The following is a 72089-nucleotide window of genomic DNA, read 5'->3' as shown; positions in this document are numbered from 1 at the left end:
ACTTTATGTCAAGTTTAGAATATCTAGAAAGACTTTAGCTGCCTTCTCTAGTCCACCTTATCTACCCATTCCCACATTCACACTATAGAGTCTGTTATTACCTGATGTGCTGTCACTGAAAGCAATGATTCAAATATATCATTCTTTAACACTACCTCTAACTCTTCAAGCTAGCTTAAAGCAGCCCCATTATGAGTAAATCAGCCCCCATTTCTTACGACATTCAGGCCATCAACTTCTTTTATATCCCTCTTCTCAATTAACTCTTCCACTCTCTCCAAGATATATTTCAAGAGTGATCACTCATTCCAAAGCTCTGACCTCACCTTCTCCTTTCTCTCTAGGATCTTGTCTCTTCCTTCACAAAGGAGATAAATACAAAAATTCCCTCCATCTCTGCCTATCAAATGTTATCAATACAATCCTCCCTATGTCTGCACTACTCCTTTCCTTCCTTCCTTGTTACAGCTGAGAGCCTCCTTCTTATTTAACTTAAAAAACACATTAAAAAATGTCTTCTAAATTGATTTCCTCTGCCCCTGCTTTATACATTTTCAAGTCTAATTACTTTTTAACCCATGCTAATATGTCTCCCATTCCTCCTGTTCCAATTAAATCATTTCTGTCCAGATCACCAACATTCAGCCAGGAAGGTCTGGCCACACCACTTATTTTGAATTGATAAGCATCTAAGCTTTAGCTTTTCCATCAATAAAATTAAAATAATAGCCATCTATTAGAATCATTAGCGATATTGAATGGTATAATATACATGACATTCTTTTAAAAATGCCCAGTTCAGTTCAGTTGCTCAGTCATGTCCGACACTTTGAGACCCCATGAACTTGCACCACACTAGACCTCCCTGTCCATAACCAATTCCCGGAGCTTACTCAAGCTCATTTCCACTGAGTCAGCGATGCTATCCAACCAACTCATCCTCTGTCGTCCCCTTCTCCTTCTGTCTTCAATCTTTCCCACCATCAGGGTCTTTTCAAATGAGTCAGTTCTTCGCATCAGGTGGCCAAATTATTGCAGCTTCAGCTTCAGCATCAATCCTTCCAATGAATGTTCAGGACTGATTTCCTTTAGGATAGACTGGTTGGATCTCCTTGCTGTCCACAGGACTCTCAAGAGTCTTGTCAAACACCATAGTTCAAAAGCATCAATTCTGCAGTGCTAAGCTTTTTTTTATAGTCCATCTCTCACATCCATACATGACTACTGAAAAAACCACAGCTTTGACAAGATGGAACTTTGTTGGTCAAGTTTGCTTTTTAATATGCTGTCTAGGTTGGTCAAGCTTTTCTTCCAAGGAGCAAGTGTCTTTTAATTTCACGGCTGCAATCAACATCTGCAGTGATATTGAAGCCCAAGAAAAGAAAGCCTCTCACTGTTTCCATTTTTTCCCCATCTATCTGCCATGAAGTGATGGGACCGGATGCTATGAACTTTGTTTTTTGAATGCTGAGTTTTAAGCCAGCTATTTCACTCTCCTCTTTAACTTTCATCAAGAGGCCCTTTAGTTCTTCTTCAATTTCTGCCATAAGGGGTGGTGTCATCTGTGTATCTGAAGTTATTGATATTTCTCCTGGCAATCTTGATTCCAGCTTATGCTTCTTCCAGCCCAGCATGTCTCATGATGTAATCTGCATATAAGTTAAATAAGCAGACTGACAACATACAACCTTGATGTAATCCTTTCCTGATTTGGAACCAGTCTGTTATTCCATGTTTGGTTCTAACTGTTGCTTCTTGACCTGCATACAGATTTCTCAGAAGGCAGGTCAGATGGTCTGGTATTCCCATCTCTTTAAGAATTTTCCAGTTTGTTGTGATTCATGCAGTCAAAGGCTTTGGTGTAGTCAATAAAGCAGAAGCATGTGTTTTTCTGGAACTCTCTTGCTTTTTTGATGGTCCAAAGGATGTTGGCAACTTGATCTCTGGTTCCTTTGCCTTTTCTAAAACCAGCTTGAACATTCAGAAGTTCACAGTTCACATACAGTTGAAGCTTGGCTTGGAGAATTTTGAGCGTAACTTTACTAGTGTGTGAGATGAGTGCATTTGTACTGTACTTTGAACATTTTTTGGCATTGCTTTTCTTTGGGATTGGAATGAAATCTGACCTTTTCCAGTCCTGTGGCCACTGCTGGGTTTTCCAAATTTGCTGGCATATCGAGTGCAGCACTTTCACAGCAACACCTTTTAGCATTTGAAATAGCTCAACTGGCCTTCTATCACTTCCACTAATTTTGTTTATAGTGATGACATGGAACAACAGACTGGTTTCAAATAGGAAAAGGAGTACGTCAAGGCTCTATATTGTCACCCTGCTTATTTAACTTATATGTAGAGTACATCATGAGAAACGCTGGACTGGAAGAAACACAAGCTGGAATCAAGATTGCTGGGAGAAATATCAATAACCTCAGATATGCAGATGACACCACCCTTATGGCAGAAAGTGAAGAGGAACTAAAAGCCTCTTGATGAAAGTGAAAGAAGACAGTGAAAAAGTTGGCTTAAAGCTCAACATTCAGAAAATGAAGATCATGGCATCCAGTCCCATTTCTTCATGGGAAATAGATGGGGAAACAGTGAAAACAGTGTCAGGCTTTATTTTTGGGGGCTCCAAAATCACTGCAGATGGTGACTTCAGCCATGAAATTAAAAGACGCTTACTCCTTGGAAGAAAAGTTATTACCAACCTAGATAACATATCAAGGCTATGGTTTTTCCTGTGGTCATGTATGGATGTGAGAGTTGGACGGTGAAGAAGGCTGAGTGCCGAAGAATTGATGATTTTGAACTGTGGTGTTGGAGAAGACTCTGGAGAGTTCTTTGGACTACAAGGACATCCAGCCAGTCCATTCTGAAGGAGATTAGTACTGGGATTTCTTTGGAAGGAATGATGCTAAAGCTGAAACTCAGGTACTTTGGCCACCTCATGCGAAGAGTTGACTCACTGGAAAAGACTCTGATGCTGGGAGGGATTGGGGGCAGGAGGAGAAGGGGATGACAGAGGATGAGATAGCTGGATGGCATCAATGACTCAATGGATGTGAGTCTGAGTGAACTCCTTGAGTTGGTGATGGACAGGGAGGCCTGGCGTGCTGCGATTCATGGGGTTGCAAAGAGTCGCAAAGAGTCGGACACGATTGAGCGACTGAACTGAACTGATGCTTCCGAAGGCCCACTTGACTTCATATTCCAGGATGTCTGGCTCTAGGTGAGTGATGATACCATCGTGGTTGTCTGGTTCATGAAGATTATTTTTGTATAGTTCTTCTGTGTTTTCTTGCCACCTCTTCTTAATATCTTTTGCTTCTGTTAGGTCCATACCATTCCTGTCCTTTTTTGTGCCCATCTTTACATGAAATATTCCCTTGGTATCTCTAGTTTTCTTGAAGAGATCTCTAGTCTTTCCTATTCTATTTTTTTCCTCTATTTTGTTTTTTTCACTGATCGCTGAGGAAGGCTTTCTTATCTCTCCTTGCTATTTTTTGGAACTTCATATGCAAATGGGTATAAATGCCCAGAATGGAATATAAAAACTCCATAAATGTTATCTATTTCTAGTAGTAATAGTAGTAGCAGCAATAACATTAAAAAGCTCAATAAGCAATCTTTGTCCTCCTCCTTGGAAAGCTATGACAAACCTAGGCAGCATATTAAAAAACAGAAACATCACTTTGCAAACAAATGTCTATAGTCAAAGGTATGTTTTTTTTTTCCAGTAGTCATGTATGGATGTCAGAGTTGGAGCATAAAGAAGGCTGAGCACTGAAGAATTTATGGTTTCTAGTTGTGGTGCTGGAGAAGACTCTTGAGAGTGCCTCGGACAGCAAGGAGATCAAACCAGTCAATCTTAAAGGAAATCAACGCAGAATACTCATTGGAAAGAATAATGCTGAAGCTCCAATACTTTGGCCACCTGATGTGAAGAGCCAACTCCTTGTATAAGATCCCGATGCTGGGAAAGATTGAGGGCAAGAGAAGAAGGGGGTGGCAGAAGATTAGATGGTTGGATAACATCATCAACTAAATGAACATGAGTTTGAGCAAACTCCAGGAGACAGTGAAGGACAGGGAAGCCTGGTATGTTGCAGTCCATGGGGTCGCAAAGAGTAGGACTCAACTGAATGACTGAACAACAACGGGTCCTCCTCCTATGTGACTTCTCAGCACCCTGACTCAGTTAGCCATGCAAAATACTGGCTTCCTCCTTTATTGATGTATTTTTATATCTTTATAATGCTGTTATATTTTCTTTTTAGCCCAAGTGATACATCCTTACTCTGCCAGATATGTTTATTTATTATAATATCTGTGATCTCTGAGCACTGTCGCAGCACAGATAGTTTCTTAAACCTTCCTTGGCAAAAACTGAACTTCCTATTTGAGGCTTTGTAGAAGCTGATACTGAACAGTGCCATTTTATTTTCTATTTGACTTCATTATACTCTGCATCCTCAACTCACCTTGAGCAGCTCAGACTGTAAAGTTTAATCATTTGGTGCAAAAGACATGTCAGCTGTACATGATATATTGCCAGCTCCTTAAGGGTAGGAACTGTGACTCATTCATCTGTATACCCCATGGCATGGGACAGAGTGCTTGACATATACCAAAGCCCAAATAAATGTGCTTTGAATCAAACTTAAGAAAGAGCAGACTGAATATTCAACTTGACATTCAGTAACATACTTTTCATGCTTAAGATTTAAACTTATCTTTTGAAAGCCTACTCTTGCTGATTAAGCAGTCTATTTGCTAAAATGTTGTCTTTCCTTTTCTTGGTAGCTAACTTTGCAAGTGTTTCCCATCAGTCTTATTTATAGAGCATCTATCCACTGAAATAATTAGTGTACTCATCAGTCTTGATTAGATGTTGCCATCCCTGGTTGGCAATTTCCATTTTAGGGCATCAGCAAAAGACTTTAGATGCCATGACAGATTAAATGGATGTGGAGTTATAAATTCTAAAATACACCAAGTTCAGGCAATGGAGCAAAGGAACATATTTTTCCTTTGAGTCAGAAAGAGGCACCACTGAAACCATCACACCTCATACTCTCTGAGATCTTCACATACAACCCTTAATTGTCTCTGCAGAGGACTTATGCACTGGAAATAGTCAGATATCTGAAACTTAAAGTAATGCCAACAGGTTCTGTTTTTTCATCTCAGGCTCAATACAATGATTGGTCTAGCCTAGTGTGTGTGTGTGTGTGTGTGTGTGTGTGTGTGTGTGTGTGTGTTTGTGTGTGTGTGTGTGTGTGTGTGTACATATAAATATTAGACGTGTGTAGAAAAAAGCATTGTTTCAAGTGAAATATTACATGAAACTCCAATAATACAAACTGGATAAAAAAATTATATTGGCCTTACTGAAACCCAACAAGGGGCCTGGAGTCCCATAAGCTCAACCTTGTCTTGATCCACCCCACAGTGAGTTCTTCTTCACAGAAGTCAAGGATTCTGCAGACTCAGTTTGAAAGCTGTTGACCCTAGAGGGTCAATTGGTGAAAGTCTGAGGTAGAAAGTTTTAACTGGACTCTGGTATGAAAGCACCATGGAAATCAGAACACAACAATGCAAGGTGCTCCATCTACTTATGGCATCCTCTCTTACCATGACATAAAGTATTTGAGATACTGACAAAGATATCATTGAAATTGATTAGTTATTAAACCAGTCTGGTTAACAAGGGAAGTGAAGATAAGGGAAAGGTCAATTGAGTGGGAGAAAAGAGAGGGATGAGTGGGCTGGATGTTTTAAATTGGTAAAATAACAGTCATGATAATAGTTAAACTAGAAAGCTGGAAGGAGAGTTGGTTGCGGTCATAGAACTGGGGAAAGAGGAATTATAAGAGATTACAGTTATGGTGATGATAAGATTCAGAATGTAGCCATATGGAGGACTAATTGAGGAGGACTGGAGAAAAAGATCATTGGAATTAGGAAGCGAGTATATTTGAATGGATCATTCATATAAGCACTGATGGCATCCTATGATAATTGGATGGAAGGAGAGGAAGACTGTGAATCAGGTGCCAAATTCTTAGGTGAATGAGTACAGTAATTGACTGCAACATGGAGAGGGAAAAGTTTTTAGAGCTAGATGATAGGACTTTCACAATAGCAAAATAATTTAACTACAGCACAGAAGACTAATACACTAGAAGAGGCCACAGAGAGCAATGGTGACACTACCATTATTTCCAGGTCCAGCACTTGAGTAGGAGAAGGCAATGGCAATCCACTCCAATACTCTTGCCTGGAAAATCCCATGGATGAAGGAGCCTGGTAGGCTGCATTCCATAGGGTCGGTAAGACTGGGACATAACTGAACGACTTTACTTTCACTTTTCACTTTCATGCATTGGAGAAGGAAATAGCAACCCACTCCAGTGTTCTTGTCTGGAGAATCCCAGGGACGGGGGAGCCTGGTGGGCTGCCGTCTATGGGGCTGCACAGAGTCAGACATGACTGAAGCTACTTAGCAGCAGCAGCAGCACTTGAGCATTGATATAACGAGAGTAATTGAGCTCAGGTGGCCTTATAATCTACTTGTGCCTTCTCTCCCTATTCCATGCTAAGATTTGCCTGAAAAGTGAAAGTGTTAGTCGCTCAGTCATATCCTACTCTTTATGACCCCATCGACTATAGCCTGCCATGTTCCTCTGCTCTTGGAATTCTCCAGGCAAGAATACTCGAATGTGTAGCTAAGATTTGCCTAGAAATTAATAAAGTCATTGTGAAACTAGAGTGTGTTCCTGCATCCACTGTTCAAAATTTTAATGGATTTTAGCTGAGTGCAAAAATGTAAGAAAAAATATTAGACCGATGTCTTGTTGGCATCCCCATAAACTATATCCGGGAACATACAGCTTTCCCTTCATTCTGCCTCTTCATTTGAGAGGGACTCCAATGAAAGTAGTATCCTTAGGAGAGCCAGTTTTCAGTAAGACAAAGAGGTGGAAGAAACACTTGGAAAGAAGCTGAAGCTATAGCTAACTCATGTTATAAAAGCAACTATCTAGACGGCATCTTTTGCTGTCAGGAAACACCCACACCCCCTAAAGCAGGAAGTGCTTTCAAATTTACCTCTTAAATATTGCTTTAAATAGTATACTCCAACACCCCTACTACCACTGTCCTTCAAGCCCCCATCCTCTATCACCTGGTCTACTGCCACAGCCTTCTCACTAGGTTCACTGTTTACATTCCAGTTCACCTGAAATCCACATTCCATCCTGCAACCTTACTAATCCTTCAGAGACAAAATTCAGTCCATACTGCTTCTCTCTTCCCAAAGATTTCAGGATAAATGTCCTGGCTGAAGTACCCTTCCCACCTACATGTACATCTCATAACCCAAATGTAATAGATTACTTGCAAAAATATGTCATACTTCGCTTATACTTGGGTTCATTTTCTTCTCCATTTTGAATGCCTCTCTACAGTCTTTGCTTTCTGTGCTTGGCCAGTTCATGCTTTCCTTAAGGTTTCAGTCCCGGTAACACCCCCTTCAGAGTCGCTCAGATCTTTTCTGACATCCCCAACGTAAAGTGCAAGTTAAAAGTCCTCATCCTCTGTGCATTCATGGAACCATATGATTCCCTCTATCATAAGCCTTGTTAAACTATATAAATATTATCTATTTACTTGTTCCTCTTTCAGACAAAAATTTGTTTTGCTGGTCAATCTCTAAGTTGTGTCCAACTCCTTGCAACCACATGGACTGCAGCACACCAGGCTGCAGGCTGTCCACAACCAACTCCCGGAGCTTGCTCAAAGTCATATCCATTTAGTCAATGATGCCATCCAACCATCTCATCCTCTATTGTCCCCTTCTCCTCCTGCATTCAATCTTTCCCAGCATTAATATCTTTTCAAATGAGCCAGCTCTTCGCATCAGGTGGTCAAAGTACTGTAGCTTCAGCTTTAGCATCAGTCCTTCTAATGAATATTCAGGACTGATTTCCTTTAGGATGGACTGGTTGGATCTCCTTGCAGTCCAAGGGACTCTCAAGAGTCTCTACAACACCATAGTTAAAAAGCATCAGTTCTTCGACATTCAGCTTTCTTTATAGTCCAACTCTCACATCCATACACGACTACTGGAAAAACCATAGCTTTGAATAGACAGACCTTTGTCAGCAAAGTAATGTCCCTGCTTTTTAATACACTGTCTAGGTTGGTCATAGCTTTTCTTGCAAAGAGCAAGCGTCATTTAATTTCATGGCTGCATTCACCATCTGCAGTGATTTTGAAGCCCCACAAAATAAACTCTGTCACTGTTTCCATTGTTTCCCCATCTATTTGCCATGAAGTGATGGGACTGGATGCCAGGATCTTCATGTTTTGAATGTAGAATTTTAAACCAGTTTTTTCACTCTCCTCTTTCACTTTCATCAAGAGGCTCTTTAGTTCTTCTTCACTTTCTGCCATAAGGGTGGTCTCATCTGCATATATATGATTATTGATATTTCTCCTGGCATTCTTGACTCCAGCTTGTGCTTCAGCCAGTCCAGCATTTATAATGATGTACTCTGCATGTAAGTTAAATAGGCAGAGTGACAATATACAGTCTTGATGTACTCCTTTCCCAATTTGGAACCAGTCTGTTATTCCATGTCTGGTTCTAACTGTTGATCCTTGAACTGCATACAGATTTCTCAGGAGGCAGGTAAGGTGGTCATCAAGTGACCACATTAATGGTGTTTTTCAAATAACAGGAACTCAATAATTGATTGATTAATATAAATGTGTTGCAAGGTATTTGGGCAATTGTGGAAGACAGTAATAAATACATCTCAGCTCCTACTGAGAAAATTACATAGATTTTGAATGCAAAAAAATGTACTATAGAATAGGAGAAAGTATTTGCAAATCTGATAAGGGACTATATCTGAAATATATAAAGAACTCATAGAACTTAATGCAACTTAATAAAACCCAAATAAGCCCATTAAAGGATGGCCAGAGGACCTGAATAGATATTTTCCCAAAGAAGATATACAGATGGCCAACATGTACCTGAAAATGTGTTCAGCATCACTCTTCATCAGATAAATGAAAATCAAAACCATGAGATACCACCTCAAATCTGTCATAAGGGCTATCATTGAACAGACAAGAAAAAAATCAATGTCAGCAAGGATGTGAATAAAAGGGAACCCCCCTGCACTATTGATGGGAATATAAATTGGTATAGCCGTGATGAAAAACAGCATGGAAGGTTCTCAAAATATTAAAAGTAGAAATAGCATGCAATTCAGCAGTTTCACTTTTGGATATTTAACAAAACAAAACATGAATTTAAAAAGATATCTGCACCCCTAAGTTCATTGCAGTATTATTTATAATAGCCAAGACATGAAAGTAACCTAAATGGCCATCAATAAATGAATAAATAAAGAATGTATGGTATATATACACAAAAAGAATGAAATCTTGCCATTTGTGACAACATAGACGCATCTAGAGTTTATTACACTAACTGATAAAAGTCAGACAGAGAAAAACACATGCTATATGATTTCATTTATGTGTGGTATCTAAAAAAAAGAACCAAAGAAAAAACAAAACAGAAACAGACTCACAGACAGAAAACAAGCTAGAAACAGACAGAGGTGGTGGAGGTGGGTGAAATAGATGAAGGGGATTAAGAGGTACAAACTCCCAACTATAAACTAAATAAGACATGGGAATGCAATGTACATCATAGGGAATATGGTCAATAATATTGCAATAACATTGTATGGTAACAGACGGTTAGTAAACTTATCATGATAATCTATTCATAATGTATGTCAATGTCAAATCACTATCAGTACACCTGAAACTGATATATCGTTCAGTTCAGTTCAGTTCAGTCATTCAGTCGTGTCCGACTCTTTGCGACCCCATGAATGGCAGCACGCCAGGCCTCCCTGTCCATCACCATCTCCCGGAGTTCACTCAGACTCACGTCCATCGAGTCTGTGATGCCATCCAGCCATCTCATCCTCGGCCGTCCCCTTCTGCTCCTGCCCCCAATCCCTCCCAGCATCAGAGTCTTTTCCAATGAGTCAACACTTCACATGAGGTGGCCAAAGTACTGGAGTTTCAGCTTTAACGTCATTCCTTCCAAAGAAATCCCTGGGCTGATCTCCTTCAGAATGGACTGGTTGGATCTCCTTGCAGTCCAAGGGACTCACAAGAGTCTTCTCCAACATCACAGTTCAAAAGCATCAATTCTTCAGCGCTCAGCTTTCTTCATAGTCCAACTCTCATATCCATACATGACCACAGGAAAAACCATAGCCTTGACTAGACGGACCTTAGCCAGCAATGTAATGTCTCTTCTTTTGAATACGCTATCTAGGTTGCTCATAACTTTTCTTCCAAGGAGTAAGCGTCTTTTAATTTCATGGCTGAAGTCACCATCTGCAGTGATTTTGGAGCCTCAGAAAATAAAGTCTGACATTGTTTCCACTGTTTCCCCATCTATTTCCCATGAAGTGATGGGACCGGATGCCATGATCTTCATTTTCTGAATGTTGAGCTTTAAGCCAACTTTTTCGCTCTCCTCTTTCACTTTCATCAAGAGGCTTTTTAGCTCCCCTTCACTTTCTGCCATAAGGATGGTGTCATCTGCATATCTGAGTTTATTGATATTTCTCTCGGCAATCTTGATTCCAGCTTGTGTTTCTTCCAGTCCAGCGTTTCTCATGATGTACTCTGCATATAAGTTAAATAAGCGGGGTGACAATATACAGTCTTGACGTACTCCTTTTCCTATTTGGAACCAGTCTGTTGTTACATGTCCAGTTCGAACTGTTGCTTCCTGACCTGCATACAGATTTCTCAAGAGGCAGGTCAGGTGGTCTGGTATTCCCATCTCTCAGAATTTTCCACAGTTTATTGTAATCCACATGGTCAAAGGCTTTGGCATGGTCAATAAAGCAGAAATAGATGTTTTTCTGAAACTCTCTTGCTTTTTCCATGATCCAGCAGATGTTGGCAATTTGATCTCTGGTTCCTCTGCCATTTCTAAAACCAGCTTGAACATCAGGGAGTTCACGGTTCACGTATTGCTGAAGCCTTGCTTGGAGAATTTTGAGCATGACTTTACTAGCATGTGAGATGAGTGCAATTGTGAGGTAGTTTGAGCATTCTTTGGCATTGCCTTTCTTTGGGATTGGAATGAAAACTGAACTTTTCCAGTCCTGTGGCCATTGCTGAGTTTTCCAAATTTGCTGGCATATTGAGTGCAGCACTTTCACAGCATCATCTTTCAGGGTTTGAAATAGCACAACTGGTATTCCATCACCTCCACTAGCTTTGTTCATAGTGATGCTTTCTAAGGCCCACTTGACTTCACATTCCAAGATGTCTGACTCTAAATTAGTGATCACATCATCATGATTATCTGGTTCGTGAAGATCTTTTTTGTGCAATTTTTCTGTGTTCTTGCCACCTCTTCTTAATATTTTCTGCTTCTGTTAGGTCCATACCATTTCTGTCCTTTATCGAGCCCATCTTTGCATGATATGTTCCCTTGGTATCTCTAAATTTTTTGAAGAAATCTCTAGTCTTTCCCATTCAGTTGTTTTCCTCTATTTCTTTGCATTGATCTCTGAAGAAGGCTTTCTTATCTCTTCTTGCTATTCTTTGGAACTCTACATTCAGATGCTTATATCTTTCCTTTTCTCCTTTGCTTTTTGCTTCTCTTCTTTTCACAGCTATTTGTAAGGCCTCCCCAGACAGCCATTTTGCTTTTTTGCATTTCTTTTCCATAGAGATGGTCTTGATCCCTGTTTCCTGTACAATGTCAAGAACCTCATTCCATAGTTCATCAGGCACTCTATCTATCAGATCTAGGCCCTTAAATCTATTTCTCACTTCCACTGTATAATCATAAGGGATTTGATTTAGGTCATACCTGAATGGTCTAGCGGTTTCCCCTACTTTCTTCAATTTAAGTCTGAATTTGGTAATAAGGAGTTCATGATCTGAGCCACAGTCAGCTCCTGGTCTTGTTTTTGTTGACTGTATAGAGCTTCTCCATCTTTGGCTACAAAGAATATAATCAATCTGATTTTGGTGTTGACCATCTGGTGATGTCTATGTGTAGAGTCTTCTCTTGTGTTGTTGGAAGAGGGTGTTTGCCATGACCAGTGCATTTTCTTGGCAAAACTCTATGAGTCTTTGCCCTGCTTCATTCCACATTCCAAGGCCAAATTTGCCTGTTACTCCAGGTGTTTCTTGACTTCCTACTTTTCTATTCCAGTCCCCTATAATGAAAAGGGCATTTTTGTTGGGTGTTAGTTCTAAAAGGTCTTGTAGGTCTTCATAAAACCGTTCAACTTCAGTTTCTTCAGCGTTACTGGTTGGGGCATAGACTTGGATCACTGTGATATTGAATGGTTTTCCTTGGAGATGAACAGAGATCATTCCATTGTTTTTGAGATTGCATCCAAGTACTGCGTTTCGGACTCTTTTGTTGACGATGATGGCTACTCCATTAACCCTATTTCAGTTTTAGAAAAGAAAATGAAAGAAAAACAACAACAACAAAAAAGAGATTTGGACCAAGGAATACCAATTCTGAGGTACAGGAGACCTGGGTTCCAAGCTCAACTCTGCCATCAACTAGCCTTGTGAACCTATGTGAATCTCAGAGGTACATGAGGTCCCACTGAGCTCATTGACTACTAAAATCCCTTCTAACTCCAAAGTTTAATAACATATGATGATGTAGTTGAAAGAGCAAGATTTAAAACAAGTGTCACATTAATATTTAAGAAGTCCAATGCTAGAGTACAATGAACAATGAAGTGAGGAGGTCACTTGTATATCTAATTGTAACAGAATTGCCAAGGGGAATAATTATATTTATTTTATACCCCTGCACCTGCTATATCATACTAATGGTTCTCTGTTATCTTTCCTAGACTATTGACTTATGCTTTGATCTTTGGCTGGTGCAGCAAAAGTGCCCAGGTTTCTAGTTAGGATTCAGATAAAAAGATTTACAGGTTTCAGTTTGGAGGGGAAGGACTAGTGAGGATATAATCCTTAATGTTTTCAATAAAAGAAAATTAATTTGAAAAACTTAAGTATGGGAGAGCTCATAAAAGTAGTCATTACTTTACCCCCATCTACTTTTATTTAATCTCCAAGTGCTGTGTGGAAGACCTCCATCCCCACAGGTAGAAAAGGAGAGGACAGGAGGATTGATGACCTTAGTTAAAATCCATTCAGTACATAAAGCAGGTGAAGGAGAAGCACTAAGCTGAAAGCAGTAGCATCTAGATGAAATGAACTAAGTCAGGCAAATAAATAGCACATAATGACCACAGTCCTTCTGAACAGTTGTCTCCCATAGCCTGCTGCCAGCCTTTGACACTGATTGTTTGCAGAGGAGAAGTGTGTGAGTATGCTATGCCTGCCTGAACAAATGACCACAAACTTGAGGCTTAAAAAACAGAAACTCATTGTATCCCAATTTTAGAGGCTAGAGGTCTGGAATCAAGGTTTCAGGAGGATCCTGCTCCCTCTGAAGGCTCCTGGTGCATGCCTTTCTGTCAGTTTCTTATGCTGATAGCAATTGTTGGTGCTCTTTGACTGATAGATGGATGTCTCCAATCTCCACCCCTGTCACTGCATAGAATTCTCCCCGTGTATTTCCTCTCCTCTTCTTATACAGACATCAGTCTTATGGGATTGAGGTGAAGTGAAGTGAAGTGAAAGTCGCTCAGTTGTGTCTGACTCTTTGGGACCCCATGGCCTGTAGTCCATGGAATTGTGCAGGCCAGAATACTGGAGTGGGTAGCCTTTCCCTTCTCCAGGGGATCTTCCCAAACCAGGGATTGAACCCAGGTCTCCCTCATTGCAGGCAGATTCTTTACCAATCGAGCTATCAGGGAAGCATAGGACCCACCCTAGTCTAGCATGGGCTTCCCAGGTAGCTCAGAGAGTAAAGAACATACCTGCAATGCAGGAGGCCTGGGTTCATTCTCTGGGTTGGGAAAATCCCCTGGAGAAGGGAATGGCAACCCACTCCAGTATTCTGACCTGCATAATTCCATGGATAGAGGAGCTTGGCAGGCTACAGTCCATGGAGTCTCAAAGAGTCAGACATAGACTGAACGACTAACACATAGTTGATTTACAGTGTTGTGTTAGTTTTAGGGGTGCAGAAAATTGATTTAGTTATACATAGCCATATTCATGTATCTATTATTTTTCAGATTATTTTCTCATATAGGTTATTACAATGTACTGAGTAGAGTTCCGCCTGCTATACAAAATAATCCTTGTTGATTATCTATCTATTTTATATGTATGTGTTCAGCTGCTCAGTCATGTCCAACTCTTTTTGACCCCATCAACTATAATGCAAGGCAAATTTCTTGACAGTCTTTTCTGAACCACCCATCCCTCCACATTGAGATTATCTCTACCATGGCATTTAGTGCCTATATAAGTAGGACTCTGTCACTGTCACTCTCTTCAACCTCTTTCTGCTCCTACTGAAAAGGAAAGAAAATACTAACCAGAAGAGATGAGTTTCAACAATACCTGTCTGGCCATGTTACCATCGGGTGGGGTCAGTGTGCACTAAGCAGTCATACCTAAGTGCATAGCTTCCTGCTTGCTTAAAAGAGATACAGTCAGTGAACAGGCCTCTACCTGGATTTTTTTGGATGCTTTCTTGGGCTTCCCTTGTGGCTCAGCTGGTAAAGAATCCACCTGCAATGTGAGAAACCTGGGTTCAATTCCTGGTTTGGGAAGCTCCCCTGGAGAATGGAGTGGCTACTCACTTCAATATTCTGGACTGTATTTGGTCCAGTATTCTGGACTGTATAGTCCATGGGGTCGCAAAGAGTCAGACACAACAGAGTGATTTTCACTTTTCACTTTTCTTCACCTCATATAAGAATAAGAGTGTAGGATAGGACCTCATGAGAGAACCTCATGTTCCCTCTCTCTCTTCTGCTAGTTTACTTGATCTCTACTGGGACTGTGTTGTTCACAATCATCTTACTGCCTTTATTTTTCTACCCTTATTTTAGCCTGGAAGTCTAGAGATAGCTGGAGTCAAGCAAATGTTCTTCCACAGATAGAAGTTTCTGGCAAAGTCTTTCCCCTGCATAGTTGATCTTTTTATAAAGAATGCTCTGGGAGTATTTCACAATGATTACTCTTCCCCTCTTCTTGCCATGCCCTCGATGGGAACTCTCTTGGCTCTGCTATATGATAACTTGGGGTGGGGTTCCCCAAAAAGGAGTGAAATCCTACCTAATACTGCTGTTCCATGAATTTCTCACTCCCAAGCTAGTTTGCTCTCAGCCTCCAACAATTTGTCAAAATTCTCATTTAAGTCTGAGAAAATGGCACAGCTAAGAGGTGCCTAAGTAGGCATGACCAGTAAATATAATTTGCTATTCTAGATGGAACCCTGGACCATAAAAAAAAATCTTTGGGGAAAACTGCAAAAATCTGAATAAAGAGAAGACTTAATAATAATAATGTATTTATACTGGTTCATTAACTGTAACAAATGTACCATAAAAATAGAAGATATTGATAATAGGAAGAATTGGATGTAGACTTCATGGGAACTTTCTGTACTATACTTGCAATTTTTCTGTAAATCTAAAACTTTTCCAAAAAGTAATTTTTTTTTAAAGCAGAGCAGAGTAAGTTAGCAGGCCATGGGGGAAGGGTGGATCTCAATATTAAAGGATGTGACCAGAATAGAAGTCATTTGTTCAAAGGTTCAAAGGCAGTGTTGTAATCAGAATTCTAAGATCAGCCCCGTGCTACTCCCACATCCTCTAGAGTGTGGTCAGAACCTGTGAACACTATGGAGATGGCTCCTGTGACTAGGTTACACAGAAAAGGTGGAGGGACTTCCACTGATAATATTAAGATCCCTAATCAGCTTGACTTTGAGGTAATTAAAAGGAAAATAGCAGAAGAGCAAAAGAGTGACAGGACTTGACAAGGGCTTTACCAGGATCACTGGCTGTTGTGTTGAGAACAGACTGAAGGGAGCAAGGGAAGTTGAGCAGGAAGTTGAGTTGGCAGACTGCTACAGTAATACAACCAAGAGACAATTATGGCCTGGGCCAAGGGAGTAGTGGAGGTGGGTGAGAAAAAAAAAAAAAAGGTCAAGAGAATTTCCTCAGTTCATGTCTGACGCAGGATGCAGCATGCTTGGGGCTGGTGCATGGGGATGACCCAGAAAGTTGTTATGGGGAGGGAGGTGGGAGGGGGGTTCATGTTTGGGAATGCATGTAAGAATTAAAGATTTTAAAATTTAAAAAATAAAAAACTAAAATTAAAAAAAAATAAAGTAGTTGGGAACAGTTCCCTCATTAGGTAAATAAAGCTGTCCCACTTGTTAATTTTTGAAATAAATTCCAATTTAAAAAAAAAAAAAGAGAATTTCCTCAGTTCAGTTGAGTTGCTCAGTTACGTCCAACTCTTTGCGACCCCATGGACTACAGTATTTGAAACAAATTGGAAAGGTGAAAAAGCTTGAAAAGTGGGTGCCTCATGAGCTGACTGAAAATCTAAAAAAATGTTGTTTTGAAGTTTTGTCTCTTGTTTTATACAACAACAGCAAATCCAATTTCTCAATCGGATTGTGACATGCAACAAATGTGGATTTTATATGACAGCTGGCAATGACCCGTTCGGTGGCTGGAGAACCTCCAAAGCACTTCCCAAAGCCAAACTTGTACCCCCAAAAAGGTCATAGTCACTGTTTGGTAGTCTGCTGCCGGTCTGATCAACCATAGTTTTCTGAATCCCAGTGAAACCATTATATCTGAGTAGTATGCTCAGCAAATGAGATGCACTGAAAACTGCAACACCTGCAGCTGGTACTGTCCAACAGAATGGGCCGAATTTTCCACGAAAATGCCTGACTGCATGTTGCACAACCAATACTTTGAAAGTTGAATTAATTGGGCTACAAAGTTTTGCCTCATCTGCTATATTCACCTGACCTCTCGCCAACCGACTGACATTTCTTCAAGTATCTTGACAACTTTTTACAGGGAAAACACTTTCACAATCAAAAGGAGGCAGAAAAAATTTTCTAAGAGTTCAACAAATTTCAAAGCACTGGTTTTAATACTACAGGAATTTCCCATTGGCAAAAAAAAAAAAAAAATGTGTTGATCATAATGGTTCCTATTTTGATCAATAAAGATGTGTTTGAGCCTAGCTATGATGATTTACAATTCATGGTCTGAAATTGTGGTTGCCTTTTCACCAACCTAATACATGCTGGGCACTATTTTAACACTTTATGTATCTCATTTAGTTCTCTGAACAATCTTATTAGCTCTCATATTTGAAAAATGAAAGTACTGAGGATAAGACAGGTTACACTTGCCTCAGGTTGTGGAGCACCTTAGTGAGAAGCACAATCTCTAGAATCAGATCAACTGGGTTCAAATCTTAGCTTTAGTAGTTATAATCCTTGTAATGTTGGACAAGCTACTTAATATCTCTGAGCCTCAATTTCCTAATAATAATAACTGAACCGAGTTATTTCACATGTGTTAGTTCATCCAGTCCTCAAAATGACCCAATGAAGCTTGTTCCATCACCAGGTATAGAACCTGATGGGGAGAGTCATGCAACAGTCTGCTCAAGGGTCACTCACCTTTGGGTCTTAGTGCCATGGCTCCCAGGGAGACCCTGGGAATGGCTTGGTGTCAATCTACTTTCTATACTGTGCTGATGGAAAGATGTTTGCAGTTCTGTGGAACACTGTTCAATATTTTGAGAGCAATTCTGATGTGAATGTTGTACTGAATAGAAATAGACATTTTCATTAACTAAAACTATTCTTCTCAAGGCTTCTATGAAGGGCTGTTATTTAAGATTCTAAAATAATAAGAGCTACAAACTGTTGATTGCTTCCTATCTGCAGGGCACTGTGATAAGTGTTTTTATTTTAAATGTTCTAAGAGGTGTAATTCTCAGTCTTGTTGGGAAATTTTTCATATTTTCCTGTTTTATAGATAAGGAAACTGAAACATGTAAAGTTGCCCAGGACCATTACATACTGGGTATAAGACTCATCAAGGTGGGCTACAGAGCTGTTGCTTTAACCATTATAACTTTTAAGGTTGACTCCCTACTCTGAGTTAAGTGTGTTAGTTGCTCAGCTGTGTCCGACTCTTTTGCAACCACATGGACTGTAGCCCACCGGACTCCTCTGTCCATGAGATTCTCCAGGCAAGAATACTGGAGTGGATAGCCATTCCCTTATCCAGGGGATCTTCCTGACCTAGGGACTGAACCCTGGTCTTCTGCATTGGCAGGCAGATTCTTTATTGTCTGAGATACCAGGGAAGCCCAATGAGCTAAGTGATGTGGCCAATTCAACATACCTTCGTGTTATGTAAATGGATCAGAGATGGCACCTGTGGATTGGTCTAAATGGTCCCTATGTTGTTCACTTATTAAAAGCAGTCTAGGACCCTTAGCCCAAAGCCCTGTGGCACCAAACTCATGTTCTTACACATTCAATTGCTTTATTTTTTAAAGTAAGTTTTTAATTTTATTAATTTATTTATTGGCCACACATTACTGTATGTGGGATCTTAGTTCCCCAACCATGAATTGAACCCACACTGCTTGCATTGGAAGCACAGAGTTTTAACCACTGGACCACCAGGGTAATCCCCCAGTTGCTTTAAACACAGTCCAACTAAACATGCTTTTGAACATTTAGAGCCTACCTACTTTATTTACCCTGTGAAACTGTACCCACCATCTGTTAACCATAGAACAGACACACTGTGTATATCAAAGACCCCAAACCTCTGCTATCCTTCAGAGCTCTCTGACCCAGAGAGTCTCCACCTTAGTGCTAAGCAACATCATCCAGATGGGAAGCCCCCTCCCCAACTCCCCAACCCCCAGGATGTCCCTTGCCCTCATCTTCCTCAGGGTGACAGCCTCATGGGGCTGACTTTGAGTAGTCTCCTGGTAGGGCCCTCTCCTTTCCCCAATTGTGTCCCTGAACTGTTGATGTATAACTCTGTCTCATGATTGTGATCCCATCTCTTCCTTAATCAGCCCAGAAATACCTGAACTCACCACACTTCCCTCAGGACTAATCTATAGACCTTTATTAATTTACATCGTGTGTTTGTTTTGACAGTTTTATTTGAGCAATTTTTTATGGTATAACTTTAGTTCAGTTCAGTTCAGTTGCTCAGTCATGTCCAACTCTTTGCGACCCCATGAATCACAGAACGCCAGGCCTCCCTGTCCATCACCAACTCCCAAAGTTCACTCAAACTCACGTGGATTGAGTCGGTGATGCCATCCAACCATCTCATCTTCTGTCGTCCCCTTCTCCTCCTGCCCACAATCCTTCCAAGCATCAGGGTCTTTTCCAGTGACTCAACTCTTTGCATGAGCTGGCCAAAGTACTGGAGTTTCAGCCTCAGCATCAGTCCTTCCAAAGAACACCCAGGACTGATCTCCTTTAGAATGGACTGGTTGGATCTCCTTGCAGTCCAAGGGACTCACAAGAGTCTTCTCCAACACCACAGTTCAAAAGCATCAATTCTTCGGCTCTCAGCTTTCTTCACAGTCCAACTCTCACATCCATACATGACCACTGGAAAAACCATAGCCTTGACTAGATAGACCTTTTTTGGCAAAGTAATGTCTCTGCTTTTTAATATGCTGTCTAGGTTGGTCATAACTTTCTGTCCAAGCAGTAAGCCTCTTTTAATTTCATGGCTTATATACCATCAAATTCACTCATTTTAAGGGTACAAATCTACCAAAATCTACTTTCTGTATCTGGATATTTGCATATACATTTTTTATTTCATTTTATTTAGAAAATTATCTGAATTAACTGATTCTGACCCAAATGACGCAATTTTTACTCATATAGTTATTTTGTGCATGCGTGCTAAGTATCTTCAGTCACGTCCAACTCTTAGTGACCCTACGGAGTGTAGCCAGCCAGGTTTGTCTGCCCGTGGGATTCTAGTTACTTCAGTCATGTCTAAATGAATTTTGAGCAAGTTTGTAAAGATTGTTGTATGATGTGTGCGTGTGTGTGTGTGTGTGTGTGTGTCACATACTTGACAAAATTCCCTTAAAGATTACATCACATTTGTATTCATTCACTCATCTCAGCCTAACAACATCCTGGGGAAGACAAAATTCTGTGGTATAGTGATTAGGATTTGGGCTTTGCACTGAAAGCAAGCTGAATTCTATTTACATTCCATGGGAGTCCGTCCACTAACTTTTAAGAAGAGATTTATTTGGCTGTGCTTGTCTTAGCTGCAGTATGCAGGATCTTTATTTGAGGCATGATAACTCTTACTTGTGGCATGTAAGATCTAAATCCATGTTCAGGGATCGACCCTGGGCCCCCTGCATTGGGAGCTTGGAGTCTTAGCCACTGGACCACCAGGGAAGTCCCTATATGTCCATTATCTTTATGATTATGTCCCCAGTATTCAGCAGAGTGGTTGGCACCAAGTAGCTTCTTGAGTGAATGTTAAGAGGTGGGAAATAAAGAATAAATGAACTCTAACTCATCAGCAAGCTAAACTATGGACTTGGGAATGTCACTTCCATTCACCAAGGCTGAATTCCATCATATAAAAAGTGGGGACAATAACCACCTCCTAGAGTTGTGACTATTGACTGAGATGATGTACGATAAGTGTCTGACACAGGGATGAGATAGTGAGGTTCAGAACTGTTTAGTGACCTGTTCAATACTGTAGTACAAGTAAGCTTTGCATGAAGAACTTAAACCCAGGTTTGCCTGCCTGAAACAGCAGTTAAATAATCTCATGAATGCTTCCACAGACAGCTTAAATGAGCGCAGATATTTGTGATCATGTGCTATATTATTAAAGAAAGGTGCAGTGATGATAGTGTAAAAAGCTCCTAAAATGTCATTTTTTTTTCTCGATAATGCTGGTAGAAAAGCCCCTGAATATAAGCCTACATCATTTCACAGCCCAGTCTTTATTACAGAAAAATGTCCTGGCTCATCTTTTACTTACCCACAGCCCATAAGATGGTGTTGGATCACTTTAAATCCTCTCCTCTGCCTGGTTCAAATTGCAAAAAGTGCCCAGGTTAATTGGAACAATTAAGGTGCTCCTGGGGGATAATTACCCCTTTTCCTTTCTGTATGTGAAGAGGAAGGAGGATGGCTGCTCCTGAAAAGGGGTCTCTAAGGCACACTGGGAAGAATTCAAACCACAGTCAGATGGAGCTCAGAATGCATTTGCTCTTGTATTTAATATGATTAGCAAATAAAAGCATATGTGGTTTCCTGTATCTTTTCTCCCAATTTCCACACTGTAGAGGATGCAGAATGAGGTAATCTGAGCCAAGGGAAAGCCATGTCTGGGTCAAAGAGGTCACAGTGGGCTTTCACACGTGCCCACCAACCTCTTCCTACTTCCCCAACTGCCACATCACCTCTCCAAGATTATGGCCAGGCCTGTCCAATGAGCTTCAAGAAACAAAAGCCACAATGAGACAGCTTTTCATTTTTGATATAGCAAGATTCTCCTTTTAGAATTCTGTCTGATGAGGTATCCTCATCAGCAGGATTCAAGTCCACTGGGGAAAGTCCTCTTGTGCTTTACAAGTTGTTGTGAACTGCGATGTCTAGCAAATTGGATTTGCTGCTGTTGTTGTTTAGTCACAAACTTATGTCCGACTCTTTTTAACCCCATGGACTATAGCCTGCCAGGCTCATCTGTCCATGGGATTTTCCAGGCAAGAATACTGGAGTGGGTACCCAAGGATCAAACCTGTGTCTCCTGCAATGGCAGGTGGATTCTTTACCACTATACTAATTGGATTGGGGATGTCTGAAACTAGAAAACACTCTTCTCACCCTCTAACTTGTATAACAAGCACATTATGAAAGTGCTTTGCACTCAAGTTGAGTGACTTCAGCACAGTGTGATGGAAGACAATTAAGGTGTCAAAGTAAATGGGCTGCTTGTACAGTGGGTGCATTTCTCACAACCAGTCAATAATTAACATTACAAGTTAGGAGCAAGAACCATGTTGGAACTGGCATCCTTTAAAATGACATCCTGCTGTGTTATCAAGAGGAAAGAGGGCAGAGAAAGTTCGCCAACAGAATTCTAAGGAGATGGTCTACTGGCTCCTACTACAGCAAACTATTGGAATGGCCTGCCAGTTATGGTAAAATGCTTAAATGTGGACTACCAAATCATAGAGGGAGTCTTAAATCCATTTCACCTTTAACGGTGCTTAAATTTATAGTTAAAAAATAAGAGTTGGGAAAGACGGCACAGCAGAAATGCCTTTGGAAACACAGGAAGCCTCACCACTACTCTGGGACCTTGAGAAGGGTACTTCATTCTGAGAAATTCAGTCTTCTTCTCTATGACTGGAAGTGGTATGTTATCCTTTTGAAGGTTACTGTGAGGATTAAACCAGCCTCTGAATATAAAGCACCTAGCAGCAAGCCTATCATAGAGGAAATGTGTACTGGAGATTCGTTTTCCTTGTTGACCTTCTGTTGACTTTCTCTGACCACCCTTATGGCAGAAAGTGAAGAGGAACTAAAGAGCTTCTTGATGAAAGTGAAAGAGGAGTGTGAAAAAGTTGGCTTAAAACTCAACATCCAAAAAACTAAGATCAGGGCATCTGGTCCCATCACTTCATGGCAAATAGATAGGAAACAATGGAAACGGTGTCAGACTTTATTTTGGGGGGCTCCAAAATGACTGCAGATGGTGACTGCAGCCATGAAATTAAAAGATGCTTGTTCCTTGGAAGGAAAGTTATGACCAACCTAGATGGCATATTAAAAAGCAGAGACATTATTTTGCCAACAAACTTCCATTTAGTCAAAGCTATGGTTTTTCCAGTAGTCATGTATGAATGTGAGAGTTGGACTATAAAGAAAGCTGAGTGCTGAGGAATTGATGCTTTTGAACTGTGGTGTTGAGAAGACTCTTGAGAGTCCCTTGGACTGCAAGGAGCTCCAACCAGTCCATCCTAAAGGAAATCAGTCCTGAATATTTATTGGAAGGACTGATGCTGAAGCTGAAACTCCAATACTTTGGCCACCTGATGTGAAGAGCTGACTAATTTGAAAAGACCCTGATGCTGGGAAAGACTGAAGGCAAGAGGAGAAGGGGATGACAGAGAATGAGATGGTTGGATGGCATCACCAACTCAATGGACCTGAGTTTGAGTAAGATCTGGGAGTTAGTGATGGATAAGGAGGCCTGGTATACTGCAGTCCATGGGGTTACAAAGAATCGGACACAACTTTGCGACTGAACTGAATACTGATATGATTCATCTTCACACACCCTTCTAGGAGAGTGGCCATAACTGAAGAGGTACAAGCACTTTATGTTTGTGAACTTTCCTAGAGAGAAGGTCTGTAACTTTCAGCCAATGTTCAAAAGTCCAAAAAGTTAAGAACCACCACATTAGACTGAGTCTCAAAAGCTGGAAAGCTCCTTATTAATTTCTATACACACAGGGCCATTTTATTTTGAAATATGAATCATGTCCCTCCTGGAACTAGATGTCAATTCATATATTGCAGAGCCTGTCGGTGTGATTATTATGGAGGGTTGATTTCACATCTGTCATGAGGTGTTCTGGGTGCAATTTATAGCAACAACAGCAAGGCCTTAACATTCTCTAACTCACTGTATTCATATATTTAAATACTCTGATGGGAATGTAAAATTTTGCAGCCACTTTGGAAAGAGTGGCAGTTCTTCAGAAGTTAAACCCAAAGTTGCCATATAACCCAGCAATTCCACTTCTGGTTAGATACCCAACAGAAATATATCCATTCAAAAAAACTGTACACTACTGTTCATAGGAACACTATTTATGAGAGCCAAAAATGGAACAACCCAAATGCTCATCAACATCCATACGATGGAATATTGTTCAGCAATAAAAAGAGATAAAGTACTGATAGATATTACACCACAGAGGAAGCTTGAAAACATCATGCTAATTGAAATAAGTCAAACAAAAAAAACCCACCTATTATATGATTTCATTTGTAGGAAACTCTAAAAAATGTAAACTGATTTATAACAACAAAAGGCAGATAAATTGTTGCTTGGGATAGAGCAAGGGAAAGGGGTAAAAGGGATGCAGACCACAAGGGAGTATGAGGAATTTCCATGGGTTTTGGATGTTTGCTCTCTGGATTGTAGTCATGGTTTCATGGGTGTATACATATATTACACCTCTTCACAATGTAGATTTTAAAATTTACATGTTTATGTGTCTATTATGTCTCAATAAAGCTATTTTTTTTAATGGAGATAATACCACCTACCTCCTAGAATTGCCATAAGACTTAGAGAAGATCATTTACGTGAAAATGTCAAGAAAAGTGCATGACATAGTCATTACTAAAAAAATAACTAAAAGAACCTAACATAAAACCTTGAACATTCAAACAACAGTGGAGAAAATAGGAGTTCTGACTTAAAGAACAGAGAGTCATTATTTAGAACATAGAATGTTGAGACTCTAACTAAAGCCATTGTTGTTGTTAAGTCACTAAGTTGTGTTCTGACTCTGTGACCCCATGGATTATAGCCTGCCAGGCTCCTCTGTCAATGGGATTTCCCAGGCAAGAATACTGGAGTAGATTGCCATGTTTTCCTCCAGGGGATCTTCCCAATCCAGGGGTCGAATCCAGGTCCCCTGCATTGCAGGTGGAGTTTTTACTGTCTGAGCCAGCAAGAAATCCCAATATGTATATATATAGAGTTTCTAAATAAGTTTGTGTGTGTATATATACATATAGTGTAGAGAAAACATATACATTTAGATATACATATAGTATTGATGGGCTTTCCTGGTGGCTCAGATGGTAAAGAATCTGCCTGCAAAGTGGGAGACGTGAGTTCAACTTCTGGGTTGGGAAGATCCCCTGAAGAAGGGCATGGCAACCCACTCCAGTATTCTTGCATGGAGAATACCCATGGACAGAGGAGCTTGGTGGGCTATAGTCCACGGGGTCACAAAGAGTAGGACACGACTGAAACAACTTAGCAGCACATTTATAAATTTCTGTAAAGTTCTTTCTACATTACTTATGAGAAGTGATATACTTTTTCTCACTTCTGTAGACATAAAGGATTGTTCAAAATCAACAAATTTTCCTAAAGTCAAATAACTGGGAGCTCATTTTGTGGCACACATTGGGCTGTGCCCTTGAGCTACATCATAATAGCTCTCCTGGGAAGAAGTATTATCAACTTCATTTTACAGATGGGAAAGGAAGGATCACTAAGAGTAAATGATACATTTGGATTCACAGCTAGAATGTGGCAGTCAATAATCATGTTCGGCGCCATCTAACCTAAAATCCCAAGCTCTCTGAGCACTGCCAGGCTTTCTTCCAAAATTGCTAAATCTAGTACATGGGTAAATTGCTAATACTACCTTAGCCTTCATATGTACACACAAATAACTCAAATGAATTCAAACCTTGTCTCAAAGATTAGTGTCATTTCACTGTCACTGATACCAAGGCTCTGATGAAGAGAGGAAGCCAAAATAGATTCAGCAAGGCATAGAAAATAATCACTAAATATGTGGTTCAAAGTGGAATTATAAATACTCTAAGTCCAGGCCTCTATCCATGTGATAGGAATTAAAACGTTAAGGCATTCAAAATCTTAGCACTATATACAGATTTCTGTATGCATTCATTTTATTTTGAATTCTCAATTTTGTCAGCATTGTCTGATCTTAAACTAAAAATTTAATTTAAAGAGATGCTAAAGAAGAAGTAGCTAAGTGTATCAAAGCAATTCATCAAGTACTATAAATTGAACAGTTTAATCTTGAACAAGGAATTTTAATAATAGAGCCTTAATAAATCTTTAAGTGTATGAGGAAATGTTACTTATAATCATTTAGTTTTAAAAGAAATTTTTATAGTCCTTTCTTTGAAGTCATAATAGATGTAAGACCCTAGGGAAATATTAAAAAAAAAAAAGAATAGAAGACGACATTTTTACAATTATTGCTAATTTTACAGTAGTCTCAGATCTAAGCACATGCTTTCACCCCAGAGAGGCTTAAGTTAGAGTCTCAGCCCTGCCACTTACTAGATTACTAGGTAACTAGGTTATTAGGCAAGTGCTTACTTTCTGTGCTTCATTTTTCTAATCTATGAAATGGTGCTAAGGAAATTGCCTATATTTAAAGTCATCTTGTGGATGAAATGACAGCATGTATGTTAAGAACCAGAAATGATGCAGGGTGCATAGAACTGCACTCAGCGAATAGGAGCGGTTGGAGAATTATAATTTGGGCCGTGTGGGGGCTGAACTTTACTCCCTTTCCTGGCCTCAGGCAGTACTGGCAACCTCAGTGTTTAGCATATTCAGTGACCAAAGGAAAGCTTCTAGACTTGGGGCGAGGGACCATAGTCCTAGTTTTGAATAAGCAATGCCAATTTCACACTACTGAGGCTACTCCAGACCATCGCCTTCGTACACAAGGCATAGGATGACTCCACTTTCAAAAACTGATTAGGTTACATCTTTACAATAAACTCAAATGAGCATTTAGATGCTTTCCTATGTGCACTGCTTCATGTGAGTGGCTGCGCATGCATTCTCACATAGCCCCCCAAAAGGAACCCTATGAGACAGGTGGTATGCTTTTTTTAAGGCAACAGATGAGGAACTTACTGTCTTGTCTGAAGGGAAGGTGCTATTTGGTCTCTGCTACCATCTTCATCACTAGGAATTGCACACAAAATGAGCTGCCCTCCAATTAGCAGTCATGTATGTGTGTGTGTTGGGGTGGGGGGGTACCCATTTGATGGCATTATGTATACACTAGAAATCTGTTAGCTGTTCTAGGAAGTCTTTCTCTGATTGGGCTCTTGTCTATTCTGTGGATCTTGGTTTTGTATGTGAAGTGATTGTCATCAGAAACACAATGATGCTTTTTCTCTCAAGACTCAAGACAACAGCCTTTCTTGGTGAACTAAAATAAGTTTGATATGAATCGTCAAACTGGAGTTTTGACAGGTATGTAACAAAAACAGATCAGTGAGTCCATTACATCCACTGTGCTGTAAGATAAGCATTTTCTTACATAAAACATCATTGCATTTTTCTTTCTTGGTTTGACTTTAAAAATTAGCATGCAGCAAAGCGCCTGGCTGGCAGTGGTCAGTCCTCTTTCCCCAAAGGACAAACACTTCACAGGTGGGCCTGAGTGCATTACCCGCATGGCTCTACTCACTGGCCTGGAGGCATTTTTGTTTCTGGTTTGTTTTTTTTTTTTTCTTTTTCTTTCTTTCTTTCTTTTTTCTGCTTGCAAAGCTTCTCCCTGGGACTGAGAATGCAGGGCAATATCTAACTCTCTAGAGATAATAGGCCTGTCAAGATGAGAAGGAAGTTCCAAGTCATCACCACCTCAGCCCTACTTGAACTTTGGCCCCATGTTTCATGAGACTGATCCAACAGTAAAGAGTCCGCTTGCAATGCAGGAGACCCAGGCTCAATCCCTGGGTTGGGAAGATCCCCTGGAAAAGGGAATGGCTACCCACTCCAGTATTCTTGCCTGGAGAATCCCATGGACAGAGGAGTCTGGTGGGCTACAGTCTACAAGGTTGCAAAGAGTCAGACATGACTAGGTGGCTAATACTTTCTTTTTTCATGAGACTGAAAATTGTGTGTCCAACTTTCATGAAGAGGAGAAGGTCCACAAGAAAAAGGGAGAGAGTTAAAACAAGCAAAAAGGAGATCCCAGGAAGCTGGTATGTGGGTTTCATAATAGACTGAATCCCACAGATATCTCCTAAAGAAGGACCTCTACAACCCAGTTCCAGAAGAAATGGTCAGGGATGTCTCAAGACCCAGGCTGAGATAAAGCAGTAGGATGAGCACAGTTGGGCATAGAAGGGACTGATCTAGAGGTGTGTATGTGAATAAGTCAGGGGAGACAGATATTGTAAAAGTAATTATAAGAGAATGTGGTTAAGGAGGAGAATGTAGAATGCTATGAAAACATGAAACAGAGAAACCAAACTGGACAATAGTACACAATGAAGGAAACAGCAAGTATATAAATCCTCAAAAGTGCTCATGACAATGGTTTTGAATGTGCGTCCTATTTGTAGATGCCCAAGCTTAACATGTGGAAGGCATCTTCTGAACAACTTCTCTTTCATCTTGCCATAGATTCCCAGGGAGCTTGTTTTTGTTTGTTTTTCAGGAAATCTCTCTGATACAAGAGGCAAAATGGCTTGTCTTAAAACTATTGTCTGGGTACCACAGAAGATCTGCCAGCAATGAAAAGACCATGGGAAGAGTTCTACATCCCTGCTCTGTCGGACTTAGACATGCAGCTTAGTTTAGCCAATAAAAAATGAACAGAAGTGATCCGTACCCTACCAGGACAGAAGCCCTGAGAGCCATCTTGCCATTTGCCAGTGCCTTTCTTTTCCTTCTGCCAAGAGATGAGCAATGTCCTGGCTAGGGGTGTTCCATCTGTATGGGTGAAATAGATGTGCTGCCAACTCACTGTGGACGTGACATGTGAGCAAGAAATCAATATCAGCTAAGATAAGCCACTTATATTTAGAATCTCTTTCTTAGCACTGTCTAAGCTGACTGATAAAAGTTCTTCTATCAGGACACTGTGGAAAGCTCAGTTTAGAGAAAAGTTTTCTAGTGCTGATCTAAGAAGGACAGCTGATAATTCAGTATATAATGAGTCATAAATTTCACCAAAGCAAAACCAACGATTTGATGCTGAGCCCAAAGATGCTTACTACAGTCTGCATATAACAAGGTTTCATTTAAAATAACAAAGGAAAATGAAACTAGGCTGATTGGCTTTATTGGGTTATGAGTGAGTGTCATAACAAAACATACAGTGTTATCTAACAACTAAGGAGAATGGTCTGGTCAAAGAAGAAAAGCTAATGAACACAGACAGCCTCTGAATTCTCACTTGACCTCTAAGATACCCTCTCCTCCCTCACCCTGCTTAATAACCTGGCCTAATGTGTTCATCAAGTTGGAAATTTCAGAATAGTTTTTCATTAAGGGTGACTATACAAAGGGATGGGATTTTAAAATATGAATGAAGCCAATGATTTCACCCCAGACAAACTTCTAAGGACAGGGTTTATAATGTGAAATCCAAAACTCTGTATGTTCAAGGACCTTTTTAAGGTGCTATTCCCACACATGGATTCTCAGATGCTTAAGCCTACCACTCATGTCTAGTTTCCTCTTTTGCCTCTTTTCGAGTTATTATGAGTGTGGCTACGATGGACAGCCATCACAGAGTCAATTCATTTCACCAATTGTTTATTTGTGGACCTAGGAATGTGTTTCCAAGGCTCAGAAAGTGCATTGAGACACATGGCCCTGACTCGGGAATTGAGGCCCTCGGAGCAGGCCTGAAGGTCTGACGTCTGAGAAGCCAAACACCTGCTGTAGGATAGAGGCCTGAAAACACACTCCTGGGGCTGCCTTTCCTGCCTCCAAGGAAGATAGTGTTCCCAGGCGCCTGCAGGCTGAGAGCCACACATGGCTGGGAAGCGCTGGCTGAGAGGTCATTTTTCAGTGACATTGACCCCTGAGGCCCTGCACCCAGGGAGGGCTCCCTCACTCCCAGAGAAAGTCAAGGCAACCTCCACACAGCTGTTCCATCACGTTTCCTCTGCAGGAGAGATCTGGTGAGCCTAGGTCTGTCTGCCATGTGCTAGGATCCCGCAGGGAGGACACCCCGGGAGCCCATCTGGATCCCGGGCCTAGGGACCCATGATATGCTAGACGTTAGAGGGAGGAATGGAACCTGAGGCTTCATCGATCCTCGTTGAGCTCATACTCTATGGAGAGTCAGAACTACTGAGCCAAGTCACTCTTTTTTTTAAATCTAAATTTATTTATTTTAATTGGAGGCTAATTACTTTACAATATTTTATTGATTTTGCCATACATCAACATGAATCTGCCACGGGTGTACATGTGTTCCCCATCTTGAACCCCCCTCCCACCTCCCTCCCCATACCATCCCTCTGGGTCATCCCAGTGCACCAGTTTGTACAGGCTTCTACACTCTCCTACTGGAACTAATCTTCCCTGGTGGCTCAGTAAGTAAAGAATCTGCCTGCAATGCAGGAGACCTGAGTTTGATTCCTGGGTTGGGAAGATCCCCTGGAGAAAGACATGACAATCCACTCCAGTACTCTTGCCTGGAGAATTCCATGAACAGAGGAGGCTGGCAGGCTACAGTCCATGGGGTCACAAGAGTTGGACACGACTTAGCAACTAAACCACCACCACCACAGGAACTAAAGCCTTGAGGACAAGCAAAGAGTCAGGTTCTAGGTCCTAGTAAGCCAAACATTGAGCTTAGTGGAAGGTGGGGTCCAATGGCCCCAAGTCATGCTGGGACATGGACAAAAACTGCCCAGCCTCTTTCCATAAACTGTGTTGCACTGTACAAGAATTCTGGAGTGGGTGATTTAGGGCTGCATGGACGAAAGCCCAGCCACTTCTCCAGCCACCCACAGCTGAGTTAGCCATGGAGGAGAGGCTGGAGTTGAGTCTTCGATTCTAAACACGGAAAGAAAGAAAGGATCACTTCTGATGGCATTAGCAGAACCTCTGAAACCCTGGGAAAGCAGCAGCTGAAGAAAGGAAGGCGAGGCTGGAAGTGTCTTCCTTAGTTGACCAGTAGCCAGCTGCTGAGGCTTTTTATAAGAATCTGTAGGTGCAGCCGAAGTTGTGTGGGCGGGCTTGCAGCACAGAGTGGAAGCAGAACTGAAGTGTCCCCATCTAGCACCAGCCTAAAGCCCAGATGACAAGTCTGCAAAACTGGACCAAGATGGGCTGGAAAAATGAGAGCATCCTGTTTGCTACTGGCCGCCTCTTAAAGGTGAGTCAATATGGATGGAGGAGTGTATTCTGCCTTACTGGTTTGAGAAAAGCTTTAAGGGGTGAATGGGAGTCAGGAGATGGAGGAAGCCCCCTAGCAAGCAACACTTGGTACAGGCCTGGAAACAGACCAGACAAGGCTTGCTTTCTAGGAGCATCAGGTAAGGGATATTGAGAATGTGCAAATGAGCCTGTGCAACAAATGGTTAAGCATCATAAGATGGAAATGCCCCCTTAGCTTCTCTGGGGAACCCTTTTCTCTTCACAGAGCAGCATGGCTTCAGAGACCCTGAGATCCCTGGGAGATTCACGTGATGCAGAAGCCAGTGCACCTGCCCTGTCTTTGGGTTTAGAAAAGGAGAACGTAGACTGAGCCCTAGTGTTGGTAGTAGGGTTGCCCGACCCCATCCTAGCCCTGACTTGGTTCCCCTGGCAATCCACACGTTGGAAATGGAAGCCAGGTTTAAGGAGATCAGTGGAGGCCCTGGGACTGAGCTGAATGCTCTTCTTAGGTACACAGACTGTGGTGCTGGTAACATAAGCACTAGATCCCAAAAGGAACACATTTAAATGCACAGACAAGGTTGGCAAAATGGCCATCAACATTTATTTTCATTTTACTTTCACAGCTTAGAGGGTTTTATTTATTCCAAAACTGGAGTGACTCATTGTAAATTAAAGTGTTGCATGCAATTAATTAATTGTCATCAGGAAGTTATTCCTTAATCTCTAGAATCAGCAGGACTCCTTCAAGGGAAGGCTTCTTAAGCATAGAATGAAATGAACTCTCTGACTTTCAAGCCACTGGGATCACTTTGGAATTTAGTCCAGCTAAAGAGACACCTCCTAATTATTATGGCTTCCAACAATACTGTGTTCTTTAGGATTCTCACTCTAATCCTGTGAAAATAGCTATATAAATCAGCAAGTGAACTATACTCAGGCTTCTCCCTCCCCCACACTCACACCCACATCATCACCAGATCAAAGGATCAAAGTCAGCTCGCAAGTATAACTGGTATTTGCTGCACTAGAAAATTAGTTGTCAAAAAAATTTCACTGAGGGGCCTAGATATTCACTAGATATTAACAGAGATGCCTCCTAAAAAATCTAATGCTTTTTGAAATCCTAGGTTTTGACAGAATTTAAAAGATTATGTAACTGTTGGGTGATACGCAGTGCTATAACCTGATACATCTAATGTAATTTACACTTAATTAACATAGAGGGTTATTTAAAAATTGGAAATTGGAGTATGTCACTACGACTTTGAATTGTTAATTTTTGGTGTATCAAAAAATAAGATTAGAAACTGACACTGCAGAAAGGGACTAGATAGCACAATGAATTAAGACAAGATTCCCTACATTCTTGAAGGGTTTGTTTTTTTTTTTTTAACCCAGTGATGCTGCAATTAACAAACCTGGGAGAACAGAGCTCCTTTTATGACAAGCTCAGCTGTGGGAAAGCAACCAACAAAACACCACTTCTGAGCAAGGGGAAGCAATGTCAGGGAGTGTCATGTGCTGACGCCTGTTCCCACTCTAGCTCCCCTCCTACTCACAGAGCTAAGAACCTTCCTGTCCTCTGGCCTCTGAACTCCAAAAACAGGGCAGGGGCCAATGGAGTCTGCAAAGAGTCTGATGCCTATGATGTACATTTGAGAGGCCTGAGTGGATGGGCTGTGGAGTAGGCTTCCATTTAGCAGAGATGTTTGTGGATAAAGGACCTGCTGAAATTATATGCAGAGTACATCAAGAGAAATGCTTGGCTGGAGGAAGCACAAGCTGGAATCAAGATTGCCAGGAGAAATATTAATAATCTCAAATATGCACATGACACCACTCTTATGGCAGAAAGTGAAGAAGAACTAAAGAGCTTCTTGATGAAAGTGAAAGAGGAGAGTGAAAAAGTTGACTTAAAGCTCAACATTCAGAAAACTAAGATCATGGCATCCGGTCCCATCACTTCATGGCAAATAGATGGGGAAACAGTGGAAACAGTGCCTGACTTTATTTTTCTGGGCTCCAAAATCACTGCAGATGGTGATTGCAGCCATGAAATTAAAAGACACTTACTCCTTGGAAGGAAAGTTATGACCAACCTAGACACATATTAAAACCCAAAGACATTACTTTGCCAACAAAGGTACATTTAGTCAAGGCCATGGTTTATCCAGTGGTCATGTATGGATGTGAGAGTTGGACTATAAAGAAACCTTAGCACTGAAGAATTAATTCTTTTGAACTGTGGTGTTGGGGAAGACTCTTGAGAGTCCCTTGGACTGCAAGGAGATCCCACCAGTCCATCCTAAAGGAGATCAGTCCTGGGTATTCATTGGAAGGACTGATGTTGAAGCTGAAACTCCAATACTTTGGCCACCTGATGCGAAGTATTGACCCATTGGAAAAGACCCAGATGCTGGGAAAGATTGAGGGCAGGAGGAGAAGGGGACGACAGAGCATGAGATGGTTGGATGGCATCACTGACACAATGGACATGGGTTTGTGTGGACTCTGGGAGTCGGTGATGGACAGGGAGGCCTGGCCTTCTGCGGTTCATGGGGTCACAAAGAGTCTGACACAACTGAGTGACTGAACTGAACTGAAATAAGAGAGACAGGCCAGGTGTCCAGAGGATTGGGAGACTGTAACTGATAGTGGAAGAAACAAGGGAAGTGTCGGTGTGAGAAGAGACAAATTGGAGGTTGCAAAATAGTTATCTTCAGATAAGGAAAGGGCTGTGGTGTGCAAAAAGACAATTTATCAAGGGAACAGCACCGAAACTTTGTGCTGTGTCCAGCCATCTGTCCACCCATCATCTGTGCTGTGCTCAGTCACTTCAGTTGTGTCCGACCCTTTCCAACTCTATGCACCAGAGCCTGCCAGTCTCCTCTGTTTGCACCTGGAGAATAGGCAAGAATGCTGGAGTGGGTAGCTGTGCCCTCCTCCAGTGGAATCTTTCCAACCCAGGGATTGAACCCCCATCTGTTACATCTCCTGCATTGGCAGGTAGGTTATTTGCCACTAGTACCACCTGGGAAGTCCCCATCTATCATGTGTGGGACAGTTCTTCTAGCCGACTATGGAAAGAGCTTTCTGATTTGTGATTGTTGGAAAGAGCTTTGTGATATGTGATTGCAAGGAACAGCCAGCAGGTGGGGAAATATTTTAGGCAAGAAAAGGACCGCAGAAATCACACTTCCGTCTCCATTATTTAGAATCCCCTCACACCTCTAGTCCAAGACCTGGTTTTCCTATTCAAGTAGAACAGAAACAATGATGAACAGGAGAAATGGGTTAACTTTTGATGTGACAGACTTGAAGACTTGGCAATCTTTTATCACAGGAAGCGCCCACTCTTCATTACTAGGGAGCATACAGCCAAGTTTCCATGTAGCCCCAAATTTTCATGAAGAAAATGCAGATCATTCCATATACAGTCTCTATCCTCAGTCCTGAAATCAACCTAACGTTCTGTTTCAAATAAATCCTATTTGTGTAATTTGCAGGTTTCCCTGCTAAAACCTCAATGAATGAATACAATTGTACTGGGAGAAAGAATCCTGGGAGGCCTGGATTCGTGATTGTCCAAACTGCAAAAATAATACCTATGGATTCCTTCATACACACCAGGAATGTTACCACTTTCATCTCAGGTAATCCTATAACAACCATCAGCTTACACATTATCTCAGTTTTACAGGTGAGTAAATGGGTTCAGTAGATGGGCAAACAGTGGAAACAGTGTCAGATTTTATTTTGGGGGGGCTCCAAAACCACTGCAGATGGTTACTGCAGCCATGAAACTAAAAGACCCTTACTCCTTGGAAGAAAAGTTATGACCAACATAGAGAGAATATTCAAAAGCAAAGACATTACTTTGCCAACAAAGGTCCATCAAATCAAAGCTATGGTTTTTTTTCAGTGGTCATGTATGGATGTGAGAGTTGGACTGTGAAGAAAGCTGAGCACCAAAGAATTGATGCTTTTGAACTGTGGTGTTGGAGAAGACTCTTGAGAGTCCCTTGGACTGCAAGGAGATCCAAACAGTACATTCTGAAGGAGATCAGCCCTGGGATTTCTTTGGAGGGAATGATGCTGAAGCTGAAACTCCAGTACTTTGGCCACCTCATTAGAAGAGTTGACTCATTGGAAAAGACTCTGATGCTGGGAGGGATTGGGGGCAGGAGGAGAAGGGGACAACAGAGGATGAGATGGCTGGAAGGAATCACTGACTCAATGGACGTGAGTTTGAGTGAACTCCGGGAGTTGGTGATGGACAGGGAGGCCTGGCGTGCTGCGATTCATGGGGTCGCAAAGAGTCAGACATGACTGAGCGACTGAACTGAACTGAATTGAAATGGGTTCAGCAGGGTTAACCAACCTGTCCAGTCATGTGGATAATAAAGTACCATATTGACCCCCAAATGGCCTCCCAACATCACCCCATCCTCACCCCATGGCTAGATTCATTACAGTGGTGTTTCCTCAGATTATTTCAATAGAGCTGACAACAGATGTATGGAAAAAGGGTTAAATGCCAAATATTCACATTAGGGAACCTGGTTTAAGGAAACTTAACCACATTTCTTAACAGCAGCATTTCTCATTATAAAACAAAAAGGCTTAGGCCTTATTTTTGTTGTTGCTGTTCTTAAGTCTCACCAAGGCCAGCGCAGGAAACATGCCCTGGGAAAAAACCTCCAACTGTTTCAAAATCTCCCTTGCAAGCAAGCACTGCCCCAGCAGTCTCAGTCAAATCCTTCCACGGCCAAAGACCACAGAGGTGCAGTGCTTTTGTGCATCTTGGCTGTAGTCCAGCAGAGATGCTGCCTGCTCACGTCTGTCAGGGGCAGAGACAGAGTTTGCATCCACAAGATAGTGCTAGCAAATACCCTGAAAGCTTCGCTGCCTCTGGGCCAATCCGTGACCCCCTGAACAGTAGGGCAGCTGAGCCTGATGAGGAAGGCCACTGTCTCTCTTATTCCCAGGGCCTGTCATTTCCCCAGGGCTGGCAGAGCCCAAGGATTGGAGGGCAAAAAGCCCAGCCATCGTCTAAAGGGGTGCTACTGAATGGGCCCTGTGTGCTGAGCAGAGAGGAGGGGTAGCTCTCCTCGCTGGTCCCTGGCCACCCGCCAGACCTGAAGTAAGTACTGTATATGGTGAATCATTGTCAGCACCGGCATTGCCAGATGCTGGGCAATGCATATAAAAGAGCCTGGGCTTTCAGACGTGGGTTTCCTCAACAGAGCTCTGCTCTCTCTTCTCCGCTCTTGCCTCCAGCCTGGCCTCCTCCATCCCCCGCTTCACGCAGATGCTCAAGAGATCTTCCTGAAGCAGAGATCTCACTCTATGTTTCCTCTGAGTTAAATACTTCTGTAGCTCAGGAAATGGATGCTCTGAGAGGTGAGTTAACTGGCCCAAGGCTCCACAGCCCCCAGGTCCTAAAATAAAGCCTGACCACAGATTTGGCTGATCCAAAGCTGATCCTATTACCAACCACAGCTTTGACCTATGACCTCCAGTCTAGCTCCCACCCTATTCTAGGGACCCCCATCTCACATGTACACTCCTGCCGAAATCAGCTCAGTCTCTCTCCACTCTCCCTCCCCATCCTTACTCCCCTGTCTGTGTTACTCCCCCATTAGACTGAGAGCTTGTTGAGCCATGGAATATATATTATTGAGCTTCTTATTCCAGCCCATAGCCCAGGGCCTGGACAAAGTAAATGTGTCTTGAATGGATAATAGAAAATTTTCCCAGGGCCCCTGCTCTTAGTACTCCGTCAAAATCCATACATTGACATTCAAGAGTGCTTCACTTTGACTAATCCAAAACACCGATTTCTAGCATTTGTGGTTCTTAAGACTCATGCCAATAAAGTCCAACTGATATTGAAACCAAAATTAAAAAGGCAAGATGGGGATTAGAAGGACTCAGCCGAAGTGCAATAAGGAATCCTCTGCCTGCCTCTGAGATAAGCCTGATACATTTTCCAGATAATAGCCCAGGTTCTACAGAAGAAGGATTTCTCACATGGTCCAGGTGAAATCTGTTTTTCAAAAGTTAGTGTTTTCTTCCCTCCTGTTTGTATCCTTAAAAATGAAATTTTCAGTTGTTCACCACTGAATTTGAAAGCAAGAACATTTTAAACATCCACCTTTTCCCTTGTTCTCTTTATTAAGTTTGATAACCAGCTCTCCTTTTATTTGAACTAATCAAATTATGTAAAAACACAAAGTAATCACCATAATAGTGTAACAATAGACAGATACAACTAGTCCTCTGCAGACTCTGCTCCATACCTCCTTTGGAAGGAGTACAGCAGTGCAACCACAGATTCTCAATTAATATGCTTACTGTCAAATTTAAGTCCTTCATTCCAGGAAGGAAATATTTCCAGTATGAACTCCCTTTCATACAATGGCTGAATTGTTTGCTATTTTACACTCTGGCCAATCCCAACCCAAAAGGGACTCAAACCGAAGTCCTAGTGGTTTTGAGTCATGTGAGTGGGTGCAATTTCCATGATTCATTATTGGTTTTGACTGGGAAGCATGTGCAGCTTTTTACAATACAGGAGGGACATGGCTGGGGTCCTGAAGGGAACAGGTGGGATGTCATTGCTTTGTCCCATCTCATGGGTCAGTGAACAGTCCTTTTATTCTAGAATTAGAAGTTTGCTTGTCTTCTTCACAGCTACATTCCCAGCTACATTCCCAGACTCCTACCCAGGGCTAAAGACACGGTAGGTTCTCAATAAAGATGTGCTGAATAAATAAATGTTATTGGATGAAAGGGAACCTAGGAAGTGAGTAGCACTCAGAAAGCTAGTGCATGTAGATGTTAGGAGTTCAAACTCTGGAGCTCGACTTCCTAGGATCTAGTCCCAGCTCTGACCTTGACTAGCTGTGTGACTTTGAGCCAGCCCCCTAACTCATCTGTACCACTGTTTCCTCATCTGTAACCTAATGATGCTAATAGTACTTACCTTAAAGAGTTGTTGTAAGGATAGAAAGTTTTAAAGCATAAAGAGCACTTAGAACAGTGCCTGACTTGTCATGAGGGCCCAGTAAGAACGTGCTGTTAGCATCACTTATTGCTAAGCAGCTACGGATGCAGGGTGATGTGAGCATCCACCATGCAACAATGTCTGCGTGAGTCCACAGACTCTCTGTTGCTCCAGGAAATGTGTCTTGCTTATCTCTTTATCTTCAGTGACTAACCAAGAGAAGGTTCTCAGTACATGATACCTCTCTGAATGGATGAAAGCTTATTCAGCAGCACAAGCTGACTGGCAGTCTTACAGACGCACGCAGTGTCACTGCTACTCTTTCCAGTTCAACAATCCCTCGAGACGCTGGCTTCAGACTTCCACTTGGAACACTCTTGCTCTTTTCCAGTTCCCTTGGCAGGCTGTTGTATTTGGAGTCTCCATCTGCCTAGCCCCTTTTGTCTGATGGTTCAGTGGGACTGTCTGCCTAGTTCTATCATGTCTCTTTCTTAGACAACACCTCCCTGGTTTCACAGACACAAGATAGCCCACCCTAGATTGCAGTGGTAACAGGCCCAAGCCTTGGTATGGTGCCCCTGGTCCCTGTTTTCTTTGGTAGCATGATTCAGACACCAGAAGCATTATTCCTAATAGTAAGATCAGGGGCTTTGAGGTCAAACCAACCTGGATCATATCCCCAATCAATCAACTACTTGCTTTGAGACCTTTTTAACTGATCTGAAAAATGAGGATAATTATAGTAACTATCTCATGACTGTATGTGATAGTGCATAGCCTTAAAAGATGAATAGAAGGAAGCCAGGAACAGTGAAGTCAGAGGAGGGTACCCCGTGCCACGTTAGCTTAAATGGATGGATACTCTGATCAGGGAGAGGGGGAAAGTTTCTAAACTCATTAATGGAAAAACCCTTAAAATTAGCACCAGGAATAACTGGAATAATAAGGTTGATATATTTTTGTCTATAACCTAACTTCCATTCATTTGAGCAAGATTAAGCACAAGATAAAATGATAATCTGAGGAGCTAGGCAAGTACAATTTCCACTAACTGCACAATTTGTTATGAACAAATTGAAGTAGTCTCAGAATTATAAGTTTTTAATTGGCTTAATTTAACCTGTCACATTCCACCTTTGTGTAATATTGCTGCTACATGGAGCTTTCTCCCATGAATCATGGCACCCCAGAGAGCCATAGCTTCGGTGGGGTTTGATGGAAGTCCAATCACAGGGCATGCGAATCAAGTCTCCAGTAGCCAATTATCACCATTCCATTGGATGTAATTTCATTTTTCTGTTGGTTGTCTGGTCAGGTAATTGATGCTAAGCCTTTTGAGTCCTCTTACTGATTAATAATAAAACAACCAAAAATGTGATTTCTAGTGGGTTTTCACCTCTACATATTTCCCCTTTACACTAAAATATTCAGTTAACACAAAGAAAGCAAAAGAAGCAAAATTTTGTTTTAGGAACCTTTCAGGCACTTTTATGGTGAAAACAAAGACAATGCTAATAACAATTATAATACATTTCCTACAATGATTATTCAACTTACTTTTACATCTTTCTTATTCTAATACCTGAGTAATGGCAGTATTTGGACCCATTAGAAATCTGCCTAATTTGGGACTTCCATGGTGTTCCAGTAGTTGGGACTGCACACTTCCAATGTAGAGGTCATGGGTTCCATCCCTGGTCAGAGAACCAAGATCCTGCATGCTGTGCAGTGCAGGCAAGAAAAAAAAAATTTTTAAGTGTGCCCACTTCATACCCATTAGTACCCACGTTACTGCAGCAGACTGAGTCATACTCCAACATCTCCAGCATTTTCTAACCTCTTGCTTTTAATAGAAAGTAAGTGAACATGAACTGTTTTTCTTAAAAAAGCAGCTTCACATGGGTTTATTAAGATAAATTGAGATGTATTTGCTAATCTCCACTTACAGAGGTAAGCAATGAAATCTATGTCATCCAAGATTATTTTGAGTGCCTGGAAGGGATGGAACACACAAGGTCACTACTGTAATCACAGAGAAAATAGAATATACGATCCATGGTCTGAGTGATGGAGTCAGAGATGGGTAGTGAAATGATCCTATCAGATGGGAGCTCAGCAAAGGGTGAGCTTGGCTACTCAAGCCATTCCTCATGCCTAGGAGATCCTTAGGTCAAGTTTGGTACAGATACAGAAATCCATGCTCTGAAAGTTTTTGACATTATCATATACAGGAATTAAAAATTGCATTGCTTCTCCCAAGGGCAAGGTGGAAAGCAAGAGGTAATAGCCATAGTCAAGATGAGAAGGTCCACAAAGAATGATAATTGAGAAAATGTAATGACAACAAGATGTGGACAAGTGGCCTGAATTCCTATGTTAGACTCTTATTTATTCAGAAATGGAGTTTGGAGGGTGGTAGGTTTTTATCTGTAATAGCATAGCTTTAGTGGACTAATCCAGTCAATTTCAAGGGTGCTGGGTGGGATGGTGAGATTCTAAGTTATTTTGAGGGCTGAGTCTTGAACAGAAGTAAAAAATATGGAATCAGGAAAAAAAAAAGGACTCAAAGCAATAAGAGATGGAAACATGGACATAGTGATAATAAGGGCCAACCAATAGCACCAAATCATACTTTTCTCACTTTAGTTTTCTTTAAAGAAGTAACATGCATGTGTGTCTTAAAGACACAAACCAGAACTTGCCTGGCACAATAATACAATCAACAAAATGTGGTTCAATAAGATAGAAAAGGAAACTGACGGGTTTTCCCATCAGGGTAAAGCAGAGAGGATTTTGAATTTTCCAATATTCCATTAACTCTAACATTCACTCCATGGATGCTAACATGTTCAAGGTACTTGATATTCAGGTTTAATTTCACCTTTTTATTCTGCTTACTTAATGGAAAACTTCTGTCTATGCACTTTAACAAGCGTAAATATTGGTCCTTCCTGCAATAACATTAGGTCACTGGATCTGCTTTGTGTGTGTATATTGTACACGCATGTCATGTGTGCAAGCCTGACTGTAGCTATTAAAACAGTTCAATGCAGAAAAATATTCACCACTGTGTAACATAATTAATCCATGGGCACACCTCAGTACCTGACTCTAAAATTTAGGAGAATTAGAATACCATATATATAGAAAATCTCTTTGAAACTCACCCAAGGTAATTCAACTAAATGCTTGCCTTTTTGCCTTTAGTAAAAACATTTATTTTTCAAGCACACATAATATGACAAGAAGAACAGAGTGGTGAGAAAAATACAGGCTCTGAAGGTCTCCACATTCATATTTAGAGTCCAGTTCTGCTCCTTACTAGGTAGCACTGGAAAGTTCTATGACCCCTCTGCATCAGCTTTCTTCCACATAGATAATGTGGATTGTAGTAATATCTGCCTCTTGGGTTGATGTGACCACGTGATGTACATAAAGAACATAAGAATTGGCACATATACACTATTGATACTGTGTATAAAGTAGGTAACTAATGAGAACCTACTGTATAGCACAGGGAACTCTACTCAGTGCTCTGTGGTGACCTGAATGGGAAGAAAGTTCAAAAAGATAGGGATGTATGTATGTGTAAGGCTGATTGATTTTTCTGTACAGCAGAAACTAATGCAACATTGTAAATCAACTATATTCCATAAAATTTAATCTAAAAAATATTAAAAATTTCTTTTTTTAAAAAAAAAGAGCCTAGTGAAGTACCAACTAGTCCATCCTAAAGGAGACAGTCCTGGGTGTTCATTGGAGGGACTGATGTTGAAGCTGAAACTCCAATACTTTGGCCACCTGATGCGGAGAGTTGACTCAATGGGAAAGACTCTGATGCTGGGAAAGATTGAGGGCAGGAGGAGAAGGGGATGACAGAGCATGAGATGGTTGGATGGCATCACTGACACAATGGACATGGGTTTGGGTGGACTCCGGGAGTTGATGATGGACATGGAGGCCTGGCGTGCTGCAGTTCATGGGGTCGCAAAGAATAGGACATGACTGAGCTACTGAACTGAACTGAAGTACCAGGTATACACAAATCCTCGGCAAATGTTAGTTCTTATTCTCTGTCTGAAGATTGTGGACAAAGGTTTCTGAAATGACTCATAAGGCTTGAAATCTGCCTAACTGCATGAGTGGATCACAGAATATGACAAATATCAGGAGGAAGTGGGGACCTGGTATCCCCTCCATCTCTTTAATTCAGTGATGGCTCATGTTTGGTTTGCCCTGGCTTCAATCATGTTAACAGGAACTCCCTAGCAGGAAGCAGGTATTCAGTCCCTTTCTCTGTGTCTTACTTTGACATAACCCAATACTCCAAGAATCCTATTGCAAGACTTACCACTAAGTCTTTGTTCTATAGCTGAAACATTATGAAGTCCAGCAACACAGCTTGCTAATTGGTACTCTGATAAATTTTTATACTTGATTTTTACTAAATAAAAGATCACTTATTATTGATGCCCTCACCAAACCTTTTCATACAGGAAATTGGCTTATAATAAAGAGTTGGCAGAACATATGGGGTCGGGGGGTTGGGACACAAACAGTGGGTGGTACACCCATTCCACCCTTCAGTCAGTCAGTTCAGTCAGTTCAGTCACTCAGTCGTGTCCGACTCTTTGCAACCCCATGAATCGCAGCACGCCAGGCCTCCCTGTCCATCACCAACACCCGGAGCTCACACAAACTCACGTCCATCGAGTCAGCAATGCCATCTAGCCATCTCACCCTCTGTTGTCCCCTTCTCCTCCTGCCCCCAATCCCTCCCAGCATCAGAGTCTTTTCCAATGAGTCAACTCTTCACATGAGGTGGCCAAAGTACTGGAGTTTCAGCTTTAGCATCAGTTCTTCCATAGAACACCCAGGACTGATCTCCTTTAGTCAAGTAATACATATGTCTGATCAACTTTTATTGTGTTGGTCACCTTCCTTTCCCCATGAAGAAACCTCCATGAATTTATAATCATTATTAAATTGTTTTCATTCTCTTGATTAAATTGCATCAAATTATTTATCTTTTTTTCCTTTAGATTTTATCTTTCAACTTCAAAAATCTTTAAGTATGATCAGAAGGTAAGTATATTGATTTTTAGTAAATTTTGTCTTTGCTTTGGTGGGGCTTCCCAGATGGCTCAGTGGTAAAGAATCTGCCTGACAATGCAGGAGACACAGGAGCTGTGAGTTTAATCCCTGGGTCAGGAAGATTCCCTGGAGAAGAACATGGCAACCTACTCCAGTATTTTTTCCTGGAAAAATCCAATGGATAGCTGTGTCTGATGGGATACAGTCCATGGGGTCACAAAGAGTCGGACATGACTGAGTGACTTAGCACACATGTACATCATTGTTTAGGCAAGGGCATTGGATAATCACATAAACTGGAATGATGGCTTCCAAGTTCATATTATTTAATGCCACTTATCACTTCATGCCATGACCGAGAGTGGTAAATTTTATTCAGAGTAACCACAGCAAATGCAGCTGTAAATGAGCACTGAACAAAGCCTTGTATAATTGAGGACAGAAAATGCATATGACTTCATATCACTATTGCATTTTCACCTGCAGGAATTTGAATCACATAGAATTACCATAACAGTTTAGATTTAAATCAAATCTTGGCTGAAGCCACAAAACTAGATCAGGTATGTTTTATGCAAGGAGAGGGGGGGACACTGGGCATATTTTCTCTCTTATCTCAGTGGTTTGCTGTTTTTACCTGATGTATATGTGTGTAACACGTGTAACATGTTACACCTGCTGTTGAAAGTTACGGTTGGGGCATCTGGCCTGTCAGACATGTCACCATGTGCTTGTTCCCTGTGGAATATATGAAGAGTCATCCTGTCCTCTTCTCAAAAGGGAATGTAGAAAGTAAAGATGACACCTATCTTACACTGAGTCCCAAGGAAGGTCAAAAACCCTGGGTTGAGAGTCCTTTTATGGGGATGTGGTATTGTCAATTTCCAATTAGGTGCCCCTGTATTCAGAATGAAACAGAATACTGGAGACAGTGTGGTGGCCTGAGTTCTAATACTGCTTCTGTCTCTAATAGTTATCCCTGGGCCAGGAATTTGATCTCTCAGAGTAGCTGTTACTCCAGTTTGCCTGAAAAAGGCACTAGATTGGGAATGACTTTAAATCTACCCACCTCACCTGTAATGTTTCAGGAACACAAGCATCTCTTTATTTTTATATTTAAACTTTTCTGAACTTTAAAAAGTTTATATTTAAACTTTTCAAGTATTTGAAAGTCTATTTTAAGCTAAAACATTTTAAACATTAGCTGTCCTATAAAGATTAAGAAAGCAACATATGCAAAAGCAGTGGACCTAAATATTTATTTGAGACTGTCCATCACTATTGAATTAGCAAAACTTATGTAGAAATAAAATGCTAGTTATTAAGAAGACACTTTAAGAGAAACATTTCCTGGCTTCATGATGGTTGTTTTATTAGTATTCTTTACTTTCTGTGAATTTATCATATAAATGTATCTCTGTATCTACATTTTATTCATATTTAATGAGTTGATTCAATGTGCAAAACCATAATTTGTGACACTGAGAAATTCACACATTCATAACTTTAACTTCAAATCTATTGTTAGAAATTAATAATGAATTTCACAGCAGAGAATATTTGAGTCCCAATTGTGAATATCAAGAGATAAAGGGTATGGTAATTTCCCTCTATTAGAATGTGTGTAACTTGGGAAGATATTCACATCCCTCTTGGAAGCCAAGTGTTTTACAACTCAGAGAACGATAATTATGAAAATGGAACTTTTAAACCCAGAACGCCTAGCACCAATGCACACTGGGTGGAAGGATGTTTGGGGAGTTGCTGAAAGCTCTCAAATGATCCATCTCTTTGCCTGCTTTTTAATTATGTTGGTCACTTTTTATTTACTTTTTACTATGCCATCATGAGTTAGACAAGGCTGTGGTCCTAGTGTGATTAGTATTCTGTGAGTATGGTTTCAGTGTGTCTGCCCTCTGATGCCCTCTTGCACCACCTACCATCTTACTTGGGTTTCTCTTACCTTGGGCGTGGGGTATCTCTTCATGGCTGCTCCAGCAAGGCGCAGCCGCTGCTCCTTACCTTTGATGAAGGGTATCTCTCTCCTCACCGCCGTCCTTCCTGACCTTCAAGGTGGGATAGCTCCTCTAGGCCCTTCTGCACCTGCGGAGCCACCGCTCCTTGGACGTGGGGTTTCTCCTCCTGGCTGCCGCCCCTGGCCTCAGAGGCAGGGTAGCTCCTCCCAGCCACCGCCCCTGACATCGGATGCAGGGTAGCTCCTTTCATCTATTCCTGCACCGTCGCAGCCTGGCACTCTTGGCCACTGCCCCTGACCTCGGACATAGGGTAACTCCTCTTGGCCGCTGCCCTTCAGGCATGGGGTCCTCCCGGCTTCTGCCTCTGACCTCGGACGTGGGGTAGCTCCTCTCAGCCGTGCTTAGTGTGCCGGTCGCAGCCACCCACGCTTAGTGCACTGGTCGCAGCCTCCCGTGCATGTGGGCCTTAGAAAGCACCACTACGTACAAGTCTAGTGGAGGTGATGGAATTGCAGTTGAGCTATTTCAAATCCTGAAAGATGATGCTCTGAAAGTACTGCACTCAATATGCCAGCAAATTTGGAAAACCCAGCAGTGGCCACAGGACTAGAGAACATCAGTTTTCATTCCAATCCCAAAGAAAGGCAATGCCAGAAAATGATCAAACTACCGCACAATTCACTCATCTCACATGCTAGTAAAGTAATGCTCCAAATTCTCCAAGCCAGGCTTCAGCAGTACATGAACCATGAACTTCCTGATGTTCAAGCTGGTTTTAGAAAAGGCAGAGGAACCAGAGATCAAATTGCCAACATCTTCTGGATCATGGGAAAAGCAAGAGAGTTCCAGAAAAACATCTATTTCTGCTTTACTGACTATGCCAAAGCCTTTGACTGTGCGGATCACAATAAACTGTGGAAGATTCTGAAAGAGATGGGAATACCAGACCAACTGACCTGCCTCTTGAGAAATCTGTATGCAGGTCAGGAAGCAACAGTTAGAACTGGACATGGAACAACAGACTGGTTCCAAATAGGAAAAGGAGTATGTTAAGTCTGTATATTGTCACCCTGCTTATTTAACTTATATGCAGAGTACATCATGAGAAACGCTGGACTGGAAGAAACACAAGCTGGAATCAAGATTGCCAGGAGAAATATCAGTAACCTCAGATATGTAGATGACACCACCCTTATGGCAGAAAGTGAAGAGGAACTAAAAAGCCTCTTGATGAAAGTGAAAGTGGAGAATGAAAAAGTTGATTTACAGCTCAACATTCAGAAAATGAAGATCATGGCATCTGGTCCCATCACTTCATGGGAAATAGATGGGAAACAGTGGAAACAGTGTCTGACTTTATTTTGGGGGGCTCCAAAATCACTGCAGATGGTGATTGCAGCCATGAAATTAAAAGATGCTTACTCCTTGGAAGAAAAGTTTTGACCAACATAGATTGCATATTCAAAAGCAGAAACATTATTTTGCCAACTAAGGTCCGTCTAATCAAGGCTATGTTTTTTCCAGTGGTCATGTATGGATGTGAGAGTTGGACTGTGAAGAAAGCTGAGAGCTGAAGAATTGATGCTTTTGAACTGTGGTGTTGGAGAAGTCTCTTGAGAGTCCCTTGGGCTGCAAAGAGATCCAACCAGTCCATTCTGAAGGAGATCAACCCTGGGATTTCTTTGGAAGGAATGATGCTAAAGCTGAAACTCCAGTACTTTGGCCACCTCGTGTGAAGGGTTGACTCATTGGAAAAGAATCTGCTGCTGGGAGGGATTGGGGGCAGGAGCAGAAGGGGACGACAGAGGATGAGATGGCTGGATGGCATCACTGACTCGATGGACGTGATTCTGAGTGAGCTCCGTGAGTTGGTGATGGACAGGGAGGCCTGGGGTTCTGCAATTCATGGGGTCATAAAGAGTCAGACATGACTGAGTGACTGAACTGAACTGATGCCATCATGATGGTGGGTGATTTGTTTGTTTTCTCTCACTGACTCCTCATAACAGTGCCATAGGGTAAGTGTTGTCCCATTTTCTGGAAGTGACTGTGACTTTCCCAGGTTGACAGGAAGTGACAGAGTTGGGTCGCAAAATGGTATCTTTCTGATCCATTCCAGATTGGTGCTTTTCTTTCTATAGAATGACCCTTTGGGAAAGAAGGCATAAATGATGATGCTAATGCATGTGAGCTGCAGTCTATCATCCACGCAGGGGCTCTTTCTCAGCACAGTGCTTCCTACCCTGTCCTTTCCTCTGAAATTCCCAAAACACTATAAAAGGAAGGAATAGCTCCCTTTTACAGGCAGAGGGATGATGTTGAGAAAGGTTAAGTGACATTATCAAACATGCAAAAACAAGTCACGATGTAGTCAGGGACCAAGTCAATAGTCAAGCTATTAGTGCTTGCCATAACACACAGGTGAGTTATCAGTATACCTGGATGCTCTTTAAATCTCCTTCCTAAAAATATCTTTGAGGCTATTGTTTCCTATATATCCTTTGTAAGGAAGCAGATGTTGGAACATCTGCATGAAACATCAAGCCCCAAATTGCAAATTATTAAGTGTAATTAAGTGTCCTTTAAAATAACAGAGTCTGACACTTTCTAAACCTTGTATTGCTGTGACTCTCAGTTCCTTAACTCTGAAGAACTTTTCTGGAGTCTATACCAAAGCCAGAGTGCATCTACAATTACCTTTCTTACATTCATACAACATCAGAGATGACTTCATTTTTCTCAAATATAAGCATCCTCTCAGCAAGCCAAGAAAAATGAAAGGCAGTTGTGCCTTTTAACCAGGAAAGAGTTGGGAAAAGTAACTAAAAAATAAAGCAAGAAGAGTGTCATTAAAATATGTTTTATCTTCATAGTTTGTTTATCATTAGAGATGTTCAGGAATATTTCAATTTTCTCCTACTGTCAGGCAAATGATAGGATTATAATTCCTTGTCCCCTTATAGATTTATTATGAGCATGTGACTGGTTTTGGCCAATGAGATATGAGTAGAAGTCAGATGTAGTGGCAGTGATGTGTGTGTGTGTGTGTGTGTGTGTGTGTGTGTGTGTGTGTGTGTGTGTGTGTCTTCCAGGCAGAAGCTTTGAGAACCAGGGCATAATTTCCAATGTCCTCCTCCTCTTGTTGCAGTGATCTGGTGGGGCTTGGGGCCATGAGAAGCAGAACCCCCGGGTGGGCTTTGTTTCGTCTGTGGCATGAATGAGAAACTGTTAATGGGTTAAACCACTAATATTTATCTGCTTTTAATCACAGCATAACCTAGTCTATCCTGACTAATTCATTTCTTCATTTATCGAAATGTTTAAATCATTTACCTTAGAGAGTGATAAGGATGGTTATTCTTCTAAGACAGAAGGAGGAGACAGATGAGGAGATGAACAGGCCTGGAGGTGCAGAGACCAGAGCCGTTGATGAGGCCTCTACATATTTTCTTAATGGTATTGAGGAACAGTACGTGGCTTGGCACCCATGGAGCAGAGGGCATATGGAAGAAGGGCAATAGGAAAGGAGGTGGAGTCAGATCCTGGAAGCCGGTAGCACCAGGCTATGGCCTTCTGCTTTCATTTTGACATCAGCAGTGATCCTTGTCAGACACCTGAACAGAGGCTGCTGTGACCAGAACCACAGGCTCAACACCATGAATCACATCTCCCACATGAGCTATTTACACGACAGATCCTTCAACTCTAAGTGAAAGAACTAGGTTAACAAAGCTACAGATCCAATTGTAAAAAAAAAAAAAACCACTCAGACATGAGACACACATATTCAGTGTTTCTTCAACTTGCCTGCCCACAAGAATCACCCAGTCTACCTAGTTTAAGAAAATAATGGATGGGATTTCCCCAGTGGTCCAGTGGTTAGGATTCTACATTTTCACTGCCAAGGGCTTGGATCAATCCCTGGCTAGGGGATTTAAATCCTAGCACAAGCTGCACAACAGGCAGCCAAAAAAATAAAAAATATAGATTTCTGGACCACCCTTAGGCTCCTCTGCCTGATCATCTGTACATTTAGCAAGCTCTCCAGGGGACTTTTCTGATCAAGAAAGTTTAAGAAGCACCAGTCTAGCAGAGAAGACAACAGGCCTGGTTGCACAAGAATTCAACATTTATCTCTATGCATCCATTCTTTTATTTCAAAAGCAAAAGTATTCATTGACTATCCTGCATGTTGGGCACCATGCTAGAAACTAAAAATGCAAGAGGGAGCAAGACAAAACCGCTGCTCTCTCCAAGTTTCCATTCTTCTAAGAGAAAAGGAAAATAGGAATTATAGACAAAGCTCTTTACACTTCTATGGCATGTTCCTGAGTAGTTTAGGATGCTATGCAGGAGCCTACGGGGGAGACCTGCCTTCCTCAGGGGTGCCTGAAGGCTTTCTCTCAGGAAATAAAATTTAAGCTGGTATCTGAATGATGAAGAGGCATAAACTAGGGAAAGAAATGGAAAAGATCATTTAAGGCAAATGGAAGATCACTGGCATCCACCTGGACAGAGAGTCCAGAAGAATTGTAGAAAATTCCACTGAGACTTGGCTACAGAAAAGGAGTTAAATAGTCAACATGAGCTACGGCCACAGTGGTGACACACTGATCTATGTCCAGCCTATGTGCCAACCAGACAGGATTTAGACCTTGGCCTGAGTCCCAGATGAAACTGCTGAACTTCCCCCGCCTGGTGACCTTTCCCATGAAACCGATATGCTTCAATACCAAGGGAACAATATTCTATTATCCTGTTCACATTGCTCATTTGAACATTTTAAGGCAGTGTCTCAGAGTGGGAAAGTGTGGGGAGTTTAGAAGCAGCAGACAAATTAAATCCAGCTCTATCACTCACTAATGATATGGTTTTAGGCAAGTCACTTAAATCTCTTTGAGCTTTAGTTTCTCTAACCGTAAAATGGGATTAAGAATTGTCTCTACCTCCTAAAAGGGTTTGAGGATTCGCTGAGATAAGTCATGCAGAGTACAGTGGAAAAGAACTAGGATTTGTGCAGACCTGTGTTTGAATGCCAGTTCTGCCACTTGTCTCCTGGGCAACACAAGGACATGTTGATTCACCTTTCTGAGCCTCAATTGTGTCATCTGCCAAGTGGTGAAAAAAATACATATAGCAAAGAGACGCTGTGAAGAGTAGAGAGACTATATGAATACTGCCTCATGCAGTGCCTGACAAGTAGGCTATACTCTACAAATGGCCACCATCATTCATCTTTTCTGAGTACCAATTTAGCATTCTGCTTCCAAGGAGTTAGTTCAGAATACAATTTGGAATACACTAGGCAACAGGCCCAAACTGAGAGCCATAATGTGCCTTTCCACTCTGGATTTCTCTTTGCCCAGGTATGACATGAGGGAGATATGCTTCTCCAACTATCTACAGTAAAAGAGCTTTTCATCCCAATACATCATCGACCACGTTCTTGTATGTGGCCACAATGCCAAACTGCTTTATAAGTCCATCAGTGCTGATTCTCATGCTCTGCGTCTAGCATATTGTAAGCAGATGCCAGTCCAAGAGCCAGCCCCCATCCAGAGTCACATAGGAGTAGCACTGGCCTAAATGAGCTCTGCAGGCTCTTTTAGCTTAGACAGACTGATGCTGAATGGAACTAACAAAATAGCCTGTTCTACTACAGACAATTGGAATCTGAGGCCCAGGAAGCTCAACAGTGTTGCTCCCAGGACTGTCCCAGTGTATCCCAATGTACTGGAGATTAGGCTGGTGAGGGCTGTGATATCTCCCTTCAGTTACTCACTTCATGGGTTCCTTCACTTCTGAATAGCAGTGCCTGCTACAAAGGACATTGCATAGAATTCTGCAGTTAAATAGATGAAATTTGATGGAGAATTTCCCCAGACGTCATGAGATCCTGGCTATTTGATCCTACAGCTTGCCTACAGGTTTTGGCTCCATGGGGCAAAAACAATTTGTTGGAAGAGGAAGGAAAAAGAAGTGAGAGAAAGGAGTGTGTTTCATGCTTTGAATGTACAGTAGACTTGCTTGAAAGCTTTGGAAAAAGGATGTGATGTGATGGAAAGGGCGGTGCCAGATATGCACCTGGAGGGCAGGGTTGACCAGGAGCATATTAAGCCAGCAACTGGAAAGTGTGGATGCAGCAAAAGCAGCCGTCCCTGATTGGTGCACACATAAATGTGATCAGTGATGTTTGTGCATATATGTGTGAGTGTGCACCTGGTGTGTACTGACATATGCACAAGCATGCATATTAACTTAAAAAAGTGTCTTAAGCTGGGAGTTCAGACTAAAGTTTTCCCATCTGGCTTTTCATTGGCAAGCTGTTGGTCTCCAGCCCTTAGGTTGCCAACAATGTGAAAGTTGGAGCCCTTTGTATCCCCAGTGCCTAGAACCTGGAGGTGTGTATTGAGCACCTTGATAAATATCTGTTGAAAGAATGAATCTGTGGAAAGCATTCAGCACAGTACCTGCACACAGTAAGTGCTTGGTCAATGTCAGCTGCTATTGTGATATCATTATGCCTTGTGTGCAGTGAGAGACAAACAAATCACAGTTGAACCTTGAATTCTAAATTAGCTGGTTGCCTATGCAGTGTGAATTTGTTTTTTCTTATTATGAGGACTTCTCTGCAATTTTTATTCTTTTTAAACTTGGTTAAGGTATAATTACAGAGGATGAGGTGGTTGGATGGCATCACTAACTCAATGGGCATGAGTTTGAATAAACTGTGGGAGTTGGTGTTGGGCAGGGAGGACTGGTGTGCTGCAGTCCATAGGGTCACAAAGAGTCAAACACGACTGAGTGACTGAACTGAACTGAACTGAACTTAGGTATAATTTAGATAATACATTCTTTAAGTGACTAGTTCAAAGTATTTTCACAAATATATACACCCAGGTAATCCCCATCACAATCAAGATACAGAATATTTCTGTTATCCCAAAAGTTTCCTTCTGTCCCTTTGGACTCAATTTCCCCTTCCTAGCCCCAGGAAACACTTACCTGCTTTCCATCATTATAGGTTATTTTTTATTGTTTTCAAATTCCAGATAAAATTCATACACAAGCTTTTATGTCTAGCTTCTTTCATCTAGCACAATAGTTTTGCAGTCCATCAATGCTGTTACTGGTATCAGTACTTGAATGGATATACCACAGTTTCTTTATACATCCCCTGGTTGGTAACATTTTGGGTTTCCAGATTTGAATTATTACAATAAAGCTACTATAAACATTTGTGTATCAATCTTCGCTTAGGCATATGCCTTAATTTCTCTAGGGTAGAAATCTAGAACTGAATTGACTGGACATACACTAAGTATATGTTTAACTTTATGAGAAACTGCCCAATATTTCTCCAAGATGATGGCAGAAAATAAAATCAAATTACCCAGAATTTCTGTTTGGGGCCATGATGGAATGAATGACATCATACTTGCCTTCATACAGTAAACAACTATATGAAACTATAGTTTTCAGATACTGGACATCAGGCAGCACTGAACTGAGTTCCCCTAGAAAAGGAAAACAAAGAAGTTTACCCCCATAATCACTCTGTGCTGGGAAATCTTAGCCCTTGGAAAAATATTTCTGGAATGTTAGCTGGCAGTGTATTCTAGTCATCATTACATCTAGCATAATGGCTTGCACACAGTAGGTGCTCAAAAAAATGGTACTGGAATCTAATTCTAAACTATACAGTTTCTTACATTTATTTCAGTGCCTTAAAAAAAAAAAAAAACTTTGCATTTCGAACAAATCTACATAAAACTACCAAGAAAAAACTGAAAAGACCTCCCCTATACCCTTTTCCCAGAAACTCCATTTGTCTCACCAATTGTCCCCATCTCTTTTCTAGGAAAGGAATCCAATCCAGGACCACAGGTTGCACCCCGTTGCCATAGCTTTCCTGTCCCATTTACTCTGGAATCATTCTTCTAGCTCCTTGATTTTCATGACCATGACATTTTAAAAGATGACAGATGTCATTTCATAGAACGTCTTTCAGTATGAGTTTGTCTAAGGTTTCATCAAGATTAGACCTGAGTTCTGCATTTTTGACTGAAAAATCAGAAGAGTGATGTGATAGTGATGCTCTCATTCTGTCCTATGGGGTGGTACATGTTGTTGATTTCTCTGCCTAGGGTGGTGTGACATTTGGTCACTTGATTAGAATGGTATCAGCCCTGTTTTTCTACTGTGCAATAATTATTTTCTTCTTAATAAGGAATGAATGTTTTAGGGGGAGATATTCTGGAACTATGTAAAATCCCATTCCTCATCCCATTTGCATCCACTAGTTTTAGTGTTTGTTGTTGTTTCTTACTTGAATTAATTATTCCTATGAGGGCTGCCAAATGGTGAGTTTCTAATTTGATCATTCTACATTCATTAGTTGATTTTCTATTGTAAGGAAGAGCTTCCTCTTTTCCTCCATTTAATGTATTTGTTTCCATCTGGATGGATCTATGAGTTGCTGTTTTTAGTCAGTTATAATATACATATTATTATATATATTGATGTTAAAACTGTCCTGGATTTGATCACAGTGAACTTCTTTAGGGTGAGCTTTCTATTCTTTTGACATAGCCCCATCAATTGTTGAAAAATTTCTTGTTTGGGGAACAATAACAAGTTCCAGAGTCATCTGGTTCTTTTCTTGCCCCAATCCTAGATGTAGTCATTTCCAAAAGGTGCTCTGGTTGCTTTTATTGGACAATGGGTGATATTCAAAAACCAGTATCTGTGCACTAAATGTGCTTATTGCTATCAGAGTATCACTGGTCCCAGGACTTCTCAGTGGGCAGAGTTGGCAGGTATATGTGTGTAAATGTACATGAATATGCCTGTGGAGGTGTATACACACATATACATATATACATACTCACATATAGACATCTGTATCTATATCTAGTTCTACATTGTATTTGTTGAATGCTGAGTTCACATCAATACTTCTAATCCTCACCCAACATCTCTGGGTTCAAGTTAGCTGAACCCTTTTACATATTTGTAACTCTTGTCTTGAAGGGTAAAAAACAAAACAAAACAAAACTGGCTCCTGTTGCCCTCAATATATCTACTTAATTTCTCAAAATACTTACTTAATATATTTCCTCAAATCTCCTGACCCTGCCAAACTTGCACATATTTCTTGAACGGGCCTCAGCTACCACTAAAGTGCCTTTCCATTACATTCAGGTCTGCCTAGTGGCTTTTTGACAAAAATGGAGGGACAGAAGGATAAAAAGAAGAAAGGAAGGAAGGAAGGATGAAGGGAGGGAGGGAAGAAAGGAACAGAGGGAGGAGGGGGGAGGGAGGGAAGAGGGCTTTCATTGATATAATATTAAGGTTATTTGAAAGAACAAAGCACAGTTATAGTGAAGTCACATATTACTCAAAGATAAAGTTACAAAGTTAGTCTAAGGTGAAAATCAAGTAGTCAAAATTCACACTTGAAAATCTGTTAAGATAGAGACCTGTGTGACATCTCACAGTAAGTCCACAACAACCTTTTCTTCTCCATTGTTGAATATAGCTATGTTTCTTTAGTTAAGCAGGAGAGTTGGGCTTTAATATAAGAATCACATTACATAAAAGTCACATAGAGCGTGTTCACATCCTCAATCTGAAAGGTTGTTGCTGAATGAAAAGATGCCAGGATTCTTGGCCTCCAGAGGAGAATTCAATCTGGGGCCAGAGATGAGGCTTGATCACTCAGCATTTTTGTATAATAAAGTTTTATTAAAGTATAAAGGAGATAGAGAAAGCTTCTGACATAGGCATCAGAAGAGGGCAGAAAGAGTACCCCCCTGCTAGTCTTCAGCTGGATGTTACATAGTCACTGCTGCTGCTGCTAAGTCACTTCAGTCATGTCCAACTCTGTGCGACCCCAGAGATGGCAGCCCACCAGCCTCCCCCGTCCCTGGAATTCTCCAGGCAAGAACACTGGAGTGGATTGCCATTTCCTTCTCCAATGCATGAAAGTGAAAAGTGAAAGTGAAGTTGCTCAGTCCTGCCCGACGCTTTGCGACCCCATGGACTGCAGCCTACCAGGCTCCTCCTTCCATGGGATTTTCCAGGCAAGAGTACTGGAATGGGGTGCCATTGCCTTCTCCAACATAGTCACTAGCAGTCTGTTAATGAAAGAAAGGAATGTCTTAAAACTCAGAACAGCACCAGGCCCCTCACCCATAAGATGAATTTTGGGATAATCTTGACACCAGACAATTCATCCCGGGCCATAAAAATGATTAACTTGAATCTTGTAGAAGGGCAGATTACCACACAAATAGTTTCATTTAAATAGACTGAGTTCAGTTCATTTCAGTCACTCAGTCCTGTCCGACTCTTTGCAACTCAATGAGTTGCAGCTCGCCAAGCCTCCCTGTCCATCACCAACTCCTGGATTTCACTCAAACTCATGTCCATCGAGTCAGTGATGCCATCCAGCCATCTCATCCTCTGTCGTCCTCTTTTCGTCCTGCTCCCAATCCCTCCCAGCATCAGAGTCTTTCCCAATGATTCAACTCATCACATGAGGTGGCCAAAGTACTGGAGTTTCAGCTTTAGCATCATTCCTTTCAAAGAACACCCAGGGCTGATCTCCTTCAGAATGGACTGGTTGGATCTCCTTGCAGTCCAAGGGACTCTCAAGCATCTTCTCCAACACCACAGTTCAAAAGCATTAATTATTTGGTGCTCAACTTTCTTTGTAGTCCAACTCTCACATCCATACATGACCACTGGAAAAACCATAGCCTTGACTAGACAGACCTTTGTTGGCAAAGTTAAGTCTCTGCTTTTCAATATGCTGTCTAGGTTGGTCATAACTTTTCTTCCAAGGAATAAGCGTCTTTTACTTTCATGGCTGCGGGCACCATCTGCAGTGATTTTGGAGCCCCAAAAAATAGTCTGACACTGTTTCCACTGTTTCCCCATCTATTTCCCATGAAGTGATGGGACCGGATGCCATGATCTTAGTTTTCTGAATGATGAGTTTTAAGCCACCTTTTCCATGTTTCTCTTTCACTTTCATCAAGAAGCTCTTTAGTTCTCCTTCCCTTTCTGCCATAAGGTTGGTGTATCTGCATATCTGAGGTTATTGATATTTCTCTCGGTAATCTTGATTCCAGCTTGTGTTTCTTCCAGGCCAGCATTTCTGGTGATGTACTCTGCATATAAGTTAAATAAGCAGGGTGCCAATATACAGCCTTGACATACTCCTTTTCCTATTTGGAACCAGTCTGTTGTTCCATGTATTAAGGGAACAATATCTGAGTATAACATACTGATTTGTCAAGTAGGTTCTGAGCCATTAGGTGAAAACAATTTGAAGACAGAGTTCGGGGTAAATGCATAATACACTAACATAGCTTAAGACAAACATTTCCATAAGAAAAATGCATTGGTTAACTCAATGTTTGAGAATAGTTGATTAACTTCAGGTGAAACCAGGTGCTATTATGGCAACACAGCATTTTAAGAGAAACCTCCTTTTAAATGTGTATAGAGAAGAAAAAAAATATCGCTAATTTGTTTCCCGCCACTTAGAGATAAAAATGTCTGACACTTGCAGGCTATTTCCTCCATTTGGAGACCCCTGGCCTTCCTTCCTGTTACCCTCTCAAACCCATCTGTAACAAACAGGAACTGAGATCAACTATGGGTTTAGACTCCCAGTTCACACTCACTTCTAGATGTAAACTCATCAGACTATTTAAATCATTTTGATATTACCAATCAAACACAGTTCTGTCTCAGTCTCTGTGGGGTCTCTGGATCTTGGTGCACACAAGGTTTGTCTGAGCCCTCTGAGCATTTCTGATGGGTATGGGGTTTGATTCCAAACCCGATTTTGCCCCTCCTACTGTCTTGCTGGGGCTTCTCCTTTCCCCTTGGATATGGGATATCTTCTCACAGTCACTCCAGCACCACACAGCCACCACTCCAAATTATTCTGGGCTCCAAAATCACTGCAGATGGTGACTACAGCATGACTAACCTAGACAGCATATTAAAAAGCAGAGCCATTACTTAGCTGACAAAGTTCTGTCTAGTCAAAGCTATGGTTTTTCCAGTAGTCATGTATGGATGCGAGAACTGGACTATAAAGAAAGGTGAGCGCCAAAGAATTGATGCTTTTGAACTGTGGTGTTGGAGAAGACTCTTGAGAGTGCCTTGGACTGCAGGGAGATCCAACCAGTCCATTCTAAAGGAAATCAGTCCTGAGTATTCATTGGAAGGACTGATGCTGAAGCTGAAACTCCAATACTTTGGCCACCTGATGTGAAGAGCTGACTCATTTGAAAAGACCCTGATGCTGGGAAAGATTGAAGGCGGGAGTAGAAGGGGATGACAGAGGATGAGATGATTGGATGGCATCACCGACTCAGTGGACATGACTTTGAGTAAGCTCCAGGAGTTGGTGATGGACAGGGAGGCCTGTCATGCAACACCATGTGGTCGCAAAGAGTCGGATAGGACTGAACAACTGAACCAAACTGAGCTGAACTGATATTACCACCAGGTATCCTGACTTCTAGTAATGGTTCTCTTAACTAATTATCTCTTCATTGGCCAAACATTTCCTGAGCTACTTCTATGTGCCATCCAATATTCTCAGTGTGGGGAAACAAATATAAACAAATCCAACAAAAGTCCCTATTCACCTAGAGCTTTCACTCCAGTGAGGGGGACAGACAAGAAGCAAACAAACTGAGAGTGGAGGATGGAAATAAGTGCTAGGGAGAGAAGTAAAGAAGGTGCCACTATGAAATGGCTGGTTGGTGAATTTAAATCCACTGATCACTGATGGTAATGCTCAGCATGTGTCACATAATGACATCTGAATGACAAGGTGGGGCTAATCACTTGAAAGCCATGGCAAGGAGCAAGCAGAAGGAACAGTGAGTGCAAAGGCTCTGAGGCAATAGGAGCTTAACATGTTCTAGAAAAGGAAAAGAGACCCACTGGGCACAGGAGAAAGTGGTGTGAGGTGGCAGGCATGGAGTGGGAAGAGATAAACAGAAGAGCACCTGGGCAGCTGCAGAGGGAATAGAAACACAACACGTGGGTACCATTGCCATCATTTTGCTGAGGGCCTGAGGTAGCTGCCAAGGAAGTGTTTCTTTAACTTCAGTTAGCATCCATCAGAACCCCATGGAGGCCTTGTCAAAAAACAGATTGCTGTGTTCCAAATCCAGGGTTTCTGATTCAATAGGTCTGGGGGAACGTAGAAGATGTGGATCCTTAGTAAGATCCGCAGCGAAGCTGATGCTGGCCCAAGCACCACACCTTGGGAACTACTGCTTCAGGGTCTTACATCTTGTGCCAGGGGAGATAATGGACAATTGTGGGCCACCAAAGACAAAGGGAAAACTTCATTAACATGCATTGTGTCGCCCCTGGTATAAAAGATATTGAGTACTGTTTTAGCCAATATTTGTGAGTACACTTTAATAAAAGACAGAGGTACTTTTTTTCACATGGATTTTTCTTAGCCACATCTATATAAGAGAGTAGAAAATAACATTAAATCATCATGAAGGCATTTCTATGGGGATCTAAGATAATAGAGTCCAAGCACATTTCTTTTTCTGACTATCTAAGAATCTGAAGGACACATTTCTTAGAAAAATCAATATACCTTGAGGATTTGAGGGAAAACTTTAGTTTATGTTAAAATAAATAGGAATATCTAATGAATGGGAATACAAAATTTGCATACAATTTTATGAAACAGTAGGAGACTTTAAAAACGTTTCATGCTCGAATTGAGTTGCTCAGGCTCTCTTCTGCCATGAGGAGCATGGGAAAGAAGGTTGAAAGACATGATTCTAAGGCAAGCCTTCGTAGGCAGCAACAATGGTGAATACATTTGTGTGGTTCAGTGGAAGTACCAATTTTAGTTGTTGGCCTGACTGTGAGCTGGGATGAAATAGCAGGGTGAGTGCTAAATGAAAGATGCAGCCTGAAGGACTTCTGAGATCATTGCCATGGGGCAAAGCTGGGATGGACCAGAGTGGTAATGGCATTGGTGATGTACAACCAGTGACTACTGCTACAGAGCAAGGGCATGAGTAGCACCTTAGGGAAAGCAGGGGTCCTTTCACTGCAAACTCTATTTATTCACAAATGCATAGGGAATTTCACAGTGGTCCAGTGGTTAAGACTTCACTTCCCAATGCAGGGATTGGGGTTTCAATCTCTGATCAGGAGCTAAGATCCCACGTGCCATGTGGCAAAAAACCAAAACAGAAACCAGAAACGGTATTGTAACAAATTCAATGAAGTCAAGTGGGCCTTAGAAAGCATCACTACAAACAAAGCTAGTGGAGGTGATGGAATTCCAGTTGAGCTGTTTCAAATCCTGAAAGATGATGCTCTGAAAGTCCTGCACTCAATATGCCAGCAAATTTGGAAAACTCAGTAGTGGCTACAGGACTGGAAAGGTCAGTTTTCATTCCAATTCCAAAGAAAGAAATGCCAAACAATGCTCAAACTACCGCACAATTGCACTCATCTCACATGCTAGTAAAGTAATGCTCCAAATTCTCCAAGGCAGGCTTCAGCAATACATGAACCATGAACTTCCTGATGTTCAAGCTGGTTTTAGAAAAGGCAGAGGAACCAGAGATGAAATTGCCAACATCTGCTGGATCATGGAAAAGCAAGAGAGTTCCAGAAAAACATCTACTTCTGCTTTATTGACTATGCCAAAGCCTTTGACCATGTGGATCACAATAAACTGTGGAAAATCCTGAAAGAGATGGGAATACCAGACCACCTGACCTGCCTCTTGAGAAATCTGTATGCAGGTCAGGAAGCAACAGTTTGAACTGGCCATGGAACAACAGACTGGTTCCAAATAGGAAAAGGAGTACATCAAGGCTGTATATTGTCACCCTGCTTATTTAACTTATATGCAGAGTACATCATGAGAAACGCTGGACTGGAAGAAACACAAGCTGGAATCAAGATTGCTGGGAGAAATATCAATAACCTCAGATATGCAAATGACACCACCCTTATGACAGAAGTGAAGAGGAACTAAAAGCCTCTTGCTGAAAGTGAAAGAGGAGAGTGAAAAAGTTGGCTTAAAGCTCAACATTCAGAAAATGAAGATCATGGCATCCGGTCCCATCACTTCATGGGAAAAAAATGGGAAAACAGTGGAAACAGTGTCAGACTTTATTTTGGGGGGCTCCAAAATCACTACAGATGATGACTTCAGCCATGAAATTAAATGACGCTTACTCCTGGGAAGAAAATTTATGAGCAACTTAGATAGCATATTCAAAAGCAGAGACATTATTTTGCCGACTAAGGTCCATCTAGTCAAGGCTATGGTTTTTCTTGTGGTCATGAATGGATGTGAAAGTTGGACTGTGAAGAAGGCTGAGTGCTAAAGAATTGATGCTTTTGAACTGTGGTGTTTAGAAGACTCTTGGGAGTCCCTTGGACTGCAAGGAGATCCAACCAGTCCATTCTGAAGGAGATCAGCCCTGGGATTTCTTTGGAAAGAATGATGCTAAAGCTGAAACTCCAGTACTTTGGCCACCTCATGCGAAGAATTGACTCATTGGAAAAGACTCTGATGCTGGGGAGGGATTGGGGGCAGGAGGAGAAGGGGACGACAGAGGATGAGATGGCTGGATGGCATCACTGACTCGATGAATGTTAGTCTAAGTGAACTGGAGTTGATGTTGGACAGGGAGGCCTGGCATGCTGTGATTCATGGGGTCGCAAAGAGTCGGACACGACTGAGCAACTGAACTGAACTGAACATCAAAAAAACAAACAAATGCCCAAACTTTGATGTTATAAACTCTTATCTGTTCAGTTCAGTTCAGCCACTCAGTCATGTCCGACTCTTTGCGAACCCATGAATCGCAGCACTCCAGGCCTCCCTGTCCATCACCAACTCCTGGAGTTCTCTCAGACTCATTTCCATCGAGTCAGTGATGCCTTCCAGCCACCACATCCTCTGTTTTCCCATTCTGCTCCAGCCCCCAATCCCTCCCAGGATCAGAGTCTTTTCCAATGAGTCAACTCTTCGCATGAAGTGGCCAAAATACTGGAGTTTCAGCTTTAGCATCATTCCTTCCAAGAAAATCGCAGGGCTGATCTCCTTCAGAATGGACTGGCTGGATTTCCTTTCAGTCCAAGGGACTCTCAAGAGTCTTCTCCAACACCACAGTTCAAAAGCATCAATTCTTTGGCGCTCAGCAAAGTAATGTCTCTGCTTGAATATGCTATCTAGGTTGGTCATAACTTTTCTTCCCAGGAGTAAGCGTCTTTTAATTTCATGGCTGAAGTCGCTATCTGCAGTGATTTTGGAGCCCCAAGAAATAAAGTCTGACACTGTTTCCACTGTTTTCCATCTATTTCCCATGAAGAGATGGGACCGGATGCCACGATCTTCGTTTTCTGAATGTTGAGTTTTAAGCCAACTTTTTCGCTCTCCTCTTTCACTTTCATCAAGAGGCTTTTAGTTCCTCTTCACTTTCTGCCATAAGGGTGGTTTCATCTGCATATCTGAGGTTATTGATATTTCTCCCAGCAATCTTGATTCCAGCTTGTGTTTCTTCCAGTCCAGCATTTCTCATGATGTACTCTGCATATAAGTTAAATAAGCAGGGTGACAATATACAGACTTAACATACTCCTTTTCCTATTTGGAACCAGTCTGTTGTTCCATGGCCAGTTCAAACTGTTGCTTCCTGACCTGCATACAGATTTCTCAAGAGGCAGGTCAGGTGATCTGTATTCCCATCTCTTTCAGAATTTTCAACAGTTTATTTTGATCCACGCAGTGAAACGCTTTGGCATAGTCAATAAAGCAGAAGTAGATGTTTTTCTGGAACTCTTTTGCTTTTTCCATGATCCAGCAGACGTTGGCAATTTGATCTCTGGTTCCTCTGCCATTTCCAAAACCAGCTTGAACATCAGGAAGTTTATGGTTCACGTACTGCTGAAGCCTGCCTTGGAGAATTTAGAGCATTACTTTACTAGCATGTGAGATGAGTGCAATTGTGCGGTAGTTTGAGCATTGTTTGGCATTGCCTTTCTTTGGAATTGGAATGAAAACTGACCTTTTCCAGTCCTGTGGCCACTGCTGAGTTTTCCAAATTTGCTGGCATATTGAATGCAGGACTTTCAGAGCATCATCTTTCAGGATTTGAAACAGCTCAACTGGAATTCCATCACCTCCACTAGCTTTGTTTGTAGTGATGCTTTCTAAGGCCCGCTTGGCTTCACATTCCAGGATGTCTGGCTCTAGATGAGTGATCACACCATCATGATTATCTGGGTCGTGAAGCTCTTTCTTGTACAGTTCTTCTGTGTATTCTTGCCACCTCTTCTTAATATCTTCTGCTTCTGTTAGGTCCATACCATTTCTGTCCTTTATCGAGCCCATCTTTACATGAAATGTTCCCTTGGTATCTCTAATTTTCTTGAGGAGATCTCTAGTCTTTGCCATTCTGTTGTTTTCCTCTATTTCTTTGCACTGATCTCTGAAGAAGGCTTTCTTATCTCTTCTTGCTATTCTTTTGAACTCTGCATTCAGATGCTTATATCTTTCCTTTTCTCCTTTGCTTTTCGCTTCTCTTCTTTTCACAGCTATTTGTAAGGACTCCTCAGACATCCATTTTGCTTTTTTGCATTTCTTTGCCATGGGGATTGTCTTGATCCCTGTCTCCTGTACAATATCATGAACCTCATTCCATACTTCATCAGGCACTCTATCTATCAGATCTAGGCCCTTAAATCTATTTTTCACTTCCACTGTATAATCATAAGGGATTTGAGTTAGGTCATACCTGAATGGTCTAGTGGTTTTCCCTACTTTCTTCAATTTCAGTCTGAATTTGGTAATAAGAAGTTCATGATCTGAGCCACAGTCAGATCCTGGCCTTGTTTTTGTTGACTGTATAGAGCTTGTCCATCTTTGGCTGCAAACAATATAATCACTCTGATTTTGGTGTTGACCATCTGGTGATATCCATGTGTAGTCTTCTCTTGTGTTGTTGGAAGAGGGTGTTTGCCATGTCCAGTACATTTTCTTGGCAAAACTCTATTAGTCTTTGCCCTGCTTCATTCCACATTCCAAGGCCAAATTTGCCTGTTACTCCAGGTGTTTCTTGACTTCCTACTTTTGCATTCCAGTCCCCTATAATGAAAAGGACATCTTTTTTGGGTGTTAGTTCTGATAGATATGTACAATTCAATGTAAAAAATCCAAGGTTTTATTTCAATATGGTAAATGTTCACTGAATTGCCATGTGATCTCATTTAATCTAATTTACGTTCAAAAGCAAAGTCTTCCCAATGGGCTACAAATCTCTTTGGGACTCGCCCCCTCCCCTCTTACCTTGTTGTCCACACTGTTACTGAAAACATTGTTTCTCAAAAATACCAAATGCATCTTCAGCTCAGGTACTTCTGGCTTACATTACCCTTGCCTGGAACTTTCCCTGAGATATTCTCATAGGTCTGCCTCGCCTTTTTCTTAATGACAGCTTCCTTGACCTCACTCTTTAAAATAGTAATCACTCAGTCCCTTCTCTCCTTTACTTTTCTCCATGGCACTTCACTCCTTTTGATGTAGTGAGTAATGTACTCATTTTGTTTGTCTCCCCATCTGGAATGCTCCAGAAGAGATTTGTCTGTTTTGTCTACAGATATAGCCCCATTACCTACGATAGTGCCTGGTGCTCAAAGTTTGACTTCTGATATGAGCAATTTCAGAAATTCAGGCTACTGAAGTCATTATTAGAAATATTTTATAAAGGAAAATAAAGTTCTGCTTCCTCAGGTGATAGGTAAATAGGCTTCTTATAATGCTTCTAATATCTTATCTACTGTTTATAACATTTACTTGTTCAAAACAGACTCTGATAATTATGCTAGTATTGTTGATATATTGGGAATAAGAAATTGAAATGATGGAGAGATACCGTAATTCAACCAATAACAACTGCTAACTGTACCAGACAGAATGAACTAAATTAGGCTACCATAATAGACAACTTTCAAGACTCAGTGGCTTCACTTAATAAACATTCATTTCTTCTTCAAGCTATATATCCAGTATATTTTGGCAGGGCTGAGGGGCTGGATCTTTGCTCCATGTAGTCACTCAGGAACCCTGGCTGATAGAGGCCATACCATCTTATAATTCCTCTGTATCAAGACAAGATTCTGAGGTTTTCACAGCAAAGGAATAGAGCATGCAGAATCACAGTTTAGTTCAGTTGCTCAGTCGTGTCTTACTATTTGCAACCCCATGGACTGCAGCACACCAGGATTCCCTGTCCATCACTAACTCCTGGAGTTTACTCAAACTCATGTCCATTGAATCGGGGATGCCATCTAATCATCATATCCTCTGTCATCCCCTTCTCCTCCTGCCTTCAATCTTTCCCAGCATCAGGGTCTTTTCAAATGAGTCAGCTCTTCACATCAGGTGGCCAAAGTACTGAAGTTTCAGGTTTAGCATCAGTCCTTCCAATGAATATTCAGAATTGATTTCCTTTAGGGTGGACTGGTTGGATCTCCTTGCAGTCCAAGGGACTCTCAAAAGTCGTCTCCAACACCACAGTTCAAAAGCATTAATTCTTTGGTGCTCAGCTTTCTTTATAGTCCAGTTCTCACATCCATACATGACTATTGGAAAAACCATAGCTTTGACTAGATGGACCTTAGTAAGCAAAGTAATGTCTCTGTTTTTTAATATGCTAGATTGGTCATAGCTTTTCTTCCAAGGAGCAAACATCTTTTAATTTCATGGCTGCAGTCACCATCTGCAGTGATTTTGGAGCCCGAAAAATAAAGTCTGTCACTGTTTCCACTGTTTCCCCATCTATTTGCCATGAAGTGATGGGACTGGATGGCATGATCTTAGTTTTCTGAATGTTGACTTTTAAGCCAACATTTTCACGTTTCTCTTTCAGTTTAATCAAAAAGCTCTTTAGTTCTCCTTCCCTTTATGCCATAAGGGTAGTGTATCTGCATGTCTGAGCTTACTGATATTTCTCCCGGCAATCTTGATTCCAGCTTGTGCTTCATCCACATGTGCAGAATCACACTATGACTCCAAAATGCATCCACACAAGAGTCAATCACGTAACTTCTGCTCACTTTTCATTGGCCAAAGAAAGTCATATGGTCATGGCTAAATTCAAGAGGCATGAAAGAACACAGAACTTGAAATCTCAGTGATACTAGTACACCCACAAAATGCATCATCCCATTCTCTGTGCCAATTTCCGTGCTGGGCATTAGGTATAGAAATGAGAGTGATCTCTTCCCTAATCTTAAGGAACTCACAGGGGAAAAGACTATAAAGTATAAGTACAACAAAGATAACTTCTGTACCTGAGCTTCAGACTAGCATCTATCAGGAGCTGCAATTAGAAGCCATAGACAGTAGAGGATAAGTCTACAGACTGCAGTCAGGCTGCGAAGATACAAATCCTGGCTCTGGGAGGTGTATGGCCATTTGTAAGTTAATCTCCATGTGCAGAATCCTCATCTGTCAGAATCCTCATCTGTCAGAATCCTTATCTGTAAAATGGAGGCAAAACATGTACTGAACTGGTTGAGAACTTGCATAGATTAAAGAAAATAATATATGTAATGTGGAGATCCTGCACACGGTGAGCTCCCAGTAAATCTTAGCTCTTATGCATCCTCTCCACTTCCGTATAAGTGCCTAAAGTTCAACAACAGTACTAGTGGTATACAACAGTACATAATATACAGTAACATATCTAATGCATCCTATATAATAGTACACACATCATTACTGTATACAATATGATTATATACAATATAAGTTTATATATACAATATGTAATAATATTCTCCAGACTGTTACTTCTCCACTTTTTCTCCTCCAATCAATAGTGTCATGTGGTTTCTTCTCTTTGCAAAGCTTATCATATCACTTAAAAAAAAAAACAACTCCAAATTCGAAGTCCTCAAAAAATTTGCCTTCCTACCATTCATTATACCCCATCCCCTGCCTGTCTTTCTTTGCCATACTTACATTTCAGTCACCTAGAAATAACAAAATTTCTTTACATATGTTTTTGTGCATGCATGCAGACTAAGTGGCTTCAGTCTTTTCCGATTCTTTAAACTCTATAGTCAGTAGCCCGCCAGGCTCCTCTGTCCATGGGAATTTCCCAGGTAAGAATACTGGAGTGTGTTGCCATTCCCTCCTCCAGGGGATCTTCCGACCCAGGGAGAGAAGGAGAAATTTAACTCTTCAAAAAGAGATGAGAAGTGTAACAAAAATCCTTCAAATATTTCAAGCCCTTGTCCTTGGAATCTTTAAGACACCTTTGGAAACCTTTTACTACATATTTTGTTTGCTTCAATTAGATAGAGAGTTAGCTTTATCACTGTTTCAGAAAAGTCTTCCCTAATTTTCCCAGTGCACTAAGTGCGGGAGGCTGCGACTAGCACACAAAGTGCAGGCGGCTGTGACCGGTGCACTAAGCTCGGGAGACTGTGACTGGTGCACTAAGCATAGTCGAGAGGAGTTACCCCATGTCCAAGGTCAGAGGCAGAAGCCCGGAGGAAGAAGCCCGGAGGACCCCATGCCCAAAGAGCTGCGGCCAAGAGGAGTTACCCCACATCCGAGGTCAGGGGCAGCGGCCGGGAATGCCAGGCTGTGACGGCTCAGGAACGGCCGAGAGGAGCTACCCTGCATCCAAGGTAAGGGGCGGCAGCCGGGAGGAGCTACACCGCATCCGTGGTCAGGGGCGGCTGGGAAGAGCCACCCTGCATCCTGAGGCCAGGAGCGGCAGCCAGGAGGAGAAACCACACGTCCAAGCAGCGGTGGCTGCGCAGGTACAGGAGGACCTAGAGGAGCTATCCCACGTTGAAGGTCAGGAAGGGTGGCAGTAAGGAGATACCCTTCATCCAAGGTAAGGAGCAGCGGCTGTGCTTTGCTGAAGCAGCCGGGAAGAGATACTGCATGCCCAAGGTAAGAGAAACCCAAGTAAGATGGCAGGTGTTGCAAGAGGGCATCAGAGGGAAGACACACTGAATCCATACTCACAGAAAACTAGTCAATCTAATTACACTAGGACCACAGCCTTGTCTAACTCAATGAAATTAAACCATGCCCCTGGGGCAACCCAAGACTGGCGGGTCATGGTGGAGAGGTCTGACAGAATGTGGTCCACTGGAGAAGGGAATGGCAAACCACTTCAGTCTTCTTGCCTTGAGAACCCCATGAACAATATGAAAAAGCAAATGATAGGATACCAAAAGAGGAACTCCCCAGGTCATTAGCTGCCCAATATGCTACTGGAAATCAGTGGAGAAATAACTCCAGAAAGAATGAAGGGATGGAGCCAAAGCAAAAACAATACCCAGCTGTGGATGTGACTGGTGATAGAAGCAAGGTCCAATGCTGTAAGCAGCAATACTGCATAGGAACCTGGAATGTCAGGTCCGTGAGTCAAGGCAAATTGGAAGTGGTCAAACAAGAGATGGCAAGAGTGAACGTTGACATTCTAGGAATCAGCAAACTAAAATGGACTGGAAGGGGTGAATTCAACTCAGATGACCATTGTATCTATTACTGTGGGCAGGAATCCCTCAGAAGAAATGGAATAGCCATCATGGTCAAGAAAAGAGTCCAAAATGCAGTACTTGGATGCAATCTCAAAAATGATAGAATGATCTCTGTTTGTTTCCAAGGCAAACCATTCAGTATCACAGTAATCCAACTCTATGCCCCAACCAGTAATGCTGAAGAAGCTGAAGGTGAACGGTTCTATGAAGACCTACAAGACCTTTTAGAACTAATGCCCAAAAAAGATGTCCTTTTTATTATAGGGGACTGGAATGGAAAAGCAGGAAGTCAAGAAACACCTGAAGTAACAGGCAAATTTGGCCTTGGAATGTGGAATGAACCAGGGCAAAGACTCATAGAGTTTTGCCAAGAAAATGCACTGGTCATAGCAAACACCCTCTTCCAACAACACAAGAGAAGATTCTACACATGGACATCACCAGATGGTCAACACCAAAATCAGAGTGATTATATTCTTTGCAGCCAAAGATGGACAAGCTCTATACAGTCAACAAAAACAAGGCCAGGATCTGACTGTGGCTCAGATCATGAACTCCTTATTACCAAATTCAGACTGAAATTAAAAAAAGTAGGGAAAACCACTAGACCATTCAGGTATGACCTAACTCAAATCCATTATGATTATACAGTGGAAGTGAGAAATAGATTTAAGGGCCTAGATCTGATAGATAGAGTGCCTGATGAACTATGGAATGAGGTTCATGACATTGTACAGGAGACAGGGATCAAGACCATCCCTATGGAAAAGAAACGCAACAAAGCAAAATGGCTGTCTGGGAGGCCATACAAATAGCCGTGAAAAGAAGAGAAGCAAAAAGCAAAGGAGAAAAGGAAAGACATAAGCATCTGAATGCAGAGTTCAAAAGAATAGCAAGAAGAGATAAGAAAGCCTTCTTCAGAGATCAGTGCAAAGAAATAGAGGAAAACAACAGAATGGCAAAGACTAGAGATCTCCTCAAGAAAATTAGAGATACCAAGGGAACATTTCATGTAAAGATGGGCTCGATAAAGGACAGAAATGGTATAGACCTAACAGAAGCAGAAGATATTAAGAAGAGGTGGCAAGAATACACAGAAGAACTGTACAAGAAAGAGCTTCACGACCCAGATAATAATGATTGTGTGATCACTCATCTAGAGCCAGACATCCTGGAATGTGAAGTCAAGTGGGCCTTAGAAAGCATCACTACAAACAAAGCTAGTGGAGGTGATGGAATACCAGTTGTGCTATTTGAAATCTTGAGAGATGATGCTGTGAAAGTGCTGCACTCAATATGCCAGCAAATTTGGAAAGCTCAGCAGTGGCCACAGGACTGGAAAAGGTCAGTTTTCATTCCAATTCCAAAGAAAGGCAATGCCAAACAATGCTCAAACTACCACACAATTGCACTCATCTCACATGCTAGCAAAGTAATGCTCCAAATTCTCCAAGGCAGGCTTCAGCAATACGTGAACCGTGAACTTCCTGATGTTCAGGCTGGTTTTAGAAATGGCAGAGGAACCAGAGATCAAATTGCCAACGTCTGCTGGGTCATGGAAAAAGCAAGAGAGTTCCAGAAAAACATCTACTTCTGCTTTATTGACTATGCCAAAGCCTTTGACTGTGTGGATCACAATAAACTGTGGAAAATTCTAACAGAGATGGCAATACCAGGCCACCTGAGCTGTCTCTTGAGAAATCTGTATGCAGGTCAGGAAGCAACAGTTAGAACTGGACATGGAACAACAGACTGCTTCCAAATAGGAAAAGAAGTACGTCAAGGCTGTATATTGTCACCCTGCTTATTTAACTTATATGCAGAGTACATCATGAGAAATGCTGGACTGGAAGAAACACAAGCTGGAATTAAGATTGCTGGGAGAAATTTCAATAACCTCAGATATGCAGATGACACCACCCTTATGACAGAAAGTGAAGAGGAACTAAAAAGCCTCTTGATGAAAGTGAAAGTGGAGAGTGAAAAAGTTGGCTTAAAGCTCAACATTCAGAAAATGAAGATCATGGCATCTGGTCCAATTACTTCATGGGAAATAGATGGGGGAACAATGGAAACAGTGTCAGACTTTATTTTGGGGGCTCCAAAATTACTGCAGATGGTGACTGCAGACAGGAAATTAAAAGATGCTTACTCAATGGAAGAAAAGTTATGACCAACATAGAGAGCATATTCAAAAACAGAGACATTACTTTGCTGAGTAAGGTCTGTCTAGTCAAGGCTATGGTTTTTCCATTAGTCATGTATGGATGTGAGAGTTGGACTGTGAAGAAGGCTGAGCACCGAAGAACTGATGCTTTTGAACTGTGGTGTTGGAGAAGACTTTTGAGAGTCCCTTGGACTGCAAGGAGATCCAACCAGTCCATTCTGAAGATCAGCCCTGCTATTTCTTTGGAAGGAATGATGCTAAAGCTGAAACTCCAGTACTTTGGCCACCTCATGTGAAGAGTTGACTCATTGGAAAAGACTCTGATGCTGGGAGGGATTGGGGGCAGCAGAAGTGCATGGCAGAGAATGTGATGGCTGGATGGCATCACTGACTCGATGGACGTGAATCTGAGAGAACTCCGGGAGTTGGTGATGGACAGGGAGGCCTGGGGTGCTGCGATTCATGGGTTCGCAAAGAGTCGGACATTACTTAGTGACTGAACTGAACTGAACTAAATTTTCTCAGGTATTCTGGGTCACCGTTTCTTTCATATAGCTGTAAGAATGGGGGTTTTCTGTTCATGTATTTATCTTCCTTCCTGCCTGTAAGGTCCTTGAGAGCAAAGGTCGTGTGTTTTCATCTCTGCATCCTTTGTCACCTGCCACAAAACGGTTAGTTTAGAGGTCGGTTGTGCTTATTACCTCAGACCTGAGCCAGGCTCCCACAGAGGTATCTGTGCAAGGCTCTAAGGAATGAGGTGGAGTCAGCCAAGAAGAAATGTGGAAAGCTCTTTTCCTATTTAAGGGAAATGCTGGTTGCTTTTGCCCTTGGTCATGTCTCTTGAATTTCTTACTATAATAAGATCACTTGGCCCTTTGTGTCTGACATCCATGGATTCTGCAGTGAGAAACAGGGACAGACACACACGTCCTGAAACAGCAGTCCTCTTTTACATGGTTTCACCAGTGGCTTGTCCCACGATTGGAGATGATATGGGAGGGAGAGGGGCTTTAATTGGCTATGCTCAGACCCTGCAAAGGATTTACAGGCAAGTGTGGAGCTTTGAGAGCACCCTCCTCAGCCCTATGTGTGCCATCAGGCACCTTGTCATACTTATTGCCCTCTCCTGGGAAAGGGCAGCAGGTGTTCTCTAAATACCCTGGCAACTAATATCTAGCCCCTCAGGGGATCTCCTCTTACTCCTCTTAATATTATTCTTTATGAACACATTTGATCTCTAGTGTGGCCTCCCTCATCCTAGGTGATTCAAACTAAATCAGGAGCCTCTGGCTCTTTTTTCAATCAGCAGCTGTATCTGGCTGTTGCATCCTTGAATAAACAGGTGGGTTTAGCCAATTTTACTAAACATACCTTTGCATTTCTGATGATATCATGTGAATTTCTCAGCAGGTTTTGTGAACACGAGGGGAAAAAAGTTCAGATACGACTTTGAATAGAAAAGTTCACAGTGTGATGGAAAACAGTTAAGATACATTGGCACTAATACATATTTTTGTGTTATGTTCATAAAAACTTCATGTTTATGAGACTCAAAGTTACCTGGTTTACAAAATCAGAGACCAGGTGAGTTGATATCAGAAAAGAAAATGGTTCTATTGAAGGATTTACACATGCAAATATTTTGCCTTTTTGCATCAAGAGATAGAATAACTAAGGTCAAGGTATTAAGCTGATAATGTCACAGGTCACCCTCCATAACACGGTTCAGTTCTCCTGGGCCCTTTCCATGTACTTATTCTTTTTTTTTGTTTTTTCCCTCTTCAGATCTAATACCAATTTTTTTTTTAACTTTACAATACTGTATTGGTTTTGCCATACATTGACATGAATCCACCAAGGGTGTACATGAGTTCACAATGAATGCCCCTCCCACCTTCCTCCCCATATCATCTCACTGGGTCATCCCAGTGCACCAGCTCCAAGCATTCTGTATCCTGTATCAAACCTAGACTGGCTATTCATTTCATACATGATAGTATACATGTGTCAATGCCATTCTTCCAAATCATCCCACCTTTTCCCTCTCTCACAGAGTCCAAAAATCTGTTCTGTACATCTGTGTCTCTTTTGCTGTCTCACAGACAGGGTCATCATTACCATCTTTCTAAATTCCATATACATGTGTTAGTATACTGTATTGGTATTTTTCTTTCTGGTTTACTTCACTCTGTATAATTGGCTCCAGTTTCATCCACATCATTAGAACTGATTCAAATGTATTCTTTTTAATGGTAATACTCCATTGC

Source organism: Ovis aries, chromosome X (genome assembly GCF_016772045.2).
Source record: "Ovis aries strain OAR_USU_Benz2616 breed Rambouillet chromosome X, ARS-UI_Ramb_v3.0, whole genome shotgun sequence".
Taxonomy (NCBI): Eukaryota; Metazoa; Chordata; class Mammalia; order Artiodactyla; family Bovidae; genus Ovis; species Ovis aries.
Note: the sequence above shows the minus strand (reverse complement) of the source record.